This window comes from Pinus tabuliformis, chromosome 1_2, assembly GCF_031772625.1.
Source record: "Pinus tabuliformis cultivar Carrire ecotype Pingquan chromosome 1_2, CPIR1, whole genome shotgun sequence".
NCBI lineage: Eukaryota > Viridiplantae > Streptophyta > Pinopsida > Pinales > Pinaceae > Pinus > Pinus tabuliformis.
Window position 1 is genome coordinate 242,154,205 of NC_142298.1, and position 72,089 is coordinate 242,226,293.

A 72,089-nucleotide genomic window follows, 5' to 3' on the forward strand; every position below is an offset into this window, starting at 1 on the left:
AAGCTCAGGTAGGGATGTACTTGTAGGGAAACGAGTATTTTTCCTCTGGAATTAAAGAAAATGTTCAAAAAACTTCCTATAAAAAAAAAAAGAGAAAACCCTACCACCATAAATGACAATCCAGACCAATTTATCTCTCACACTCTTTGTGTGTGGCGTTGGGGTGTCACTCCCACTGGTAATAGCTTTTCAACACCTTCCCATCCCTGCCCCTAACATTTTTTTTTGCCTTGAGTGAAGTTGACAACAGAGTTGAACGACATGGGCCGATCGCATCAACATCGACCTCAGAACAATTTTACAAACAAGGAAGTAAGTTTTCTCTTCTAACAACTTGTGAGATTCTTTTGTGTACTGTGATTGTAGGTTTATTATTTACAGGAAATGGGATCTGTTCATGTAGCAGTTAGATAACCTGATCTGTGAATACCTAGTCTCAGTAGTAATCAAATGTCCTATTCTGGGAAAACTTGCCAAGAAAAGAATTGGACTAGGAAACCGTGTTGAAAATCCAACATTAAAAGAATGCTTCAAACAAGGAAGAACCATTACTATACAACAATTATTTATGGGATTCAGACATAGAGGGTATCATATTAAAGACTGCAAAACAATACCAGAAAGAGGAACAGACACTTTATTAAAGAGAGTACTATTAGGAGTTTAGGTATAAAAGTGTATATTTCTGCTTGTGCCCTGGCCCTGGCAGCAACAAATAGATTTTTCATGAACTTCCTAGGTTGATCTCCAGTAATTGCTGCATCAGCACTATTAAGCCCAGAAGGCCCTAACGTGGAATCTCTATGTAAAAATAAAAAACAAAAAATAAAAATCACATATTTCCTTTAGTAGGAATGGAACAAATCTTCCATATATAGTTGCAAACTCATGATGAAGATCCATTAATGCGGAACATTCAAAACTATTGAGATTTTTAATATCAACATGATACTCCTAAACACTGTCTGTTTTGACGCTTTGTTGAGAGCAGCCTGGGTTCATAAATAATGAACTGTAAACTGTGATATTGCAGACCTTGCCAATATCCCCAATTAAAACCTCAGTTTCTTCAGAAGTAGGAAGATCATCTAACAACATAGGAACTTTAGTTTTATCTGATGTCTGCTTGACCTTTTAGATGGAAGACATAAGGCAGGGAAACAACAACAAAGGCAATGCAAACAAATCTGTTGGTTCAGGTTGATTACAACATGAATCACTATTTTCCCATTCCCCAGAGCAATGTTGTATAAATTCCCTCCATAAGTTAAGCAACCAATGATCATCAACATTTACATAGAACGCTTCTGCCTTCTGTGTGTTGTGAAATTTTAAACTGGTTGCAAATTTCAACCAATCAATAGAAATAAATGACATAGGAGTTACCATCTCTTCACAGGCAACACCTTTTGTGTAAGATGTATCATTGCATATAGTTCAGTAATGGTGCAGTCTACTATAGATGACAGAGGGGCTCCACTCCTAGTCCCTTGATTTATAGGAATTTTATACAATGAGGATGCTAGGATTGAAGCTTTGAATTCAAGCACCAAAGATTCTAGCAAAGGCCAGGAAAACAACACTAGGAGATAATACGCAAGCCCAACACTTTATGCCAGCTCCCAATAACTCAGAAAACTCTCCCAGTTGTCATTAGTTTGAATGTCTTGCCTAGATATTGATCTCTACTCTAAAAGAATGCCTCACACCTAGCCAATGAAGAAGGGACTCAACTCTAAGTATGTCATTTCCATTTCTCTTTGAAATAATACTCAGCAGAAATAGATAAGTGCCCACGACTCCTTCTATAAAGGTACATGACTACCCTAGCAAACATAGGGTATTCGACCAGTCAGATAAACTTTGAGTTTTCAGAGAGCCATAAGCCAACATCAAGAAGTAACTGGTTTCTTGAGGCATCACGTGAATCCATATTTTTCACACTCTGAGCAACAAGTTCATGTCCAATGCCTTCAGCTACAACTATAACCATGTGTCGATTTTCCTTCAAGCATTTCTCAACAAATTCATAAAGGCCACCTTCACCTTCAAGGTAAAATGGTGATTTCAAGATTAGACAACAATCCACATCCTGACTTGCAAGTGTGGCATACATGGCAAGGTACTCACTGTAGCGACCCATGAGCTTGAAAATGCCTATGCCATTCTTAACACTCTCTGCTTCTAACATGTGCTAAAGTGTTGAATAGCCGCGGGTGGGGATTGAACATGGGTCTCGTGTGCCCAAGTGGGACCTTACCCCAATGGAACTTCGGCTTTACCACCAATGGCCCAATAGCCATTTATGAGCCCGTTGGGATTCCTTGCAATATCGTTGTCAATAGTTTTGGGGATTCCCACAATTGCAACTTTATAAACATGCTTCCGAATTTCCTCATAAATAGCAACTGCTCCTCTTTGGGTTCTATCTCCTCCAATTATATAAACCTGATTAATGCCACGGTCTAGAATGCTGTCAACTATTTTGATGTCTCGTGACCACCCCTTGAAGTGCCAAGAATAGTGCCTCCACGTTTGTGAATATCCTTCACAGTCTTCGATGTTAATGGAATGGTATTGCGAGCATAAAACCCTTTGTATCCTCCCTCAATCCCGATGATCTCTTGAACTCCATGCATATTATATAATCCACATACAATTTCTCGTATGATAGTATTCAACCCCAGACATAATCCACCACATGTTACCACACAAGCACACACTTCATCCATTCTCGAGGACTTGCCCAACAAAAGTGAACTCCTCTTGGGCTATTCAATCACACAACATTATCGTTTGCAACTAAATCATTAGGATTGAAAAATTATTGCATGACAGAGGAATAAGAAGGATTATCCTGCAAGGGGTTTGGATTTTAGTTTTTCTAGGCGTAATAGTTAAGAATCTGTAAAAATAAATATAAGAGTAAGTACACATCATTTCTTGACAAAGTATTCAATAAAATGCATCTCTTTAGAACCTTGTCATACACATTTAATCCAATAGGATTCCGCGTTCATGAAAAACGTCCATGGCTTCCTCCAAGCGTTAGATTCATTATAAACTATGCATTTTTTGAGTTTCAATTAGTTAGAGTTGGGGATAAAGAGTACAAAATGCAATGGCATTGACATGGTAATGGAGTTTAAATTTTTGGGATGTTAATGTTTTCCTCCTTGTATCTAGAGGAATTTGTTAAATGGTCTCATTCATACTCTAAAATATACTCATATAATATGGAGTCCATTGCATTTCACAAAACATATTTCTCTTTTCTCTTAGTAGATTTCAATACATTAAAGTTGTCAAATGTGAACAACAATAGATTGGTATGTTAGAATCACATACAATATATGAGACTATTATCTTAAAAGCATGTAGCACTAGCCATTCTATATACATCAATTGGATAGTATACATCTAACAATAGTGTCAATATGGAGTCGATTGAGACAACTAGGCATCCACTTTGAAAACTAATCTAACATTGTAGATGAAATTTCTAGAGGACACCTAGTATAATAATATGATTAAAATGGTAAGCTAATGTTTATGTGAATGTTCAAAATATTTAAGATGGATTTGGGATGGTTGTTTAGAGATATCTAAAGATATTTGAGGGCGATTAGAAGTGCATGGTAGGCACTTGCTTAGATAGCCATGGGAGAGGATTTAGTAGACCCACATTTATCATCTAAATATTAGAAATAGTAATTTACAAGTATAACAAAAGGAAAACTTGCATCTATCAGTATGCAAAACATGTGTGAGCTGAGTAAGAATTGACCAGACCCTAAGAAGTGATAATAAGTCTTATGTATCATACAGATACTTGAACAAATGGTGAGGATGCGAAGAAATCAAGGTTAAGGAGGGCCATCACAAGGACCTCCAATAAATAACCCATTGCCTTCACCAGAGTTGACTCTCATCTTGCAATCCATAGAGGCAATTAATGAGACTTTAAAACGGCACCAAACAAATGAAGTGGAAGTGGAGCACCCTCCCTCGGGGTTAGGAAATATTGAAGGATTAAGATACTTTGATAGAGGTCCTCCAATTGAGGACATTACTAGGGAGCTCTAGAAGATTAAGCTCCTGGAGTTTGCAGGAGGTCGTGCCAATGAACATGTAGAAGACTGGTTAGAAGGAATGAGAAGGTGCTTCGCACTAAGGGATTACAATTCCAATTAAAAAGCTAAAATAGCAATAGTCCAACTCAGAGATGCTGCTTTGAATTGGTGGGGTAACTTGGAGCATCAACTACACCTCACTGCAGACACAATTACTTGGGAATTATTTGAGGAGAGATTTAGGAAAAAGTACCTGCTAGCATATTATGAAGAACAACATGTAGGAGCCTTCCATGCCCTGGTACAGGGAAATCGTACGATGGAAGAATATGAAATTAGATTCATGGAATTGGTCAAGTATGTCTCCTACATGGAAACTAACCAGTGCCAAGTAGATCGTTTTATTTATGGATTGAACCCTAAGATTAGGGCAATGGTTTGGATGTGGAAACCATCCTCAGTTGCAGAAGCTATGGAACAGGCTCATTATGTAGAAGAACACTTAGACTTAGAGGGTGAAAAAAAAACCATTTTCCACGCCAATCAAGGTTTATGGGGAAGGCCCCTCGTACCTTCCAAAGGGGGGAAGTTTGAGGCCACCACCATATGGAAACAGGGTGTAACCCAGAGCACCAAAAGTGGGGATTTCAATGGTTGCTACTGTAGCTTCACCGGCAGCTTCAAGGGTGCGTTAAAACCAAGGCCATACATGAGGAGAAATAAGTAGGGGCAGGCATCCCAAGGGAAGGAACTCTTTCCAAAGAACTCCACAACATTCGGTTCAAGGTCTACCATGCATCACTTGTTGGGGATGCAGGGTACCTCACTACCAGCATGACTGCCCTGAGTTACAAGCTGGTAACAACCATAGAGAGGGAAAAGCACCAATGAGGGGGGCAAGTAGCCACCATCGAATCTATGCAGCAGTTGATAACCAGCAATTTGAACACCAGTTTGTCATGGTAGAAACCTCAGGTATGATAAACAATGTAAAAGTTAAAATTTTGTTTGATTCTAGTGCTACAGATAGTTTCATTTCACTAGTTGGATTAGAAAAATGTGGGTTGGAAGCCTATGAGCACGATGAATTTAAACAAGTTGAGATGGCTTCTGGGATAAAACAAGCTGTAGGACCTAGTATTGACCAATGTTAGGTAAACCTCGGGGTGTGTATGAATAAGTTGAAGGCATACATCATAGACTTGGGGACGTATGATGTAATTATTGGAATGGACTGACTAGAAGCTCATTGAGCTTTGGTATATTGTTTCAAGCAGAAGGTGATTTGTTTAGATGATGAAGGTAGGCCAATTGAGATTTTTGGAATCAAGAGGGGAGTGTCGCTACGATTCATATCCATGATGAAGGTAAAACGTTATCTCTAACAAGGTTGCAAGCTATATGTGTTCAAGGTTGTAAGTGACTAGAAAGGACACTCCCTAGATCAACATCCAATTTTGTCAGAATTCAAGGATGTTTTTCCTAAGGAATTTCCTGGATTACCTCTTGTAAGGGATATTGATTTCACAATCGACTTAAAACCTGGTGTAGAACATGTATCTAAGACACCCTATAGGATGACAACTCCAGAACTTTGTGAGTTGCAGATGCAGTTAAAAGAGCTCTTAGACTTGGGATTTATTAGAGCTAGTATTTCACCTTGGGGTGCACCAGTGAGTTTTTTCAAGAAGAAGGATGGTTCCTTGTGGCTATTCATAGATTATAGAGACTTAAATAGAGCCACAATAAAGAATAGGTACCCGATACCTCGAATAGATGACCTACTTGATCAAGGGAAGGGAGCAACAGTTTTCTCAAAGATTGATCTACGATCTGGATACCACCAATTGAGGATTAAGGAAGAGGACATCTCAAAAACTACATTTCAAACTTGGTTTGGGCACTATGAGTTTGTAGTTGTTCCATTTGGTTTAACCAATGCACCAACAATATTCATGAGCCTCATAAATGGTGTGTTCAAGAAGTATTTGGACCAATTTGTGCAAGTCTTCCTCGACAATGTTCTTGTGTATTTCGAGAATGAAAAGGAGCATGAAAAGCACCTAAGGGTTGTATTGACTTGCTTAAGGGAAAATCAATTGTATGGGAAATTGTAAAAATGTTCCTTCTTTCAGGAGAAAGTTCATTACCTTCGGCACATCATTTTAGGAGAAGGGATTTTAGTTGACCCGGAAAAGGTGAAGGCCATAATGGATTGGCCAGTACCAAAAGATTCCCATAAGGTACGTAGTTTTATGGGGCTAGCAGGGTATTATCATAGGTTTATAGAAGGGTTTCCAAGGATTGCAAGAGCCATCACCACATTACAACGAAAGGGGGTCAAGTATGAATGGGCATATGAATGTGACACTGCATTCACAGAACTAAAGAGGTTACTAACTAGTGCACCAATCCTTCGAGTACCAAACATGGAAAAAGACTTCACTGTTTGCATCGATGCTTCGGCACAAGGATTGGGTGCAGTATTGATGCAAGAAGGCGGAGTAATAGCTTATGCATCTAGAAAATTGAAGAAACATGAAGAGTTGTATGCTACCCATGACTTAGAATTAGCAGCAGTGATGTTAGCCTTGAAATTGTGGAGACACTACCTCATTGGGAGAAGATTTGAGTTAAGAAAAGATCATCAAAGCCTGAAGCATCTCTTCACTCAAAGGGATTTGAATGCCAGACAAAGGCGCTAGAGCAAATTCATGAGTGAGTATGATTTTGAGATCTCATACATCAAGGGAAAGGAGAATGTGGTGGCAGATGCACTAAGCAGGAGACCACGAACCTTCTCCCTAGTATCCTTAAAGGTAAATTTAAGGGAACATATGTTGGAGAAACTATTTGAAGATAGTTGGTATCTAAAGGTCATCTCAGCACTCCAGAGTGCGAAGCAGATAGAACCAAAGTTTGAGGGATATGTCCTTGAACCAGATGGGCTATTGAGATTTCAAGGGAGAATGTACGTACCTAAGGAAGGGGGTATAAGAAGAACCATCCTCGAAGAGTCACATAGAGCACTCTATTGTGCACATCCTGGAGTAAAGAAGATGTATGCAGACATGAAGAAACTCTTATTTTTGGCAGGCATGAAGCACGACATAGTACACTTTGTCACCAAATGTCTTGAATGTCAATGAGTGAAGGCTGATCATCGCCATCCAGCAGGACTCCTACAACCACATGACATCCCTATATCTAAATGGGAGGTAATTTCCATGGATTTTGTTGTGGGTTTTCCACTCACTTCATATAGGCACAATGCTATATTGGTTATAGTTGATAAATTGACCAAAAGTACCCATTTCATTCCAGTAAGAGACACTTACGATGTTACTGATGTGGCACGAGTGTTTATAAGTGAAGTTATTCGACTACACAGGTTACCCACAAAGATCATTTCTGCTAGAGACTCTCGATTTACTTCTAGGTTTTGGACAAGTTTACAATCAACACTAGGGACTCAGATGAACATGAGCACTACATATCATCCAAAAACAGATGAGCAGATTGAAAGAGTAAATCAGGTTATGGAAGACATGCTTAGGATGTACGTCATGTATAATCAGACTCAGTGGGAAAGGTACTTACCATTGGTAGAGTTTTCCCATAATAACAATTACCACAGTTCAATCGGGATGCCTCCTTATCAAGCTCTATATGGAAGGCCATGTAGGATTCCATTGAGTTGGGAAAAGTTGGAGGACCGAGTAATAGTTGGGCTAGAATTAGTTCAAGAAATGGAGGAACATGTAAAGCAGATTCAACAAAGGTTAAAGGAAGCACAAGATAGACATAAGAGTTATGCTGACTCACATAGGATTGATCACAGTTATGCATTAGGGGACCAATTTTTTATTCGTATCTGACCCAACAAAATCACCATTTGGTTTGGGAAGGGGACGAAGTTGTCACCTCAGTTCATAGGACCTTTAGGATCAAGGAGAAGATTGGATCAGTTCCCTATCATCTTGTACTGCCACCCCATTTGCATAAAACTCATGATGATTTTCATGTATCTATTTTACGACATTATGTTTCTGATGAATCTCACAAATTATATTGGAGGGAATTACAGGTCTCAGACATGGGAACCATAGTGGTCAAACCATTACGCATATTGGACTGTAGGGTTCGACAGCTCAGACGTCACATGGTGGACCAAGTTAAGGTCCAGTGGGACAAGTATAGCCCAAGATCTGCTACCTGGGAGGATGTAGAGACTATACGTCATGACTACCCCTCACTTTTCGAGCATCTGTGATGCCCATTTTGACATAGATAGCTACCTATGCTGAGGCTCTATTTTACAGTTCCATGTTATTTATTTATGAACTCTATGTAATATTGATGCATTTAGTTGGACATGTGAAACTACTTATATGAATCATTAGATGGATTTGGTATTGATGAAGGAAATGTTTGATGTATGGCCTAATGTATAACTTATTGGGTGATGAATTATCTAGTGCATGACTTATCAGAATTATTTTTGTTTCATGTATGGCTCAAATGGATATGATTTATTTAATAAATAACTTAGTGAAATTCTAATCTATTTCCAGTATGAACTGCAAGATTGACATGTGGGTACTAGACTAAATAACATGATGTCTAAGACCACTTATATATATATATATATATATATATATATATATATATACATGTTATTGTTGTTATATAAATGCATGAATTAGAGCTAACCTGCAGATTGGAAAGAACTATATGATATCCAAGAACTATTCTACCGTTGGGGGAAGGTCAAGACATCTCATGAGGAAAGGTATAATGTACATTGTTCTATTACAGTTTATATCTACTGGATATGCACTCTTATGACATGGGTAAAATATGAATGATAGGTGACAACACTACCTGACTGGATTATTCGATGACAAGTATCCAACTAGTGCTGTAGTATGGTCCATATTAGGGCATTGACCCTAGTTGTGAGGAGGGGTGGAGGTATTTCCCATCGTGTGACCTCAAAACCTGGAATCATGGGAGGGAAGTGGTGAACACACTCCCCTAGATGTGTGATGACAATTGCCAGTTGCCTGTTGGAGAAGTTAGGTCGATATAGTCGACGCTTCTGCCATGTTGGTTTTATCATTGGTTAGATTGGTATAGATGATGCCACCATATATAGCAGCAGAGGATGGATAGGGTGGGAATGGAAGTAGGTTGGAAAGGATATGAGGATATAGATCAATTGGAGACTCTTGATGGAACATAATGACATTGTTTGAATTATCAAATTTTACTACTATAACTCTCTCTCTCTCTCTATTTTGATATGCCTTATTTCCAAATTGCTTCGAACTCCTCGTATCTTTCACACTCTAAATTCGGGACAAAGTTTTCTGAAGGAGGAGTGTATGTAATGCCTACTTAATCTTATCATGAAAATTTTACTAGGGTTTAAATCACCTTAAAATATTGACTTATAATTATAAAGAAATATTAGTACATACCTACATTGGTGAAACTGTAAATTTAATACTGATATAAATTTTGTTATTATTCCCAATTTACCTCCCCAAATTTTTAAATTTTGAGAAGACATAGTCCTCTCCAATTAATATCCAAATTATATATATTCATACCTCATTCCCAAAATTTCCTCTCATATTTACTTAGGAGAAGACATGGTCCTCTCCAGTTAATTACCAAATTATATATATTCATACCTCATTCCCTGTTATATACCTAGGGGGGATAATATGGGGTACCAAGGGAGATACCCAAGGTAATAATGTAATAATGGGATGGGCCATAGTAATAAATAAGGTGGTTAACCCATGTCATGTAAGGGACCACAAGTAGTTAATAATAATGTAATGGGCCCATGGTATTAGTTGATGGTATGAGGGAACCATGGTAATGACCCATGATATTGTATGTATGAGGCCTATATAGAGGCTAGAGACCAGGGAAAATTTTAAGAACCCCCCCTAAATTTATATGTATAATAAATGGGTGAATCTCCATGGTATATAGGAAAAATGGAAGGCGATTTTATCAATAATATAATATGTATATATAATTTTTTGGCCAATCTCTCACCAAGCATGGCGAATATTTTACTCAATTATAAAATCTTGTAAGATCTTGGTATTACCATGGGTTATCATAAACCTGGAGCTTAAAAATTACTATTAGTAATCTATAAAAATTAATAAAATTAATAGTTGATTTTTATTTTATTTTTTATTTTAACCAAGCTAAAATGTTTAACATACATTAAATTACAACATCCATTTTTACTCTTGATCCACCCCGAGAGGGATCAAATATTTTTTCACTCTATGCTAGTTTGCATATCACGATATTTGATACCTCTAGGGGGTTAGTAGATCCAGAGTAAAGATGGATCTATGCTGGTATAATTCCCCCATTTAAATAGGCTACATTCCAGGTGAATACCATGGGTCAATACCATGTGCCATTTTTATTTTTATTAATACTAATATTAGGGATAATAATGTTTTTTTCATGGTATTAATCACAATCTAGTCCATGGTATTTGTCCCATAGTATTTTTCCCATAGGTTTCACCTAAATATAAGACATTTTTTGAGTGTTTGTAAATATAAGGTGACTTATGGAGTAAATATAAAAAAATGTTTTATTTGTTTACCATACCTCTTGTTTATTTATATTTTTATTAATTTACCATACCTCTTTTACAAATATGGTATTTGGCCCATAGGATTCACTTAAATAAAACCTGTTTCTTGAGCCTTCATAAATAGAATGAGGGTTATGGACTAAATATAAAAAGAGGTTTTATTTATTTACCATACATCTAGTTTATTTATATTTTTATTTATTTACCATACCTTTTGAGTAAGTATAAAAAGAGGCTTTATTTATTTACCATACCTCCAATTTACTTATATTTTTATTTGTTTACACCCTTGCATGTATATAAGGTGACTTATGGAGTAAATATAAAAAATGTTTTATTTATTTACCATACCTCTCATTTATTTATATTTTTATTAATTTACCATACCTCTTTTATAAATATGGTATTTGGCCCATAGGATTCACTTAAATAAAACCTATTCTTGAAAATGGGCTAATGGATTCACTTAAATAAAATCTAATCTTGAAAATGGGCGAATGGAAGATTGTAACTCCTAATTTCAAGGGCTAAATTTACCTTTTTTACTCTCTCCCTTAAAATAAGGTGGGCTATTTGAGGTGATTTGTAAAAATGTACTATGATACAAATATTCGCCCACTAAAAATTTAAAACCCCTTAATTTCGCCAAAGGGCGAACATTCGCCCCTAAAATTTTCTATGCTAGAGACTCCACTTGGGAGATAGTGAAGTATTATTGTATGAATGGACATATGGCTTGTGGAGTGTTCTCCTTCCTTAAGGAGTGAATGTATGGTGTTGCCCTACCTTAAGGGTTTGATATCAATAAAGTGAAGCATTTTTATATTTGGATCTTATTATTTCTGGGTTTATTTGCATTATCTTATATTTTCATATCAGATCTATAATATTTCTGGGTTAGATCTACAACAAGTGGTATCAGAGCTACAACATTCCCAAAATGTCCTCTCATATTTACTTGGGAGAAGACATGGTCCTCTCCAATTAATTACAAATTTATATATTCATCTCTCATCCCCAAAATTTCTTCTAACATTTACTTGGGATAAGACATGGTCCTCTCCAATTAATTACCAATTTATATATATTCATCTCTCATCCCCAAAATATTTATTTGAGAGAAGACATGGTCCTCTCCAATTAATTACCCAATTTTATATTCATACCACATCCCCAAATGTCCTCTCATGTTTACTTGGGAGAAGAGAAGTCAAATGTAAGGATGAGGGCGAAGTTATGACATTAATTAGAGGTGGTTGAGGTGGAAAAGGGAAGGGGGCATAAAAGGGGAAGGATGAAGGGAGGAGGGGAATTCCCGGGGTCTTGCTTTTGTTTTGGTTTGGTTGTGGTTTTGGAGGATTTGTTTTGGGAGGAAGGTGGAGAAGTGAGAAGGGAGAGAAGGAGAGTATTGTTATCTTGGACACACATTACATCTGGTTGGACTTGGGCTCAAAGGGCTAGGGAACCTGTGGAGGTTTCCTGGACTAGGAAATACTACCTAGTTGGCTGGGAGGTAAATCTAGTTGGTAGTCAAGAGGAGCATCTCAGCAGGATCGGGAGCTCAAGGGCATCTCAACCAAGCTATTGGGACAAGTACTCCTCTATTTATAGATTACTCATGTAAGTGATTGAAATGAAATGATCACTATTTAATTGTAGGAAATAAAATTTAATTGGTAATTTTTTTTTTTTGAAAAGTTGCAAAAATATTATGGCCCAATGATTGTATTTTAAATTGGAGAATTTAGTTCTAGTAGACAACCCTAGGATGGAGCCTCACATGTATAAAGAAGGAAATGAAGCCAATTTTGCATTTCACATTCTAGATACACTTGCAACCTTTGGTTTTGAGGTAAGAAAGAAAATTATTCCACCATCTTTCCTTCGAAATTTTTATTGTGTGTCAATTGATGACCTTGATGTTTTTCTTTTCAAATTTGAAATTTTGTAGCACACTTATGGATATATAGATGATACGCATAAACTTGATTTATTTCTATCCAATTTAAAATGGGTGGATTTAAAATGGTTTAAGGAGTTAGGTGAACATACTATAACATATTGATATGATATACAAAAAATATTTACTATGAAATACCAACCAAATTGTAGGCCTAAAGACTCAAAAGAAGATATCTTTATGATGTTCCAAGGAGGATGAAAGCTTAACATATTACTTAGAAGGGTTAATTTATAATTTACAAAAATCCAAACAAAGTGCTTTAAATCCAAATAGTATTCATACAATTTTTTTAAAAGATACCAGAGATCATGAATTCTTAGATGTACTTAATCTTATGGGAGTAGGTGATATTTCCTATCTACCTTTTAATCAAATTTATGAGTTGTGTAGGAAGTATTCTAAGGGAAGAGGTAAATATGGCAAGGGAGGAAAAGTCACTCTTTCCAAAATCACCAGGTCAACAATAGGAAGTGTGACAAGAGAAAAATTAAGATTTTGTTTTAAGAACTCCAGGAATTACCTCTTAAGTACACTTCGCTCTTATAAAGATACATTAGAATCCAAGAAGAGACAAGAAGAATAAAAACAAGTTTTCTCAAATTTGTTTCCCTAAATGTAGGAAAAAACATCCATTAAGAGACTTTCCATTAGATAATATTCAAATTTGTGGTATATGTCCATATAAGCATTTAACAGAATATTGTCTAACACCAACAAGAGTTGAAGATAATTTATAAAGGAGAAAATAAAGACACACAATCTCTTTATTATGTCACACCTAAAAGACCTTGGTAGCATAGAACACCAAGTATGCATCAAGATCCCATTCAAGTTTCTTGCATGTTATAACTCTAATACTGTATAAGATACATAGAACAGCCTAGTGTTGTTGAAGGCATGCCCTACTGAGAAATTATAAAAACAACATTATGAATAAGGTTGCCGAGGACCTCCTTATGGAAATTAACCTCACTACAATCTTGAACAACACCATCAACCAACCTTTTCTCAAAAATCATTCCAATAACAATATTTTTATCAACCATATAAATAGTAGAAGTACCCACACCAACAACAATTTCATTTTCCTAGTATTCTCAACCTATGCAACAAGTATAGCCTATACATCAACAACAACAAATAACTCAACCACCAAACCTGCAACTACCTTTTTTACCAATTGCCTCCCAAAACTACCCAATTGCCAAACGCAACAATGGAAAGCCCCAATAAAAAAATGGATAAACTTGTTTGTAATGCTGAAGTAGAAACTTTTCCCCACTTATATAATTATTTCTATACAATATATTCACTTAGGATACGTAAATGTGTTGCAAGAGGAATCCCTATTAATTATAGAAGAAGAAGAAGAGGAGGAAAGAAAGCCAATGATCCCTCCTAAGTATGATTTCTTAGATGAATTAGAAAATATTGGTGTCAATATATATATATATATATTTATATATGTATGTATGTATGTATGTATGTATGTATGTATGTATGTACGCAAAGGCAATTAGGTAATTATGTCTTAAGAAAACGAGACAAACAAAAAAAAAGAATCCACCAACTATACAACTCATTGGAAAGTTAGCAAGATCTAATTTCAACAAAAAATATAATAGAAAAACATGTTGATCCAGGCGTGCCAATGGTAACAATTTTTATCAATAATTTTCTAGTTGATATTCTTTAATTGACTTAGGTGTAGCGATCTATGTAATGGCTACGGAAATGATAGAATATGAAAAAAATATGAAAAAAATATTAATGGAACAAATAGAAATTTTTATTTTAAAAAAGATAGATTGGCTTTTAGTCCAAGACCTTTACATTTTTCAGACTTTCTTAGGACCTTCACTGATCATTCCCATCAAAAAGATTTTTTCCCTACACCTAGGATTTCTTTTGGCTACATACTTAAACTAATATCTACCATAAAATCTGCAAAAGACACTTAATAACATAATATATTTGTAATACATCAACCAAGTGTAGAGTGACTTGAGGCTGACAACACAACTTCTAGGTATGCTTTTCTCAGACCTTCAACTTCTTCTAGCACCTCTAGGTTTTTTTTCATATGCTCCACAAATTCTTTTCCTTGGTTGGATTACACTAGTCTCCATATTCGTCTATTTATTCTTTGATCCTTAACTGAGCGTTGCTTCTAATATACTCATCTTGATGTTTAAGATAGATGCCTCCACATCCATGAATGGCTAAAGTTTTTCAAATTTCTTCTGAAGAATTTCACATTTCTTGTCTAGAAGAAACAATTGCACAACCCTTTCCTAGTCTACCAAATTACTTCGTCGATTCATGAGCTCCAACAGGGACAATACCACTTCCATCAACTTATCAATTAATTGGTTTGTACATGCATGATCCAATTTAAGGAATTGTTGGTCTAATGTTTCAATTAAGCCCAACCTGCTAAAAAATTCTCCTAGAATAATAACTACAATATGTCAACTTGTATCACAATTGTAAGACAAAAGCGATAGCCACACAACTTTTGAAGAAGAATAAATAGATGGAGCTCCTCTTGTAAAATGACATTGCTAACTAGAGATTATTAATGCAAGGATTTCCTAATCTATGGAACCTAGGTATCATTCCACTCTAGAACTTCCATTAATGCACAGTTGTTGCAGAGGATTATCACATTTATTTTGAATCAACTAATTCATGAGTACCTCCTGAAGACATCGAGCATATTAATTTGAAATTTCCCTCCTTTCTTTTTGCATATCTCGAGAAACCACCATATGTATCTCCTCTTGGTTTCATGTAAGAGCCTCAGGAAAGTGTCATAAATACATGTGTAATCCATCACCCTTTTCCCATTAAACTTATGTTGTCAATACAATCTACGTTGAAACAAGTATGATATTTGATTTGGGTGATATAAATGAATTTCATTATGGGTATTCCAGCTAATTTTTTGATGACAAAAATCACCATTTTTTCAACCAAGGTGCCGTCTCTTTTCATTAATAATTTGTTTAGAAATCATGGCAACGAGGTGTAAGAGATTTGGCAGTAATATGTATCCATCATGCCTTGATCCAACCTAACTCCTTTGTTTGCTAGCAAATTTTCCTAGTGTTCAAATGGAAAAATATATGAAATAATTTTACCTCCTCAAATTGCCTTAGTTTCATAGAGATCCCTTATAGAATGTTGTGATTAGTATTACTTCGTGTTTCCTTGAGTTTTTAACCTATTTTATTACTAGCATTGAATCTCCAAATACCATCAATTGATGTATTCATTTTTTTATGGTGATTTCGAGCCTTTTCTAAAGAGATAAATATTCTACTTGATTATTCGTCATAATTCCTAGACCCCAAGAAAATTGTATCTCTTTTTGATCATCGGGGCAAAAGATTACCCCTACCACCCTTGCCAACCTGAAAAATATGCAGTCTTTAATCAAGACCTAGGATCTTAGAATTAGTATACATGTCAAAAGCAAATCTTGAATGTGTAATTCAAGACATTATTTTCCCTTTTGATTCATGGGAGTATCCTACAGATTTTACCATCCTTCAACATAAATCTAACTTAGGGAATTCCTTAATACTTGGAAGACCTTGGGGGGCGGGGAATAATGCATTGATTAACTATAGGTTAAGGAGCATGACTATCACAAATTAAAATTAAAAAAATAAAGCCACAATCTATCTCCCTACTAAATCTATAAATCAATTGGAAAATATGTCATGGTTTGAAGAAACAAACTCTAAAGAAGAAATTGTTCAACTTATTTGGTCACTTGCATAAAATGTGAATTTTAAAGAAGGGAATGATGAAGATCTCCTTAATTATTTTATTTCAAACTCATATTTTGTATAATAATTAGAAACTATCAAATTTCCATTAATTATATTTTAGAGAAAAGTTTTGAGAAAACTTCTCCAATGAATTTCCTTATAGTCTTTATTTCAAGCTATATTTCCTGTAAACTTGATGTTATATCCCATATTAAATTCATTATAATATATCCAGAGTAATGTTTAAACATTAGTTATAATTCAAAAAAAAATCTCAAGAAGAACAATTAATTCAATTGTTACAAAAGTAGTCTAAAGCATTCACTTGGAGTTATACATATATGAAAGATATACATCTAGATACATGCATAAATTGTATTTATATATAAGACAATGTCAAACCTATTAGGAAACCTAAATGAGAAATGAATCAAATGATAACATAAATAATAAGAGAACATCTTCAAAATTATTGAAATTAAACTTTATTTGGGTCTATCTCAAATAGTCAATAAGTTTCTCCCTAGGTGATAATACTTAAAAAGAATGGAAAATAGCGAATATGTGTGGACTATTGAGGATTAAACAAAGAAACTTTAATATATAACTTTCCTTTACCCTTCATTGATCAAGTCATGGAAACATTAGTAGGAAATAAATGATTTTTCTTTAATTCAATGAATCATATTAAAATAACTTGACAAGATCAAGATAAGACAAACTTTACAAGTCCTTAGGGGACATATGCCTATAAAGTACTACCTTTTGGACTATGTAATGCATACCTTTTGGACTATGTAATGCATATGCAACATTCCCAAGGGAAGTTTTAGCTTATTTAATTGTTGATTTAATACATGACTATACAGAATTTTAAATGCAAGATTTATGAGTGTATAGAATTTTTTAAAGAAGCTTTAGATAATATAGACAAATTTCTAATAAGATGTATAAACACAAATATAACACTTAATAATACAAATGTTTTATGTTACTAACTGAAGAAATTGTACTCAATCATGGAGTGTCACTTGTAGGCATCAAATTAAATCAAGTCAATAAACAAGTAATCATTATATTACCAATCCTATCATTGCAAGAAGATGTTAAACATTTCTTGGGTTATGTAGGCTATATCAATGATTTCTAGAAACTTTTAGAAAAATATTCTTGTAGTTGTTTAAATTATTTGTAAAAGACATTTAATTTTATTGGAATACTATTTTCAAAATTTCTTTTGAAATGCTTAAAGAAAATCTTCCAACAACATCACTCTTCAATTGGACTTTGCCATTTCACATCTTTATATATGCATATGATATAGCAATAGGAGGAATTTTGAGCCATAAGAAACATCTTGGAACATATGCTACTTATTTCATTAGTAAAAATTTAACTGCAACCGAGTTCAAAAATAATGTTATTGAAAAGGAAATATTGGCAACTATTCATATTATTAATAATTTTCTATATTATTTCACTAGCTATGAATTCTTTGTCCATAAAAAACACTATGCCATCAGGTACTTAATAAATAAACCTATAATTAATGGTAGGATAAAAATATGGCTATTATTGTTTCAAGAATTAAACATTATTTCTCTAGATCAGCCTGGAAAAGAAAATATGGTGGCAAGTTTTGTCTTTGGCATCAATAGTCCTAGTGAGATTTTTCTAGTAAAGGACACTTTCACAGATAAAAAAAATATTTATTATATCTATAACTTTATTTACTATATATATAGACTCTAAATGATTAATGGATATAAGTAATTATTTAACCAAAGGAAAATTACCATTAAAATTTTCACCACCAGAAAAGAAAATAATTATTGGAAATGTGACGAATATTCATGGGTTAAAGGAGATATTTTCTATATTGGACCAAATTTCATAATTAGATGTGCTAGAGAAGATGAAATATTTAATATTTTAAAATCTTGTTATGATGAAAAATGTGGAAGGACTTTTGTAGATAAAAGGACTACTTCATCTAGGATACTATTATCCATCTCCTTTTAAAGTTGCCAAAAGGAATGTCAAAAGTTGTGATAATTGTCAGTGGATAGGTTTACCAATAACAACAAGTGAGATGATTCTTTAGCTACAAGTCCTTGTGGAGCCTTTAAAAAAATGGAATTTATATTTTGTAGGGCTCATTGATCCTATATTAAAAGGAAAAGGATATATATTAGTTTGCTTTGATAATGTTACTGAACGAGTGGAAGCAAAAGCCTTGACATGGGAAACTGACAATCAATAGTCAAATTATTGTTTGAAGATAATTTTGTCAAATTTAGGTTCCTAAGGGAAATTATCACTTACCAAGGAGCATAATTTACTTCTAAGATTGTGCAATGAAGTGTTGAAAGATATAAAATAAAGCATTGGAAGTCTTCCCCTTACCATCCATAGGCCAATGGCTAGGTGGAATCTACAAAAAAGATTTTGGAAGCAATCATGACCAAGAAAATCTAGCTTCATCAAAAAGATTGGGGAAATAGACTTCTAGAAGCCATGTGGACCTAAAGACAACATGGAATAATACTATTAATTTCACTGCCTATGAACCATTAGAAAAATAATCAAGTCTTCCTTCCTATTGAATTTTGAATTCAACTTTTAGAATTGCAATTGATTTAGGAATGGACTTGACTAAAGTACATAAGCAAATAATTATGAAAGTAAATGAGCTAGATGAGATTTAACAAGAAGATTTACAACAATCTAATTTAATTTAGCAACAATAGACAAACTGGCATGATATATATATATATATATATATATATATATATATATATATATATATATATATATATATATCCAATGTTGGTGATCGGGCCTTAATCTTTGATTCAAAATTCAAATATTTTAAGGGAAAATTTACCATCCATTGGCTTGGACCTTATGAAGTTGAATAAGTTCTTTAAAATTGTTTCATAAAGAGAAATACAATAAATGAAGCAAGAGTTTCATCTCTAGCAAATGGCCACAGATTGGAACTCTACACGAAGCCAATTTCTCAAGGAGAATTTACTTTCCTTGTTAATTCAACATGCTAAGATGCAAGTAGTGGGTGAAGGGAGCAATACTTCTACCCCTCTTCAATTTTGAATTTACTTTTCCACAAAAATAATATATATATATATATATATATATATATATATATATATAGGAAAAAGAAAGAAATAATAATTAAAATTTCTAGTTGTGAAAACTAGGTTTCTAGCACAATTTAGACTCGAATTGTTGCTGGAAAACTAGGGAAATAGTTGACAAAAATTCTTAATAAAAATATTTGTTCAGTGATTACCAAATTTACTAAAATATTATAATCTGTTTCAAGAATATAGATGAGAACATCCTAATAATATCAAATCAAAAATCTGTAAAGGGCATTTTCAAGTTTGAATGGTCTCATCATTTACTGTTTATTCCAAACAGACAATTAAGGGTTATTGTTTTTAGATTTTGCAAGTGTTATATTTCCATTTAAAAAATAAAAATTCAATGTTCAAGGAAAATTTTTTTAAATTGATCCAAATCAAAAATAGAAGAGAACAACTTGATCACAAAAATTCTAGGAGGAAAGGAGCCACCTACAACAACCTGATGACACAAATTTCAAAAGGAAAAAAGTTAGGTACAACGAGCAATTGAAGATTACAATATAGAAAATATCAATCAAATTACTATGAAGAATGAAAAATAATTACATGAAGGTCCTAGAATCCATCCAAATTGTAGCAATGAGTATTATCAAAGTTTTGGTAGATTTTTTTTTTTTGTAATGAGAAATTAAATTTAAAAGAGTTTACCTCCATTTTTTGTATTATCAATATTATTTGATTAATATTAATCATGCCTCTAAATGTATTTCAAAAAGTATTTTTCAAATTTTATCTATACCATCATACTCTCAACCTCATTAATCCTTTTAATCATACTTTACATTAAAATCCTCTCCATACATGATTATCACTCTATTACATGATTACATGGTTACATGAGTCACTATACTATTTGTAGCTACTATACTATCCATGATTATCATGCTATTAGTGACTACTATCCTATCCATAGCCACAATATCATCATTACCATAATCCTTTATGTTGTCTCTTGATACTCTTAACATAATAGCACTTGTAATTTTTTTTTCTATGAGAAGTTATCATAATGATAGTTCTCTATATTGTGTTAAAAGAACTAAAAATTCATATTTTGTCACCCTTATTCTATTTCCACCATTTTACTCTTCCACCTTCATTCTACTAATTATCTTTCTTCAAAATCGAATGCATGTTGTTGGTAAGTAATAAGGATCTCTATACAAGGTATTTATACTCAAGGTTTCTCATATAGTGTGTTCCTCATACAAAGTATTTTTGCAAGAAATTTGTCATACATAGAGTTGTTTATACATAGGATTTCTCATACAAAGTGTTCCTCATACAAAGTATTTTTTCAAGCAATATTTTTCATACATAGGGTTGTTTATACACATGGTTTCTCATACAGAGTATTTTTGCAAGATGTTTTGTCACACATAAAGTTATTATACACATGGTCTCATTAAAGGTCTTTCCATACAAAGCTATATGGTGAAAAAAGTATTATGATTTAAAACTTTTGGGGTTGAAATGGTTGGTATAAATTCAAGTGCCATGAAATATTGTAGAGAGTAGAGTGGACTCACAGTTTTGCAAAATTTCGTGGTCATAACCTAGAGGTAATGAACTCAGACATTTGATAGTGAGTGTGCCTAGATGGCTGATTTAACATTTCATATCTTAGAGAATTTGTTGACACATATTGTTTGTTTGCCTTAGGAAGGATGAAATGGTTCAAGAAAAAAGAAATAAATGAGAAACCATGGACACCTTTCCTCATCAATCAAGGAAATGGAAAAATTAGGCTAGAGGATTCTAAGAGTATGGTTAAAAAATCCATGGAAAGTCTTGGTTTTTCTTATACAAACATATATAACATGTGAAGAATGTTTCAGATTTAGTTTTCTTTAACATATTAATCTTTTAATTCATCTAAAGAATGAGAAGCAAATCAACGTGTAATATTATTTGTTATGTATTTTTACTAAGATGGTAAAAGTAATAAAAAATAAATGTGATAGGAGTTTGTATCACCATGGACTGGTTAAGATGATCATTATGCATGAATTTTGAAAGCATAATGTATCATTTCCACGATATCTCTCTCAAATTGATTTTCCAAAGGATGTTAATAAAGAGGATGTACTAGAGGATCTAGAAGATGAGATACATGAAGCCTTTGTACAATCAAATGAGCCATGAAGAAAACCTAATTTAAATAAAGGGAAGCAAAAAACAGAGGCACTTGAAAGATATGTAGTCACATATTAGAGAAAAATAACTTTACACATGGCCAAAACCTCCACAAAGATGATAATAAAGGAAACTGAAAGGAAAAAATGATGTTTGTAGAGGTAGAAAATTGTTGGAAATACTGGGAGGGGGGGTGATTCAGTATTTCTTTTCAATTATTATTTTTATCAGTTAAAACATTTATAATTGGAACACAGAAATAGATAACATGAATAGATGCTTTTATTAATGTGAACTTTGCAATAAATCAAGTACAATATATATATGGTTTCAATCAGTTGCCAAGCACCAACTTGGACTCTTTGTGAGGCTCTAACTTCCAGAGCACCAACTCTCTCTTGTCAAGGCACCAACCTTGAATTTAGGAGCACCGAATCCCAGGACACCAATTCTTTCAGTTTTGAGGCACCAACCTCAAGGGCTTCAACCCTCTTCTGTAAACGTCTAGATCTATTTGGTTGTAATTCTCTGCTCCCAACCCTACTGAACCTATGACTTACTTCTGTCCTCCTATTCCTTCCACCTCTGCCAGAACTTCAGCTTCCTCTATTTCTTACAGTTTGCCAGCACCTCAAACTTTCCCTTGTTCTCTATTTTATATGCCCGATACTCCTAAACTTTGGCTTCTTCTCATTTCCTCTGCGCTCACTTGATCTTTCGGCTTCCTCTGCGCTCACTCTTCGACTTCCTCTGTCTCTTCGGATTCATCAAATTCTTATAGGACATGTTAATGCAGAAGAGACGACGTATTATAATAATATTTCACATTAAAGAAATAACTATATCAGAGAGGCCCCCTTTTTTTTCAACATTCATACAATGGACCCAACATTCTTTATGGCAATCGCGTCACTCCTTTAATCGCAATCGTAGCTTCTGCAGTCGCAACTCTTTGTCTTCATGATATAACATTGTTGATGCCCCTTAACATCCTTTGTCCTCCTGTAACAATATCATAGATTTATATAGTTAGAAATATATAATGGGTGCTCCCACATACCCCGTCACAATCTCAATCACAATCGCAGCTTTCAGGAGGTATTTTATAAGTCATGTCTACAACATTGCCGATGGCCGATTACCGATTGCCCCTACTAGATGCGATATGATTATAAACTATTGTTAATAACTCTGTTGGGTCCATAGCTCCATCGCAATAGGCAGATTTAACATCCCTTAGAGACTAGCGACACAATGGATGCAATATTACATTAGGGCGGTTTATAATGTTACAATGGGTCCGCATACGCATCATAATTAGCATTTTAATCTGGCAAGGCTTTTTAAATAGGTTTACGGTATTGCGACAAACACGATATTATATTACATCATATTGCAATGGTCTCGTGGGTCCATATATATATATATATATATATATATATATATATATATATCGCAATCGCATATTTTATCATGACACGACTTTACACTCTTATGGTATTCCTTAGTGATCCTCCACCATTAATCTTCTCTCTATATCTAACAGCCCTGACTTAACCCAATCAACCCAAAACTATTTGTTGATCCTTCATCGTCGATCATCCCACACTATATCCAAGGGCCTACATACATTTCAAGTCGATAACTTGCAAGAGGAATACCCACTTGATAAAGCGGTTTTCTCTCTCTAGTCTCCTGCCATGCATCGGTCGATGAATGGTATCGGGTGATCAACCCTAAATACCACTTACAGCCTTGAGTTCACCTGATGAACCCACTTACTGCTTATGGAAACTATGCTATTGGCAGTTAACATGGGTCGTCCATCCTCCAGTTTCAACGATATGATTTAATCTTCACCGTCCATTGCCCTTCATTGGTTTCTTGGCTTTTCCTTAGGAATTTTAGGAAACGTATGCATTCTCTGTTATAGTCAGCTATTCTCGGTCTTCCTCTATTCCACTATAAAAATCAATTGCACCTGCTTTTGGCTGATCCTTCCATCCATTCACATGGAAATCCCAATTTATACATGCCTAGATCCAATATAACGCTCTTGGTCTGACAACTTCCAATATTATCTGCCCTGATATGTTCCTCTTTGCTTCTTTTGATGAATTATTCCTCTTAGCTCTTCTTAGGCATACATTACATGCGATAATCCTGATATGGTTCCTCCGATGTGGCTCCTCCTCAATCTTCTGCTCTTACACTTGCTTCTCTTCTCTGTTTTTGTAGCTCTGCTCTGATAGCTCCTCGGCTTCATATTGCCATTAATGACAATCTATATCAACAATCTCCTCCTTTGTCATTGATGGCAATATTCTTCTTCTCTCCCCCTTTGAAATCAATGCAAAGGAGTGCACGAGGACTCCCCTTGTCGAGCTGCTCCCCCTGTCCTGCAACATATTTATGAATCAACTTAAGTGATGCTGATATGAAAATCACTCTTGAGTGATCTCAGTTAAATAATTTACGAATGAAGGTATTACAGACTCATGTGATGGTGTGAGTCTATGTTATTTTAGGCAACGGATCAATCAGATTGCAAAATACACAAACACTAGAAAATGGAAAATAGTAAGGAAAAAACAGTAAGAAAATGCAAGAACACAACAATTAATAAGGATTTCACCTTATTCTCCAGGGCTACATCTCTGGTCCAGCTCTTAATGGTGGCCTTCTTTTATTGTGTCTTTAAAGCAAAGATTTACAATGAGGAGCTTAATTTGAGTCTCCTGAAACAGAGGATGTTGGTAGGGTTGTTCTTGGATTCCCCAAGCCACTAGAGTGCACAGACTCTTTTCCTTACCAGATCTTGACCTCTCTAGTCTTTAATGGGAGGATCCCAACGTGGTGCTCAATTCCCGACAGATCCTCTCAGGGATTGCTTGAACCTCTCAAGCTTTCTATCTGCTCAATGCTGCCTTATGCTGTAGGTCAGCTTGACTCTCTGTCTTTTCAGTTCTTGCTTTGTTATCTTTTCTTTGCTCTCGCTTTCTCTATCTCCGTTCTCTTTTTTCCCGTGTTCTATTCTCTGTCTGTTCATGGCTAAAAGCTAATTTGTCTTATGATTTCTCACTTCCTCTTCCGCCCCTTTGGTTCGCCTAATGCTGTTTGCTTGGAGTTCCCTGTCTCTGCATCTTCGCCAACGTCTCACAGGGAGTGGCCACTTTTCCTCTCACGAACTATGCCAGATCTTCCTCAATGATTCAATTTTTTCAGTTACACTATGGAATGAGTCATCCGCCAACTCAATGGTAAAATCAGATTTCAAACTTCTCTATGCCGTGGCTTATTGCCCCTGTCAAATCCAGTTTCTCCATCGGGTGCAATCTCCACCATCAGATCTGGGGCCCCTAGATCCTACGACATTTGCTCATTTCATGCGGTTGACTTGCTTGACCGTTAGCACGCGATGAGCGGTGGTTTTCTCCCTCATTCGCCTGCCACGAGTCGGGCGCTGAATGGAATCGCTCGTTTTTCTCCAAATCCACTTACCTCCCAAAGGTGCCCCCAATATACTGCCAGTTTTGGAGCACGGGACCCGCTTTTCACCTTAGCACTTTCCCCATGGTTTTCCCAGCTTCCATGCGACCGAGTGCTTCGGGGATTTTCCTTCTCGAGGGTTTTTTCCCAGCGATGCGTGATTAGCATATCAAAAAATGCCCTCTATTTCCCAATCCGGGCTTCCCAAGTGCCTGTTTTTCCTCTTGTGTGGTCTCCATGGGCCTCAGTCAACGCGTTTTGACCGAGGTCCTCATCGTTCCTCGCTGGCTGCAAACTGCCATTGTTTAGAGGTCTTCCTGATTGCTCTGTGCTCATAATCCGAAGTATGTCTTATTTTGATACAGCCATGGCTCTTTAATAATCTTCGTGGATCCAATTCAGATCACGGACTTCCCACTGAAGAAGATTTTAGACCACCAAAAGTTGGTTTTCAAGCATCGGCTAAGTGAGGATACAATTGTCTTACTTGTCCAATCTCTATCCACTTTGCACTGCTTGGCTTTGAACCCTTGAGCCCAACTCTCAGGTACTCAACATCTCCCCTACACATTGTCCTCACCTTCCTATCCAGAATTATGTCTTCCTGCAATTCATTAAGATATTCAGGTAGCAGGTCATCAATAGAAGGAAATTGACTCTGCTCTTTGGGATCCTCAATCAGTGAGGGTTCAAACAATCTAAAGCAATCTGCATTCACAACTGAGTAGATGTGCATGTAAGCTAGCATATCAAGGCGAAAAGCATTCTCACTAATCTTCTCAAGTATTTTAAAAGGTCCATACTTGATAGGCTTTAGCTTTTTATATTCACCTTGCATCCTGTCCTTGTTGATGTACAGCCAGACTTGGTCACCAACTTGGAAACTATGCTCCATCCAATGCTTGTCATGCCTTTCCTTGTATTTGGCTTGGCTCTTTTCCAGCTGTTCCTGTATTGCCTGGTGGATCTCTTGGATCTATTCAATGAACCTAGTTGCGCTATCCACATCACTATGTCCCTCAACTACGATGTCTTTACCAAAGACAAAATACGAAGGAGACCTTGGTGTGAAACCAAAACAGGTCTCAAAAGAAGATCTCTGTGTAGAAGAATGTTTTGCTCTGTTGTAAGCATGCTGCACATAACACAAATGTTCATCCCAAAGCTTAGGATGTTTGCTGCAATATCCTCTGAGTAACTAGATCACTGTCATGTTAACTACTTCTATATGGCCATCAATTTGTGGATGAACAGTTGTGCTTTTCTTTTGTTTAGTGTCCATCAGTTCCCATGGACTTGACCAAAACTTCACCACAAATTGGGTGTCTTGATCAGATACAATGGAAGTGGGTAATCCAAAATGAACCCATACATGTTCAAAGAACCGTTTTGCAGTTTGTTCAGCTGTAATTTGTTTATTACAAGGTATCAAAATACTCATTTTGCTTAACCTATCCACAACAACATATAGGTAATCATGACCTTTCCTAGATTCAGGTAGTCCTCCAACAAAATCCATGGAAACACTTTCCAAAGGGTGAGAAGGAACTGGTAATGGAGTGGACAAGCCTAGTTTTCTATTGTTGGGCTTGCTTTTAGAACACATAGTACACCCTCTTACATATCTAGAAATTGTCTCATTCATTTTTTGCCAATAACAAAATCTTTGCAACTGTGCAGCTATTTTACTTACCCCAAAGTGACCTGATTTTAGAGAAGTGTGTGCTTCTTGAATGATCTTTACTCTTTCAGTTTCTGGAATGCATAACTTCCCACAATGGTACAAGAGTCAGTCCTTTACATGATAGTCCAATTCTTCTACTCTTTTGCCTTGACTTAAAGTTGCATATACATCTTTAAAGTCTATGTCTTGAGAATATTGTTCAATGTAACTTTCATGTAACACAGAATTATGCCTAAGTATAGTAGATGCATTTATAATGGGTTTTAATAACATGTTTGCAACTTTATTGTGTATACCCTTTTTATATTTGATGACTAAATGAAACTGTTGTAGAAAACCCATACATCTATAGTGTCTTGATTGCTGCAACTTAGTTTGGGAGTGTATATATTGAAGTGGTTGATGATTAATATGTATGACTGTCTCTTTGCCCATTAAGTAATGTTTCCACTTTTTCACACTCTGCACTGATGCATACAATTCTTTATCATATGTAGGATAGTTAAATACTGCAGAATTAAATGTCTCAGAATGATAACATATGGGTTTACCGTGTTGTGTCAACATTGCTCCCATGGCATAGTCATTGGCATCTATTTGGATCTCAAACGACCTTTGAAGATAAGGCAGTGTTAGTACAGGTGCTATACTAATCTTTTCTTTCAAGGTGTCGAAGGCTTTCTACTATTTGCCTCCCCATTGAAACACCTTGTTCAATCCTGTTAAAGCATGTAAGGGAGCTGCAATTAAGGAAAAGTTAGAAATGAACTTCCTCCAATATTGTGTTGCTCCTAGGAATCTTCTAACTTCTGTAGCAGATTTGGGTTTAGGCCAGTTCACAATGACTGCCACCTTAGAGGGATCTATCTTCAATTCACCACCCCCTACTATATGACCAAATAATTCAAAGATGTTTTGCCAAATCCACATTTTGAGAGTTTAACATAAAGTTTTTCTCTTTTCAAAATATCTAGTGTCTGCTTAACATGCTTTAGGTGTTCTTCACATGTTTTGCTAAATATCAGAATGTCATCAAAATACACAATAACAAAATCATCAAGAAAAGGTCTGGGTACATCATTCATTAATCTCATGAAAGTATCAGGAGCATTAGTTAAGCCAAAAGGCATAACCAACCACTCATACTATCCCTGCTTTGTTTTTGAAAGCAGTCTTCCATGCATCATGTTTTGCAACTATGACCTGATGGTATCCATTGTGCAAGTCTAGCTTGGAAAAGTAAACAACTTCCTTCAATTGATCTAAAAGATCATCTATGTGAGGAAGGGGATAACGATTTTTTATTGTTATCTTATTCAGTGCTCGGTAATCAATGCACATTCTCCACGAGCCATCTTTCTTTCTCTCCAAAACGATTGGTGACCCACATGGTGATGTGCTAGGTCTGATGAACCCTTTCTCGAGAAACTCCTACACCTGCTTCTTGATTTTAGCATTTTCTAAAGTAGACAACCTATACATTCCAATGTTAGGCAATGGACCATCTTGCTGCAAAATAATATCATGTACTATTTCCTTTTTGGGTGGCAGATCTTTAGGTTCTTGAAACAAGATATCATACTCTGAAACAAACTTTTCTAAATCAGTCTATTGTTCATCATTATAGCCTTCAAATATATTGGTTTATCAGGTTTCTTTTCCTTTACAACCATCAATAAGAATTGTTTACATGAATTTATCATTCATTTCATCCACCCTGAGTTTATGAGAGTATAATTATTCTTGAGCTTATGAGCTCTTACAAAGTATTCGATTCCATCTTTAACAAGTAGATACTTGTTCTCAGCTCTATAGAAAATAGCTTTTATGTCATACAAGTAAGGACTTCCTAAAACAATTCCACATATATCCAAAGAAATTATGTCTAACTCAACCTCATCTACAAATGCTGACCCAAAAGAAAACTTGAGTTTGCACTGTCTAGTCACTTGTAGTTGTGCTTTGTCATTCAACCATCCTAATGGGTATGGTTTCTTGTGAGGTGTACTTACTAATCCCAACTTCTTTACAATTGTTTTAGAAATTAAATTTACTTGTGAGCCACTATCAAACAAAGTATCAATCTTTTGATGTTTGGAAACAACTCAAATATGGAAAAGCTCATGTCTTTTTCTCTCATTTTCTTCATCAATAATAGATTGTGCAGAATTACTAGTAGATGCTTCAAACTTTTTACCTTTTATACCTGTGGCTGCAATAGTTGTTTCATCTCCTGAGTCTGACCCCAAATCCTTCTGAATAGCTGCAGCAGACTTCTTCTTCTTGCTCTCAAACTTCTTAGGTCTCAGCTCTGGATGCAGAATCCAACAATGCTCATCATCATGCCCATCCTTTTTACAGTGAGTGCATGAAGCCTTGCTTTTCTGTGCAGTATTAGCCTTCCTTGCTTTCCATTCCTACTTTCTTTTCTCCTTATTCTTGCTTGTAGTGGGTTGGGATGGTCCCCCAACTTCTAGACTTCCATTCTTTCCTCTAGCTTCTAGATGAGTAGCTTGTACAGATACCTCATCTATACTAGTGGGATTAAACATGAGGATAGTGTGCCTCATGTAGTTGTGTAGACCACCAATGTACTTCAACATAGCCTCTAGTGAGTCTAATGAGATTCCTAGAGCCAATGCTCTCTTTCTAAATTCTTGAGTGTGCCCTTGCACACTTTTCCCTTTCAACTGTCGAAGGGTTTGCCAACTCATCATGGCCTGCTGCATGTAGGCCAATGGATAGAACTGCTTTTTGATTGCAGAAACAAATTCACTCCAGACAGAGATAGTATTACCATGTCTCTTCATGTCAGCTTTTGTCCTGCCTTCCCACCAAACCAAGGTAGTGCCTCAAAAGTGTAGGCTTGCCAGTTGAATCTTGCTCTTGTATAAATCAATACTCTGAAATAAACATCAAATTTTCTAATCCAATTGTCCAACTTTTCTGCATTCAACTCTCCATCATATATAGGTAAATCAAATTTAACATCTAGTTTGATCAAAGATGATTTCCTTTTATGTTTAGGGCTATTAAGAAGTGTGAGAAAGCTTTCCTCTTTCCCTTTTCCTTTTGAGTGGTCATGGAAGTGAGACTCATCTTCTCCTTTGTCTTGCTTGAAGCCTGATGAATCTTCCTCCTTATGTTTTCTAAAGTCCCTATACATTTCCTCTACCATGGACTTTATGGCTAGGAAACTATCTATGAATTGAGGGTCTAGTCCTACAGAACCTTCTTCTAACATTGTCTTCTGAGGATAGACTCTCCCAATTTTAGGATTAGTTTCAACCAACTCTCCTTCTCCTAACTTGAGCTTTGATCTAGTTAGCATTCAACAACTAAACCAACACAAGTTTGTCTAACCTTAACAACCTAGAGCTCTGATACCACTTGATCTGAAAATCACTCTTGAATGATCTCAGTTAAATAATTTATGAATGAAGGTATTATAGGCTCATGTGCTAGTGTGTGTCTATGTTATTTTAGGCAACGGGTCGATCAAATTGAAAAATTGAAAAATACACAGACACTAGAAAATGGAAAATAGTAAGGAAATGCAAGAACACAACAATTAATAAGGAGTTCAGCCTATTCTCCAGGGCTACATCTCTGGTCCAGCTCCAGTGGTGGCCTTCTTTTATTATGTCTTTAAAGCAGAGATTTACAATTATAAGCCCAATTTGAGTCTCCTGAAACAAATGATGTTGGTAGGGTGGTTCTTGGATTCCCCAAGCCACTAGAGTGCATAGACTCTTTTCCTTACCAAATATTGACCTCTCTGGTCTTTAATGGTAGGAGCCTAATGTGGTGCTCAATTCTCGACAAATCCTCTCAGGGATTGCTTGAACCTCTCAAGATTTCTATCTGCTCTATGCTTCCTTATGTTGCAGGTCAGCTTGGCTCTCTGTCTTTTTGCTTCTTGCTCTACTATCTTTTCTTTGCTCTCGCTTTCTCTATCTTCGTTCTCCTTTTTCCCGTGTTCTGTTCTCTATCTGTTCATTGCTAAAATCCAATCTATCTCATGACTGCTCGCTTCCTCTTCTACCCCTTCGGTTCACCTGCTGTTGTTCGCTTGGAGTTCCCTGCCTTTGTGTCTTCACCAATGTCTCATAAGGAGTGGCCACTTGTCCTCTCATGAACTGTGCTAGCTCTTCCTCAACGGTTTGGTTTTTCAGTTATACTATGAAATGAGTCATCCACCAACTCAGCGGTCAAATCGGACATCAAACTTCTCTATGTTGCGGCTTAATTCCCCTGTCAAATCTGGTTTCTCCATCAGGCACAATCTCCACCATCAGATCTAGAGCCCCTAAATCCTACGACATTTGCTCATTTTGCGCGGTTGACTTGCTCGACCATTAGCACATGATGAGTAGTGGTTTTCTCCCTCATCCGCCTGCCACACATCTGGCACTGAATGGAATCGCTTGTTTTTCTCCAAATCTGCTTACCGCCCAAGGGTGCCCCCGATATACTGTCGGTTTTGGAGCACGGGACCCACCTTTCACCTTAGCGCTTTCCCCACAATTTTCCCAGCTTCCATGTGACCGAGTGCTTCGAGGCTTTTCCTTCTCGAGGGGTTTTTCCCAAGTGCTAATCACGCATCAAAAATGCCCTTTGTTTCCCAATCTGAGCTTGCCAAGTGCCAGTTTTGCCTCCTGTGCGGTCTCCATGGGCCTCGGTCAGCACGCTTTTACCGAGGTCCTCGTCATTCCTCACTGGCTGCAAACTGCCATTGTCCAGAGGTCTTCCTAATCGCTCTATGCTCATAATTCGAAGTATGTCCTATTTTGATATAGCCATGACTCTTTAATAATCTTCATGATTCCAATTTGGATCAGATGCTAAAGAGATAACCCCCATCTTTTGATGAAGATGTTCAAATGCTTCTCGAGGAAGAGGTTTTGTGAAAATATCAGCTATCTACTCCTTAGTATTGATATATTCCAAGATGATGTTTTTTTTAGCTCAGGAAATGATACTTGATTGGTATATGTTTGGTCTTTGAGTGCATCACTAAATTTTTGTTGAGGCTGATCATGCTTGTGTTATCAAAATAGATGGTAATTGGTTGATTTGTACCTATGTTGACATCTTTTCGAGCTTCCTTCATCCATAGTATTTGGGTACAACAATCTTCGGTAGCTATATACTCGGCTTCGGCTATAGATAATGATATGGATGTCTGTTTTTTGTTGAGCGAAGATACTAAACAGTGTCCCAGGAGGAATGCATTTCCACTAGTACTTTTCCGATCATTGACACTTCCGACCCAATCAGCATCGGTGTATGCAGTCAAAGTAAGGGTTGAGCTCTTAGGTTATTAGAGACCGAAATCAGGAGTTCCTTTTAGGTATCTGAGAATTATTTTTACAACCAACAAATGGGATTGTTTAGGAGCTGATTGAAATCTTCCCACCATTCCTACTGCTTGCATAATGTCGGGTCTCGTAGCAGTTAAGTACAGAAGGGCTCTAATTATTGACCTGTAATGAGTTTCATCTACTCGAGGGGAGTCATCGTTTTTTCTCAATTTGCAACTTGTGGTCATAGGTGTGCTCATGGGTGCACAGTCTTCCATTCCATATCTTTTAAGCATGTCTTTAAGATATTTGGCTTGAGATATAAACATGCCTATCATGGTTTGAGATACTTGTAGTCCAAGGAAGTGAGATAACTCTCCTATCATTGACATCTCGAACTCTTTTGACATATTTTGAGAAAACTCATGGCTCATCTCATCATTATTACTAGCAAAGATAAGATCATCAACATAAACAAGTGTGACTAGTAACTTATCCTCATCCGTCTTTACGTAGAGATTACTTCCTACCACCCCCTTCTTGAAGCCTTGTTATTGTAGATAGTGATCCAATCTTGCGTACCAAGATCTAGGAGCTTGTCTCAACCCATATAATGCCTTTTTCAACTTACAAACAAAGTCTTTTCCTTCTGTTAGATTAAACCCTTCTAGTTGCTCCATGTAGACTTCTTCCTTGAGTTCCCCATTCAAAAATGTTGATTTTATGTCCATTTTATAGATTTTGAATCCTTTTGAGCAAGAAAATGCCAAGAACATCCTGATAGCTTCCACACGAGCTACTGGTGCAAATTTTTCTCCAAAGTCAATTCCTTCAATTTGTGAATAGCCTTTACAAACAAGCCTTGCCTTATTTATGATGATTTGTCCATCTTCATTCATTTTGTTTTTAAACACCCACTTGGTTCCTATTATGTTTTTTTCCTTTGGACGAAGTACTAGTTCCCATGTCTTATTCTTCTCAATTTGAGACATTTCTTCTTCCATGGCTTTTACCCAATGAGAATCCTTACTTGAGTAAATGTTTCTGGTTCTATCATGGATATAAGAGCAACATCATTCTTCTTTGGTGTACTAGTCATCCTTCTTCGGGTTTGCATCCCTTCATCCATATTGCCAATAATCTACTCTTCTGGGTGATATTTTTGGAGAAATTTCATGTTTGAAGGGGTTTGAGATGGTTCTTTTTCCTTGGTTTTTCATTGGTATTTTTCTTCTTTTTCAGGTTCTTCATCTTCAATGAGAGGATTAAATTCATGTTCTTCAATTTCTTTTTCTAGAAGGTCTTCATCGATTTTTACATCAATGCTTTCCACTATTTTCCATAGTCGGTTATTGTAGCACTTGTAGGATTTGCTTCTTATAGAATATCCAAGAAAGATCCCTTCGTTAACCCGTGAATCAAATTTTCCTGGTGAGTCATCATTGATTTTTATGAAGCACTTGCTTCCAAAAATCTTGAAGTATTTTACTGACGCAGGTCTTCATTTTCATAATTCATAAGGAGTCTTTTCATTATTTGGTCTCAATTGAGTTTGATTCAATGTATAGAAATTTGTCCCGACTGCTTCTTTCCAGAATTTTGTCTACAAGTTAGCTGCTATTAACATTATTCTTGCTATTTTTTGAACTGTTTGGTTTCTTCTTTCCACTACCCCATTTTTATTTGATGTTATGGCAGTAGACAGTTCTCTTTTAATTCCATGTATTTTATATAATTCATCAAATTCTTTTGATGTGAATTCTCCCCCTCTACCTGTTCTGAGACACTTAATCTTAGAGTCCTTTGCATTTTCAACAAGAGCTTTAAGATTCTTAAAATACTCAAATGCTTTGGATTTATATTTTATAAAATATACCCACATCATTCTAGTATAGTCATCAACAAATAAAGCAAAGTACCTTTCTCCTTGGAGTGTCGGAGTTCTAGTTGGTCCACATAAATCAACATGAATGATCTCCAAAGGCTTTGATGTAGAGAACTCCTAGGTCTTGTGACTTGTTCTAGTTTGCTTTCCATGTTGACATGGGTGACATACTCGTTGATTTGGTTTGAATAACTTTGGAATGTCTCGTACTACTTTAATCTTGCTGATATTGATCAAGTTATCGAAGCTTGTATGTCCAAGTTGCTTGTGCCACAACCGACTTTCATCTGTTTGACTTAAGTAGCATTTATCTTCTTAAATCTTGTTCAGAATATAGATGTTTTTTGGTGTTCTAACCCCTTTTGCCACAAGTTCCCCTGAGGAAGAGTTCCTTATTTCACATTCTTTGGTGCTAAAGACAACATTATGTCCTTGATCACAGATTTGGCTAATACTCAAAAGGTTGTGTTTGAGCCCATTCACTAGCAAAGAATTTTGAGCTTTTCCTTTTCCATTAATAAGAGTAGCAGTTCCTTTTCTATCAATTTTGGTAGATCCACTTCCAAAGAATACATTTCCTTCCTTTTTGTTCAGTGAGACAAACTTCCCTTTGTCCCCTGTCATGTGTCTGGAGCACCCACTATCCAAAAACCAATGATTTTCATTATTTTGAGCACATAAAGCTAGGCCACATTTATCCGTGTTGGGATTCTCACTTCTTGCTTTTCCTCTTTTGAGTGGGAAATTTTGTTCATTGTGTCCATTATTACATAACGAGCAAATCAGATCAAATTTGTCCAAGGGATCAAAAGAATTGTAGATCTTGATTTGTCCTTTCCCTTTGGGGCCATATGGTTTGTTTATTTGATCCTTCAGTTTTGGTGTGTCATTCTTACGAGCCATGCAATGTCTAGCTTGATGGCCAAAATTTTTACAATGGAAACAATGACCCAAAAGGATAGTTTTGTACTTGTTGTAATAGCCATGATTTGAATCAACATTATTCCTTGAAGTTACTCCAGCTTCATTCTTTGGATTTGAGATGGGCCTTTAATGAAATACTGTTTTGTATCTATTGTAACATCCATGATTCGAATCAACATTCTTCCTTGGAGTTACTCTCTCTTCATTCTTTGGAAATGGGATGAGCCTTTGATGAAATAATATTTATTCTTTTGGGTTGTTGGAAAGTACGTCGGCATAACTTTTCGCATTATTCTTAGTACTTGATGATTCTCCTTTAAAACCTATTCCAGATTTTTCACGTTGAGGCTTTTGATTATTTAGGATAGTGAAAAGTATATGAGAGCTTTTCCAACGCTTTTTAACTTGCTACAATTCCTTCCTCGGAGATACTATTTCGGCTTGACGTTCTTCGCAAGCTTCATCTTTTTATTTTAGCTTATTTTTCAAGAGATCTTTCCTTCTTTTTGTTTCCTCGTTTTCTACCTTGAGAGAAATGATTTTATTCCGTAATTTCTCATCTTCTTCAATGGCACTTATTAATGTAGAAATTTGAATAATTTAACACATATCCAATGGAGATTATCCTGATCATGTACTATTGAAGAAAAAATACACAATACATAAGCTCCTCTACGTTGATCATCAATATAGCAGCATCAATAACAATAAAACATCAAGAGCATTCACACATTAACACAGTATGTATCCCGGGGAAAGCATCTCGCTAAAAACCCCAACTATCTGTATATTAATGATTGAGTCATGTAACATTACACAACATAATACTTCTCACAAGTATCTCCACCTCTGTTACACACAATACAACTCAGATCTGATCTCCAAATCTCTTCCACTGCTTGCCTGCCTCCACTGCTCAATACCTGCTCAAGAACTGATGAGAATGGCTCACCAAACTCGTTTTTCACCTGCAAAATAGTCACTCACTCTTTGTTGGACGTGAGCACAAGCTATAATGTGGGCCAATACGTGAGCAAACTCATTGGCATACTCAATCCCTTGATTGTGCAAGATCTGGTGCACAACTATAGTCACAACTGATAGCAATCTGATTCTCTACCACCTGTCCCTGTTGAACTGAACATGCACTGACATGCAACTGAGCTAACTGATGTATTCATTAGTTGTATTATGAGTTAATAACTTGTGAATTAATTAATAACTAATTCACCCAACTCATCTCTAGTCTATTTGCCAGTTAGACTAAATACAACCAGTTTAACAAAGCTAAACTGAACACAACTCCATCAACTCCACAATCAACTCCACCAAACTCAACTGATTGAGTTCTAACTGAAGTCATGCATGAAACAACTCAACTGACTCATAAGAAAAGCGTATTTCCTTCTGACAGCTGCATGTGCCACCTCTGTAGCTCAAACTGAAGTGCTCCAAGAGAATAAGATTAAGTTTATAGTCCAAATATTATTATGAGACAATAATATTTGACTTTTCTATTTTTGACAGCCAGTCTAAAAATAGACTTTGATCACTCACACTGTGATCACTCACACTTCCATAAAAAATAGAAGTCCATCTATTTTTTCCCAACTTGATCAATCATCCATAAACAGCAACCTGCAATCCATAGACATGATCCATATGTCTAAAAATAGACATAGTCTAAAAATAGACTTGCGCCAAAAATAGCCTGCAGGCCCACTTAGTGAAGGCGACTCTTTTCACTAAGCTCCATCATCTTGTTGCAATCTCAACACTCCCTCTCAACAAGATATGGATTATCAGCAACCCCTATCCTGCCTCGATGGTACTCGAATTTGCTCTTGGTGAGAGCCTTCGTCAGAATATCAGCATCCTGATCCTCCGTTGGAATGTACGAAAGTAACATGATCCTCTGCTGCACACAATCTCTGATATGATGGTACCTGATGTCAATATGTTTAGATCTATCATGAAATACAGGATTAGCCGAGAGTTTAATGCAAATCTGGTTATCACAGTAAATCACAATAGGATCCAAAAGAGAACCGAACAAACCAACTAGGATCTTCCTCATCCATATAGCCTCGCATGTAGCCAAACTTGCTGCCATATACTCAGCCTCCGCTGAACTAAGTGCCATGGATCTCTGTTTCCTGCTGTACTAAGAAACTGCTGTCGATCCAATACTGAAGACCCCTCCTGGTGTTCTCTTTCTGTCTGTTGGGCTCCCTGCCCAATCTGCATCCGTGAAGCCACATGGCTTCACCTCATCCTCCTGTCTGTACCACAAACCATATCCCGATGTGCCTCTCAAGTAGCGCAATACATGCTTTCCCGCCTTCCAGAAGAGCTTGGTAGGCTTAACCATAGCTTGTGAAAGCTTGTTAACTGCATAGCATATATTAGGTCGTGTATTGACCAAATACATTAGCGACCCCACCAACTGTCGATAAACAGTGGCATCCACTTCTTCTCCCGAAGTGGCATCCTCCTTCCTCCAACCTCCAGGAAGAGGAGTATCAACAAGCTTGCAGCCATGCATGTTGAACTTCTCCAATATCTCCCAAGCATACTTGCCTTGAGAAACAAATAGTCCACCACTGCGCTGCCATATTTCCAATCCCAGGAAATAGTGAAGGAGGCCCAAATCCTTCATCTCAAACTCTGGAGCAAGATCCTTCTTGCATGACAGTATCAACAGCTCATCACCCGTTAGAATCAAATCATCAACATACAGCACAATGATAAGCAACTTACCCTCCACCACAATCTGGTATAGGTTCGGATCCACCTCGCTCTTGGAGAATCCAAGTCCTATGAAATAGCTGTCTATCCGTGTGTACCAAGCACATGGTGCTTGCTTCAACCCATACAGCGCTCTCTTGAGCCTGCACACATGCGACTCGCTACTGAAGACTTCAAAGCCTTCGGGTTGCTCAATGTACACCTCCTCCTCAATGACTCCGTTGAGGAACGCAGTCTTCACATCCATCTGATGAATGTGCCATCCCATCTGCGCTGAGAGAGCAAGAATCGTCCGTATGGAAGAATACCTTGTGACAGGTGCAAAGGTCTCCTCATAATCGATCCCCTCAATCTGTGAAAAGCCTCGGGCAACAAATCTTGCCTTGTACTTCTCCACACTCCCATCAGCTGCCTGCTTAACTTTGTAGATCCATCTCGAACCCACCACTGATTTCCCTTTCGGTCTAGGAATAATCTCCCATGCACTGTTTCTGACAATAGAATCATACTCTTCCACCATGGCGTCTACCCATGCGGGATCCTCCACAGCTTCCTCGAAAGAGGATGGCTCAGTCACAACACACTTGCTCATAAGATCCATGTATCCAGTGTACCGATCAGGCGACTGTCTCTGCCTGCATTGGGCTATAGGTGGTCCTACAACTTTCTCTGCATCTTGAGCTAGTCGCTCAGCTTCTGTCAAGCGCTTTCGTCCTTTGATGGTTGGCGCTGCATGAGTGGTCTCTTCCACTCCATGAACCTCGTCCTGTGGCTAATCCACGTCCTGAAGCTCATCCTTAGGAACTAATAGCTCCTCATCTGCATGCAAGTGTAGCTCCCTCTCAAGCGAACACTTCATGGCTTTCTCCTCTTGAAATTTTATATCCCGTCGCACAACAGTTTTACCACTGTCTGGCAAATACACATGATAGTTGTGGGGCGTATCAGTGTACCCTACAAATATCCCAACCTCTGCGGTCGGCTCCAACTTCTTCCTGACATCCTTCGTCACATGCATGTAAACGTTAGCACCAAAAATCCTCAAATGAGAAAGATCAGGCTTCTTACCAGAATAAGTCTCCTCAGGTGTACTCATGCCAAGTATCCTATGAGGACAACGGTTCTGCACATAAACTGTTGTATTGCATGCTTCCGCCCACAAGTGAAGGGGTAGGCCCTGATCATGCAACATTGCCCGTGCAGCACCCACAATTGTTCTGTTCTTCCGCTCAGCTACCCCGTTCTACTGTGGGTTATGGGGAGCTATGAGTTCTCTACGAATCCCTTCTGTCTTGCAGAAATCCTTGAACTCGTCCGAGATGTATTCACCACCATTATCGCTCCTAAGAGCCTTCACCTTCTTCCCCGACTCCTTCTCGACCAGTGCTTTGAATTCACAGAACTTTGAATATGTCTCGCTCTTCTTCTGCATGAAGAAGGTCCAACACTTACGAGAGAAATCATCAACAAAAATCACATAATACATGTGTTTTGCTGTCGAAGCAACTGAGAAAGGTCCACACACGTCTGTGTGAATTCTCTCAAGGATCGTCATGGCACGACTATCCTTCTCGTGAAAGGTGGCTTTCGCAAACTTCCCCAAAGTACACCCCTTGCACTGATCTGACTGCGCAAGTGTGCCTTTAGGAAGCCCTGTAGTGATCTGCTGCAGTATCTTCAAGGCTCCATGGTGAAGGTGACCCAATCTCCTGTGCCACAACTCGCCATCATCCCGGCTCACCAATCCTTCTGCCTTGCCTGCCATTGCTGCGCATCCATCTACATGCAACTGATAAAGGTTCCTCACTTGAACCCCTATCTTTCGGGTCTCACCAGTTGTCTTGTTGCGCAGGAAGGCCTTTCCCTCGCTGAAAACAACATCATACCCCTTGTCTTCTAACATCGCCACTGAGATGAGATTCTTCTTCAATCCAGGAACATGCATGACTTCCTTCAATACAAAGGGTTTACCAGACTCCCTCTCAAAGGAAATGGTACCAATACCGGTCGCACTGTATCTACCATCATCGCCCATCTCAATGTGCACTCCAAGATCTTTTTCCTCCAGATCAGAGAACAAATCCCTATCTCCCGTCATGTGAAAAGACGCACCACTGTCCAAGAACCACATTGATCCCATCACACTTGAAACCAAGCATGCGATCAATGAAAAATCAAGCTCAAACTGAGAAGCTAAGGCCTCTCCCCCTGCAGATCCAGCAGCTTGCTTGTTCTTCTTCTTCTGCGGACAATTTGTGGCATAGTGTCCATGCTGGTGACAGTGAAAACACTTCACCTTGGACATATCCTGCTTCTTACCTTTCGCATCGGAATGAGAATCTTTCTTGTTCTTCCCCTTCTTTTCTTTGGCAGCCAAAGCACAATTCTCTTCATCAGATACCTTTGATGAAGATCCATTCTCACCTTTATTGTTTCTGAGTTTATCATTGAGTGCCAGGTCGCTCTTGCTTTGGAATAACATTTTCAATCCGTTGAAAGACATTTCAACAACACTGCTGCAAATTCGATTTTCCACCAGCTCCAAACTCAACCGCCTCCGATCTAAAATTCGTGAGAACACAATATTTCTCGTACAGAGATTGACTGTATGGGCATTCACCGGATATCTCACCTTCCAAAGGAAGGATGAATCCAGAGGCTACCTGGCCCGATTACAGACTCTGCTTGAAGAAATAGAATGTAAACAATTCCTGAATAGTAGATCTGATGATCAATCCTCGCTTGATATCTTGTAAAAATCTCTTCTACAAATCAAGCAGCTCTGATACCATGTAGAAATTTTGAATAATTTAACACATATTCAATGGAGATTATCCTAATCATGTACTATTGCGGAAAACATACAAAATACATAAGCTCCTCTACGTTGATCATCAATATAGCAGCATCAATAAGAATAAAACATCAAGAGCATTCACACATTAACACAGTATGTATCCCGGGGAAAGCATCTCGCTAAAAACCCCAAATATCTGTATATTAATGATTGGGTCATGTAACATTACACAGCATAATACTTCTCACAAGTATCTCCACCTCTGTTACACACAATACAGCTCAGATCTGATCTCCAAATCTCTTCCACTGCTTGCCTGCCTCCACTGCTCAATACCTACTCAAGAACTGATGAGAATGGTTCACCAAACTCGTTTTTCACCTGCAAAATAGTCACTCACTCTTTGTTGGACGTGAGCACAAGCTATAATGTGGGCCAATACGTGAGAAAACTCATTGACATACTCAATCCCTTGATTGTGCAAGATCTGGTGCACAACTATAGTCACAACTGATAGCAATCTGATTCTCTACCACCTGTCCCTGTTGAACTGAACATGCACTGACATGCAACTGAGTTAACTGATGTATCACTACAACAAAACCAGCGATTAGCATCCCTTTTTACTTCTTTTTTTGCATCTAGAGCCCATTTTTGGTGCTATTTGCATCCATTTATCAAATATGGTGCAAAACTTGACACAAAATTTGCATCAAGTTTTGCACCAAATCTTACACCAAGTTTAGCACCAGGTATTGCAATAGGTTTTGCACCACGTTTTGCACCAAATTTTATGCCAAGTTTTGTGTCATCCTTTACACCAGGTTTTGTTCCAGGTTTTGCATCAAGTTTGGCACCTAATTTTGTTTGACATACTTTTGCATCCTCATTTGCATCCACTTTTTGCACCTACACTTGCATCAACTTTTGCATCGACTTTCGCATCCTTTTTTGCATCCTTTTTTGCATCCTTTTTTAAATCATTTTTTGCATCCATTATTTCATCCATTTGTGCATCCCTTTTGCGCCAAGTTTTACATCGTGTTTTGTGTCTAGTTTTGCATAAAATTTTGCATCTACTTTTGTTGCATCCACTTTGCCCTCTTGTTTGGCATCCATATTTACATCCTCTTTTGCATCTATTATTGTACCCACTATTGCATCTAATATTTTTGTGCCACAATTAGCGCCTAGTTTGGCACCTCCTTTTGCACCCACTTTTGATTATAATTTTGCATCCACGTTTGCATCCTCATTTGCGTCTAGGTTTTCATCAACTACTACATCTATTTTTGCATCCCTTTTTGTATCCAATTTTGGACCGGGATTTGCATCGGGTTTTGTGTCTCGTTTTGCATCTACTTTTGCATCGACTTCTATTGCATCCACTTTTGCACACAATTTTGCATCCACTGTTGCACCCATTTTAAATTTCACTTTTTGCATCCCTTTTTACATCTTCATTTGCATCATACTTTGATTCTTTTTTTGCATCTATCATTACATCCACTTTTGTTATGCCACAATTTGCACCATGTTTTGCACTCACTGTTGTATCCACGTTTACTTCCAATTTTGCATCCATGTTCACATCCTCTTTTGCATCAAATATTGCATCTATTTTTGCATCCACTTTTATGTCAGGTTTATGCATTAGGTTTTGCATCTCGTTTTGTATCTACTTTTGCATCTACTTACATTATATCCATTTTTTGCATCCAATTTTGTTTTGCCTGTTGCATCAATGTTTTCTTCCACTTTTACATCCATTTTTGCATCTTATTTTGCATATTTTTTGTCTATTGTTACATCCACTTTTGTTGCACCATATCTTGCGCCTACCATTGCAACCACATTTGATTCCACGTTTGCATCCCCTATTGCATCCACTTTTGTTTCATCCATTTTTGCATATTTGTTTCCGTTGTTGCATCCACATTTGTTTCACCACAATTTGTGCCAAGTTTTACACCTACCATTGGACCCATGTTTGCTTCCACTTTTGCCTTCATGTTTGCATCCAAGTTTGCATTGAAAACTGCATCTACTTTTGCATCCACTTTTGTGTCAGGTTTTTCATGTTGTTGTGCATCTACTTATGTTGTATCCACTTTTCATCCAATTTTACTTCTATTGTTGCCCCCATTTCTATGTTCGCTTTTGCATCCCTTTTCCAACACTCATCATATTTTCTGCATTGATGATATTCCTTATGGCATTGACAATTATGAACAATTGATGACAATGTCAATAATATTGACAATGATGAAAATGAAGATGATGGCGATGACATGAATTGTGATTATGATGATAAAGACGATAGTGGTTACAATGACAATGATGATGATGGCAATGATTATGATGATGACGATGCTAATGACGTTGGCGAATCTTCCCAATTTTAGATGTTGCCATTGTCATAATCATAAGCATTATCTTTGGTGTCATGATCATCATTTTCATCTAGGTCATCATCAAAAACAATAATGGCATGAATGATGATGATGCATGATTACAATAATGTCGATAGAAATTACATTAATGATGATGATGGGGATGATAAAAATGACAATGACGATAATAATGGTGGTGATGATGATCATCATCAATCATCTGTAAAAAATAGAGTTGTTATTTCTCTTACATATATCAATGTGTCCTAAACAACCCTTTTCTAGCACTGATCACATTTTTTGGGTTGATGATATTTCTTACAACATCTACAATTATGAACAATTGCAAACAATGTCCATAATGATGATGATGATGGCATGAATGGTGATTATGATGATAATGTAATGATGGCAATAAAAATGACAAGGATGATGGTGATGATGATGACAATGATTATGATAATTAGAATGACCTTACAATCTTATGGATTCGTGAACAATTACTAGTTTTAATACCATCTTCTGGATACGTATTACTATCATACTTTTTAAATTTTCTGTCTCTCTTGAGGTATCTTACTATAATGGTGTTGTCAACACTAGAAAGATATCTTGTTGTAATGGTGGTTCTAATGTTAGCACTAGCAAAGTTTAGTAGGGAGGATGCTACTACAAGAGGAATTCCTTCTAAGTGACTATGGCATTCAAAATGAGGCTTTATGGGCTGCTTGTTAACACATGTTCTCATGCTCATATAAAATTAATGTGAAAAGTTGCTTTAATTGGTTCCCATGCATAATTGATATTGATAATGGGGTGGTATAAAATTGTAATGGGCATATCCGTTAGTTAGTTATGATGGGTCAACAACATTGAAACCATCCAAGTGACATTTCACCTTGGAACAATCGTCGCTCGTGCGAAAACACGAAGTTTATGTAAATGAAAGTTGTGATTGTAGTGGAATTAAAACCATCGAGAAATATCAAAGAAGACGCTGCCTACCAGTTTTGAAAGACAACCAAGGCATTGAACAACTATTTGCGTTAGGATGTAGTGATGGAATCGAAGGAAATTTGGCAGCCCTAAGTTGCCATTACTATTGCCAATCACACATTCAATAGTAACCATAAAAGGTAGCCACATATAAACAGAACCTCGAGGTGTTGACAGTCAGAATCTATTGTAATAGCTTTGACGTATATATAGGTTTGTGTTTAGATGAGAATGAAGTGGGCTTCATCTAGGGTTCGGCTCAATCCTCGTCCATTCAATGCAGTGGTGTTTAATTCGCCAAGCAAGAGAATATTACGTGAGTGTTCAGAGTTAAATCAACAGAAATCAAGGACGTGTGATTGTCAAATTATTGCTCCTCCCTTATGATTGAGCACTTGATGCGATGGTCATTATCCTTGGGTGATACTTTTATTCCCCATTTTCTATTGAAAAATTAGCGTTTTTCTGTTCGATTATGATAGGATTGGATGAACGCCGGTTTGGGTGGATGTAGACCCATGTTTTTTTGTGGTGATCTTCAAATGTCTTGAGGATAAGAAAAAAATCCTTGACCAAGGTCCATGGTTTTGGGGATGAGTTGGTCTTCTAGTGAAGCCATGGTTTCCCAACTTCAATCCTCTCACTATGTTGCCGATGACTACTCTAGTATGGGTAAGATTCCCAGTTTTCCCATTCACTTTACCCATCTAGATCTCTTAGAAAAAGTGGGCAATTTTATTGGAAGATTCGTCAAAGTAGACAGGGAAAGACTTTTGAAAGGAATTTTCACCTATGTTTGCATATGTGTTTAGGTAGATCCCAATGAAGTTTTGCGAGATAAAATTGAGCTCAAGTGGATGGGAATTGTGTATTCCCAACCCCTGGACTATGAAAATACAACTTTTCGATATAGGAATTACCAACAAGATAGACACCTTCAAACTGTCTGTCCCTTTCCAATAGGGGCTTCCTCCTTACAGTCATCTAAGAACTCTAGCTGCAGTTGGAGGGATCTTAAGGAAAGAGAGGGATCCAAAATGTAACACCCCTCCCTTGTGTGTCAAACTTTGCAAACCTAAGCTGAGAAAAGCTAGGTATGATGTGTAATATAAAAAGTAAATACATTATTAATAAATTAATCACTTGGAAAAGCGAGACACCAAGAGATGAGATTCTTGCCAAATCACATTGGTGAATGGGAAAGGATAATTCTTTCATGGTAAAGCTTCTCGATTTAATTCTAGATAAGTTGGATGGATTGGAGATAAATATCCATTGAGAAAAACATAAAAGTTGTGCGGGAGAGAAAGGCAATCTTCTATGAGGAAAATCCTCATGGGAGAGAAAGGTGAGCTTTCATGAGATAAGCCTACGCAAATGGATAAAAAGATCCATAAAAGCGAGACACCGCTAATGGAAACCATATCATGAAAGAAGGTATTAAATACCCATTGCATAGATCAATTGGAGGCGGTTGATCCATGGCAAGAACCTCGACTCGGTGGTGAACTGAAGAGTCATTTCTAGGTTGGGTAGCGGTGCTCTGTTTTCCAAGTGTCGTTCTCTCTTTTGATCTAGTTTGGCTCACTTGCGTGGATTGTTCTGTATGTTGGTTTCTTACCCTCTATGTTATAAATTCCTTAGCATATGAGAGAATTTGCTTGAGTTTTAAATGCACTGCATGTGGCGTTAATGAGATGATTTTATGGATGCACATAAATGGAATTCTAATTACAGTCACAGTATGTGGATCTTATGTAGAATTGGTGTTAACCTGTCTTTTGTTAAGATAGTGAATAGTCGTGCTTGAGCCGCTATGAAAATTTGTTAACTATAGAAATGAGGTGGATTCAATCCACTTATGTGTGGTCATAAATAGTATTTCAATTGCCTTACATGTTCAACAACTGCCTCCAAATGCTGTACGACTACCTCGAAGTACCAAATAAAACAATCATGAGATGTTGGAAATATTTATCATGGATATACTACCATAGGAGTACTATCACATGGAGTCTTATGCCCAAACATTCCCTAGTCTCAACATGTCCTTATATATGCATGTTTAGGAGCTCTTGTCCCAGCTCGTCGGCAGGGTCTGTATTCGCCAATAAAGAGTAGAACGAGGTAAGGGCGAACTAGCTATCCCCTGAACCATTCCCCCGACCAACCAATTGTTAGGCTCACAACCCGGCTAGGCAAGGTCAAGTTTAGGAACAACCTAGCTAGGCGAAGTGAGAGAGTACCGTAGTTAAGCGCTGCAGGGTCAAAGAGAGAAGGTGAAGGGTTGGATGCCTCACCGATCAATGGGCTAAAGTAGGGGTTGGGTGCTTTGTCAAGCCCCCCCCGCTTCTTATTCACCAGTGTCGTGTCGAGAGCAAGGAACATTCTGGCAAATTCAATATTAAGCATCAATCTACGATGAAACAGGGGATTCCTCTATAATCGGCTATGGGCTTATCTAGAAGGGCACCTCCTGGCCTTATGACTGGCATCTACACCTCCTTCCTTCCATATGCTAAGGTCAATGGTGAAGTGGGTCTAATCTCTTGCTATGGAACTTCATGCATGGACAAGGAATCAATATCTACCTACTATGCCAAGGGGACTATTAGAAGGGTACTAAATAGGACTAAAGACTATTGGCTATTGGAATGGCTAAGTTATACTAGATCTAGATCTTTATCTCGGTAGAGAAGAGAGTAAAGAAGTGAAATGTAGAGATGCGAGTATCATATGTCTAGACGAGTATAATATGTATAGAGCTCGAAGAGAATGAAATTCTCTGAGAGCTAGCCATGGCTCAAAGAGCCTCTTTTTAGTTGTTGAATTTAATGTCGACTGCTTTCTCCTTTCCCTTATTTCCTCTCTCTTATTCTTTTTTCTTTTCTCCTTTCTCTTATTCCCCTGTCCTTTCCCCCCTCTCCCTACCCGTACCCCACCCTCGCCCGGATGGCCCTCAAGCGTGCCTTCCCCTATCCTCGCCCTATGATCGCTTACCGCTTATCTTTTTTCTTGAACTCGTACCTTTGATGGCTCCTCCGGAGAGCGTTCCGTTCTCCTGCGGTGCCGCCCCTTACCTCTTTCAGAGTAAGATAGACTTCTTTCTTCAAACAAGTAACAATTGTTCGAAAAAAAGAACAACCAACAACACCCAACGTACTCATACCGACTTTCTCTCCTACCGAACCGAAGCAAAGCGTAGGTAACCGACTTTCTTTCTCTCGATACGGCAACCGAAGCGAAGTGTAGGTAACCGACTTTCTTTCTCTCCTACCAAAGGTAGGCATTCATCTACCGAAGGGAGGACGACAGGTAACTGACTTTCTTTCTCTCGATACGACAACACAACTACCAAAGGTAGGCATTCTTTCCGGCATCTTTCCAACTCTTACTCTTACCTCTCTTTCCAAAGGAAGGAAGGGGGGTGTGGGGGGAAGGAAGGATCAGCTTCCTTCCCACCGCCAATGAAGGAAGGGGGTTGTAAGGAAAATATTATTAGTGCCAAATGAAAATTTATGTTAGGGATGCTTTCACATAGTTAGTTTTGTAAATATTATAAACATCACATACATAACAACCACAAATAAAAAAAGTATGTAATATATAAGAACAAAACTAATGAAGTTGTTAGTACTAAAATGAGGCATATACTATCACATGTAATCTTATATATACTTAGTGTGAAACACCATGACATCAATGTCTGAGCAATTTGTAAATGTGCAACAAGGGCTCAATAGGGGGCTAATATTTATTTCATAGTCACGTTCTTGGCTTTGTTGCTTCATTTGAAGGAAGGAGGACATTATTGAATTATTTCAATTACATGGTTCACACCTTCCAAGTATTAGTTAACTTGCATTGAAAGGTTCCTAACACAAGTGATCAATGCAAATATCACCCATAGGCTACTTTTGTTCACAAAACTTAACTCTCCCACTTTATTTTTGTAAAGACCCACTAATTCAAGTGTAGCCATGGTAGTTGATGCACAACCTCATGTGCACCAAAAAACATCCCATAACCAACCTCCTCGAACCAAGCTTACCCTTCCACTCCTAACACCAAAATGTGCAACACTTATTATAGGGTCCAAGGGGTGTTGTCCTTGGTGGCCTCTCATCACTATTGATAACTAGGGTTGAAATGTCACACCCCATGCTTGTGAAACATCTACATCATTTGGCACATTGAATTCCATCCATGCGCACCAAGTTCTAATATGCATGCATGCTTATCCTATATCTGCTTATATTTAGGAATGCCAACCATGACATAACCATTACAATATCTTTCTTCTTATTCTTCTTCTTCTTATTACTATAGAAAAAAAGGACCCTTTTGTTATTCACGAGGAAGAAAAAAAGCACAAACATTGACAAAAAGATTGTAACTTCTGTCATTACAATGGGTTGCCAGAAGACAAGGCATCACGACCCAGAAGAAGAGAAAAAGAAGTTGTTGTAAAACCAGGGTTTTACAATTTTTTTTTCTTCTGCAAATTATAAGACTGACTAGAAATGACAATAGCATGCAACCAAAAATTGTAGAAAGTGTATTATACAACCACGAAGAGGGCCCTACTATGAGAAAAACGAAGACAGTGACTAGAAATGACATTAGCCTGTAACAAAAAATTCCCGAAAGTGTATTATACAACCATGAAGAGGTCCCTGTCAAGAGAAAAAGAAAGACATTGTATTTGAGGCTAATTGAAAGCTGAATGTAGACTCACTTGAAATTTATAGTAAGCTAGTTGATAACTAATTGAAAATTTGACTTAAAGCTGATCCATATTAGTATATGGGCATCGAATGAGAACTTTGAACTGGGTTGCCAACTAATTCATCATAATATATGTAACCTGTCTCCAGACAAATAATTCTTTTTTAGAGAGAATCTACAGTTGTATTTAGCTCCCTATGGATGTGATGGAAATTGATTTCCTAGAAGTGGTTCTTTAACTCCACAATTTTGCTTTTCCAGAAGGATAAACTTATAACTTCCAACTATGCTTTACTGTCATTTTTTTTGGCTCCATTAAAATATTTGTATGTCAACAACATGGCACACTACAACCAAGAAGATGAACAATTACATCATTAAGAGTTACAAAACCATCTTGCCATCGAATAACCAACATTAATTAAACAACCATTTAACAACACAATAGCAATTACACTATATATATATATATATATATATATATATATATATATATATATATATATATATATATATATATATATATATCACATTACACGTATAAATACCACATTTCAATAGAAGTTAGATGAATTGCGCTAGTCCCAAAGTTTTGCTTTGACTTGAAATTAAACTCTTCTTCACTTTGTGATTTTTGTGTTATCCACTAGCATAGACCCATCTTAAATATAGATATAATATGAGCGGAGAGGGATCCAATTTCTTCATTGGCAATTATTTTTTATGAGCAAACATTATTTAAATGTTTTGTATTTTTTTTTAAATTTTTTTTTTTTTAAATTTATTTTGGCCGACACTAGCAAAATTTCAACTTTGATGATGGACAAACATCACTGTAACCATACTAGGCTGTAGAGTGAGCTTGGCATATTCATATTATTTTCATCCTCAACATTGAGGATTGTGTAAAGCTCAGTGGAAGATGCCCGTTGGAATGATGGACAAACATGGCTGTAACCATACTAGGCTGTAGAGTGAGCTTGGCATATTCATATTATTTTCATCCTCAACATCGAAGATTGTGTAAAGCTCAGTGGAAGATGCCCCTTAGAATAGTTTTGATGCCCCTAAAATGACTACCATTCTCAACCCCTCCCCATGACATTTGAACTTAAGACCTCGTAACAACTAAACCCCATACAAACCAACTACCCTACAACTTATCATGGATCAACCACAACAATACTTATTATAATATTTTAAAACCAATATTTCTAATTACTTTTCCATATTTATCTCATTTACAAACCCCTTAACCCCATCCCATTATTATTACAATAAACACAATAATATATCACCGAGGAAAGAGTTCAAAATTGCGAAAACAAAAAACGCACAACAACCTCTGGTCCCAACATGACAACATGAATGAAGTAGGCCTCTCATGTTGGAGATGATTTAGGGGTTATTCCATGGCCTTCTCTCCCTTTGAAACCCCCCAACCATCCCTGTAATAATTTATTATATTATCTTTAACGATGCTACTTTTACTCTCAATCTTTAACAGCTACCGGCCTTCCCTCTTCAAAACCCTTATATAGAGTGTTTTCTCTCCATCGACCTCAAAAACCCTTATATAGAGTGTTTTCTCTCCGTCGACCTCATTGCCCTTTGCCTTCGAAGCATTTTTGCACAGTTAAATCCTTTGTCCAAAATCCTCGGGGTTTCGCATTCGTGTCTGATATTGGGCGAGTTTCTGGCATATTTTGGATCCATCAATTTCATTCGAGCCCTCCCTCTGTGCACTATCTGGTATTGGGATGGCTGGAACTCAGGAGGATCCTGTTCTTACACGGGCAGTAGATGACGATTCGAGAGAGAATGAGGATGATGCCGGAAAGGAAGAGGACACTGGAGCTCAGGTTGCACCCATTGTTAAGCTTGAGGAGGTTACTGTCACCACGGGCGAAGAAGAGGAGGATGTCCTTCTTGACATGTAAATTTCTTAATCCATGGCTATTTCATGATTTTGTTTTCTCAATTGAAAGTTGTTTTCATGGCCTCTTCTGGGCCCTTTTCCTATGCACATAAATGGGACCTTGACTATAAGGAAGATGCATTTGGGCAGTTATTTACTTCTAATTTTTCTCCTTTTTAGTAAGATCTGTTTTTATCGGGTTCTCGATGTTTTGTTCGCCTGTTGATGATGATCGGATTTGTCATTTCAATGGGGTGCTGAAGAAACTTTATGGTAGATGCATTTAGCGGGCTATGGTTTGTTTTATCGGGTAATTAGGGTTTTGCTTTTCTGTGTATTTTGTGAGTTTCTTGTTGTTTTGATGTCCCATTGATATTTTGATCAGCATTTTTTGATCTCATTATGGTCTGTAATAATTGTTTTCCTATGTTGATAGGCTGCCGATGAAGATTTTTTCGGGGATGCATTTGATGGTTTATTTGTTATCATTGGGGGTTTTGTATTTTGACGAGTCTTTTTATATTTTGTTGAACTATAGGCCATCCTTTTTTCAATGTCTTTGAAGAATCTATGATGGTTTCTCTGTTATTCTGGTTTAGTGGGGGGTGTGATGGTCATTTGTTATTGTTAAGCATACGAGGTTTCGTATTTTTTGGTTTTTGGATTAGCCATTGAATACTGAATTGGGCCTATTTGATAATTTGTCTTTTGGTTATTGGCATTAGGGTGATTTGTCTTTTTATGTTGTGAGGTGGTATGATTCAGGCATATGTCTGTTTTGGTCTTCTGTCAACTATTTTCGTTGACTTTCTATGATGTTTTGAACAGGCTGTTGATCATTTCTGTACTTTATGGGGATGTATGGGATGAGCATTCTTTTGTTATTAAATAGTTGATGATTTGTATTCTTACATGTTTGATGTTATTATTGAGATTTTTTGTGGGATCCTTTTCGGTAATGTTAAGGAATATCTCCTGTGTTTTTAATAGGTCGTTGGTAATTTATCTTTGAATGCATTTGATATGGTGGGATATTGCGGACGTTACTTCTAATGGATGCCATGGGCTCTTAAAATGATCCTAATGCAGTTTCATTGTTTATTAATATTCCCATTCTTTTTTATATGTTTGACCCTGCAGGAAGGCGAAGCTGTACAGGTTTGACAAGGATGGGAATCAATGGAAGGAGCGTGGTGTAGGAACAGTAAAGTTTCTTAAGCACAAGGATACTACAAAGGTTCGGATGGTCATGAGGCAATCCAAGACATTGAAAATATGTGCAAACCATTTAAGTATGTAAATTTGTTTGTTTGTTTTTTTTTTTTGTGTAATTTCCCCCCTGAGATTGTAATAGCTTACCTTACGTCCAAGTTTTAAGAGGCTTTCTGTGCCGAGAATTTGTGTTGATCCTTATTATCTGGATTATGTTTTTTTTTTTTTTTTTTGCCTTGCAGTTCATTCCCCAATGTCACTTCAGGAGCACGCAGGTAGTGATAAAACTTGAGTCTGGCATGCAACTGATTTCTCAGATGGGGAACTGAAGGAAGAACTCTTCTGCATTCGACTTGGCTCTGTAGACAGTGAACACTTTTCTTAGACTCTTCTAATCCTTGTTATGATCTTTTCTTTCTGTCTTGTATTTTTCTTTGATAAAATCAATGTTTGAGTACCTATATTCTTGGATCATTTCATTGAAGGGTTGATTTTGCATATGTTCTTAGGATGCTTTTGTGCAGATTATAGTGGGTTGGTAAGGGATCCCCCTCCCCAAACACCCTATCAGCATAGTTAAGACTTGAGTTTAGGGTGGCTTTAATTATCTCTGGTAATAGCAAATGATACGGAGGATTGTGCATAACCCACCCCCTTTTTGATTCCAATAAGCAGAGGTGGTCACTATGGTAATCCGATTTCAATTTGTAGTTAGAAAATGGGGTCACAACTTTCCATATTTTTTGTTTTGTTTTGTCTTTTTACATCAAACAATAGTATATTTATTGGAACCATAGTCAACTAAACAAACAGGAAACAATTTATTTGACAGGTGGAAGAAGTGATAGGCTTAGAGCAATTGAATTGTAGGCCATGCTTCTTGACAAATTGATGAACAGATGTCTCCTTACTTGAGATTTAGGTTGGCACCATGGCACCATCCTGTCCATCATTATACACTAATCTTGTCATTATCTTCTTCACTGTGAATGACTGGCCTGTTCCCTGCAAATAGATCTGGGCATAGAGGAGCCAATCCAAGAACAGTAATCTCTAGCACAAGACAATATTAATGATCTAAATACCTAATCCTGAAGCTTGAGTTTGATTTTTCTCTACTGGTTCTGAATCTCTGATTGAGAATCTCCCACTCGTCATTATCAAACCTTCTCCTTCATCATTGGCATCAGCTGCACTGCTGAGGTACTTTGGTTGGTTGTCATTGGACTTGAGAGCTTGAAGTTTCAAATGATTATAGTAACAGACAGCCAGAAAAGCCAGTCCACACCCACTCAAGTTTATGACTGTAACCTTTTCATTTATTACAGACAAAGATTATGTTATGAGCAGCCAGTCCTTGACAAGACCAGCAACATTCATAGTCAAGGCTGAAGTCTTTCCTATCAGAAGAAACACTGCAAGATTAAGAGCCAAGGCACAAGCAGAAATGTCATGTAATCCAAATCAAAGGAAGAGACCCTGATTATCAGAAATGGGTATTCTACTAAGGCCCAGGGGGTGTTGAGAAAAACAAGGCAACAAGGAGCAACAAAGATGTGATGGGATTCAACTTAATCCCTTTTGATGTTCGTGGAATTTGTATGAGAACCAATTGGGTAGTCTCACATGCAACTGCACTTAACTGGAGAATCACCTCCCATGCATTCATCTTGGCCTCCCCATAAGCTGAAATAGTAACTCCAATGGATATGGCCAACATATTGGCCTCGGGCTCACCTTTATAAGCTTCTTTCTTCAGGGAAACCACAATCAAATACACAGCAATGGGAATTAGAGCTTTCAGCATTTGAAATAATGATACTGAGAGGAAAACATAGGTAGAATTTGAAAACCAGAGACCCAAAGAATACACTTATCAATACTATGATTTCAACGAGCTTGAAGACTCTTACAATAGCAACAACCAGTGTTGAGTAGAAGGCCATGTGAATCATGGTGGGACTGATCACACTAAAGTTGTCAAGCAATGGCAACTCCAATGGATATGGCTAACATATTGGCCATGGCCTCGCCTTTATAAGATTCTTTCTTCAGGGGAACTGCAATTGAATGCATATCAAATGGGCACAAGAGCTTTCAACATTTGAAATATCGATACTTTGAGAGACATGCACCAAGGGCTGCATCATTTAGGATTTGTACTCAGTTTAGGTGTCATATTCAAGGGGAAGTTGTTATGCTTTCCACCACTTCATAGATTGTTAGAGTGATGAAACAAAAGAGGCTCACTCTTGAGGCTAGATTATGTCATTCATATCAGCTGTGTTGTTGATGTCCTAGCTTAGCCAGGTCTTGCCAAAACTCTGTTGAGGTTCAAAATTTATTATAAACTGAAATGTCTTCACAAGAATTGACCTCATAAAATGCCATAATCACAAGATATGCCATACATGGCTGTGATTATGGCTCGCAAGACCCTTAGACTTTGAGCAATGAGGCTCGCAACATCACTTATGATTATGCACTCTACAATTCTGTGACCAGCTGAATGTCAAGCAATTGAACCGCGATTTAAATCCTATTTTTTCAGCAATAAGTACTATACTTTGTCTTTATTTAGTGTAGAGAACCAAGCACTTATTCTGCTCATCTATAGAAGGGACAATGGTTGTTTGCCTATGAGGTATAAGGAAATCCTATCAGGAATATCCTAGGTGCCCTTCCTTCGGTACATCTGGTAGTTAGCTAAAAGTGGTTTTTCATGACTCCAGTTCTATTTTCAGTGGGCGGCTTGGCACCATTTTTAGAAAGGAGGTGCAAAGGAGCTGCCTAACTTAATTTGGGTGATTTTAAAATTCCTCTTTGTTAAATTTGGAAAACTTGAAGTTTGGGAAATGTTTATTTTGTATTTTTGACAAAGTTGACCCTGTTGATTAGTTTGCAACTTTACATGTGAGATGGAACTTTATTATTGAACAAGAAAGCTGATTTGGAATTCTTATTTGTTGAGACAAATTAGTTAGTAATGGAATTATAGCTGATTGCATGAGTTTTTGTTTACTTATGAAGAGATCAAGCCACTTATTGCAATGGTTTAGTGGAAGCCATATTTATGGTTGTTATCGGGCAATTTTGCAGCATTTTCCTCACTTCAGCCACTCAACAACAGTTAGATTTTGCATGAATAGGCCACCCACCTTTGGGAATTTGGGGAGCTATAAGAGAACACTGAATGGCATTATTTTCTAGAGTTTTCTCAGTGAGCAGTCAACGTTCTCTTCCATCCTTCCTTTCTCTCATTGCTGCCTACATCTCTGTGCAGTGCATACTATTGCAATCATTCTCATATTTTATCTCCATGATGCAAACAATCTTTTGACTAATACAGTGATGGAGTTTGACCATGCAGTTTCTTTACAGCTCTCCAAATTCGATGGTTGAACAGTGTTGTATGTTGCAGTAGTGTGAATGACCTAAGTGCCTATACTTTGAAGATTTTTTATCACTTAAAAGTGCACAACCATCTTTTCTTCTTTCATATTTGGTGGTCGTGGACTGGGATTTTGCATATTATTTGATCTTATAAGTTTCTTGTGTCCTTGGATGCTTACACATATATCAATGAAAACTACTTTCTGTGCTGATCACTCATATTAACCAAGCATATGCTTCCAAGTGCTAAAAGTGCATGAACACGAGGGACACCCTCCTGACTGGAGAAATGACAGTCCAAACAGAGGAGTAATTAGCTGTGACCTTAGGCTAATTAGTAATTTCTCATAGCTGTTTCTTAGTTTTGCACAAATCAGATCAGAGAGAGAACACTTCCCAATACATAGTATTAAAAATTATAAGATAAAGTTTGAATTTAACAAAGTCAAAGGATGAACCGAAGTCTTGGATAGCTAACGCAGATCTGACACCTTCATGAGACAGAAATCAGAATGCATGGACAGAGACTACTAGGAGCTTTCCAGAATATTTCCAATCTAGCTCATGCATGGACGAGCACAAATTCTCTTCAACAAGAGAATGTGAAAGTTAATTAATCTTCAGTAAGTTGACTACATGTGGATGAGATATAGTGAATTATCTACAAGTTGAAAGGTTCTTTAGCAAATGTATGCTAAAAACATGTGGATCTGGATTAGCTTAATCTCCAAGCTAGGTTACAACTGAATGTACATCATGGGGGGTAAATATGCAAGGGTCACTTGATTGTCAACAGCCATATACAAGGAATTCATATCACCCACCTGAGAATCGGGCAAACTGAAAATCATTGATATGTCGATGTTGCATAAGGAGAACACATATTGCCCTATTTCCAGCTAGAGGCCCCATTATAGTCAAGGTTTGCATTTTCAAGACTACAGGGATTGCAATTTTCATTCACAAGAAAATTTGTCCCATTTTCTTACCAGAATATGCATCGAGAAGAGAGGCTGAACCGGTGCCCCTTATTCCATGCCTAATCATCAAGCCCAAAATAACACATGCTTTTCTTGGTGGAAAACATCACTTGTGGATGACAATTTAGCAGAAGCATGAAAAACCATGTCAATGGGATTATCGTGCACCCAGATAACTAAAAAACAAATAAGTCTATCAAGGATTGTGCAGACGGAACTTGGAAGCAGTCGGAAAAATCCTTTTTAGGACTCGAAAGGCCCCAAACATCTAAAAAGGTTGTGAAGGCTTTAGGGAACAAAGCATGATGCTACAATTCCAACACCAGAAGTCAATAAAACGTTTTTTTCTCTTTTACAATGTCATGAAGATCGTAACCTCGAATACTAGAAGAGGTAAGCCAGAAAATAAGGGTAGAGCTCTATAAAAAGAAGCTAATATTTGACAAGCCTGACATTGTGTTTGTCTAATAAACAAAGTTGTCAAGTGAAGCAATTGAAATGGTATATTTGAAAAAACACAAAAGATAGAAGAAAACAATGGGCAGAGTATATGGCCTTCTGATATGGTGGGATCAATACAAATTTTGTACAAGTATATGTAGGGAGATTATGGGTAAGCTAAGACTTCTCCTCGAGCATTGGAACTTGTAATTTTATGTAACCAATGTCTATGGAACTAGTTCAGCTGTTTCAAAACCTATCTATTGGAAACTCTTGTAATAAGAAATGAAGAACTATTGCAATTACCCTGTAGAGGCTTTTATAACACCTGGTATTCTGGTTAGTGATTTTATTGGACCTCATGTGCATATCCTACATGCACAGGATGGACTATTCATATGTTACGAGGTATTATTCTTATTATTTAGGGTGCACATCTTCAGGTGCTCAAGAACGATTACTATAACAGTCAGTTAATTCTGCAATTTAAAGGATGAAAAAGGAGGTTATAGGAGTCTAGTTTTGGTTCTCATCCACAATGTCACACTAGTCTGCCTGGGCATGGTTCTCATGGTTTAATAGTGACTTGAGGAGTCATAATACCACAGATCACTAAACATGAACAGCTAAGGTAGCCCAAGGACAATAGCCATCTTTACACATTAATTAACAGGTCTTACATTAATTATCCTAGGGGGTTTTAATACTTCCAAATGCTTAAAAAATAGTTAGCAGAGCATTCACATTACACATTCCAGCAATCTTTTCTATAAACCAACCAAATGCAGTCAGGAGAGCCCTCCTTTTAAACTATACAACCTTATTGTTAGTATGATCAACCTTATTTTAATATATAGTGTGACAAACCGTATGTGACAGGCAGGTGGAAAACTTTTCTCGCAATTGACTAAGCGACGTCCTGCGAGCCAGACTTGAGATGGAAACCATCGTCAGAAGTATATGCTTGGCTCTTTTCCAAACAAATGAAGAGTCAATGAGGTTTTGTGTAATCACTTCTGGTATCGTATTGGGTTATTGTTAGAAGCGATAATTGGATTCGGATTCTCATCGAGTGAGTTGTTCTGCTTTCTCAATTTGAGAGGGTTTGTTTGGAGGGAAAAACGAAAGAGGACATACAAGAATAGTGAGGGGAAAGATGCAGAGGAAGAGGATTGAGAACATCGCCAGCAGGCAGGCTACATTTTCCAAACGTAGGTGGATTGCTGAAGAAAGCTTACGAGCTCTCAGTGCTCTGCACTGCAGAAGTTGAACTTGTGATTTTCTCCCCAGCAGGAAAGCTCTATGAACTGTTTTTTAGTGCAAATCCTACTATTTTGATTCTAATAATCATGGCTATGCAAACCTCATGAGATTCTTACTAATAACCCCGGTGGTGCAAGCCCTAGTAAGCTCGATGTTGAAAAACTTAGTGTAAAACCTCCAAATCGCTGGTTTTGTTGTAGTGCTTATTGGAGAGTATATAAAAAATTTCACACCTTTTTATGAGATATGGGAGGAAAACATGTTAAAGATTTTTAATAAATATAAAATTTCCAAAATGATGCTAGTTGCGTGTGATTCTTTTTTCATTGTTTGTGATTATGAAAAATGAAACTCAATGTTTTTTCATTAGTGCACACATATTTCATTATATAATTGCATATAGAAAAATCATTCCAGAGCCGATAACAATAAAAGTGAAGAATTTATGGTCCAATGTTATATTTAAGGGAGATGTTTAAGGATGACGTTTGAATTTTGTTTTTCATTTTAAGACATTTGGAGCAAATATTAGGAAGGACTTTGAGAAAGAATTGTCCTTGATTTTCGAAAATGGAGTTGTTCCTTTCCAGCCATATGCCCCAAGTGACCATCAAAGGGAGAGCTCATATGTTTTTTGGATGTTTTCTTTATAGCCATTTTTTTACACATATCCATAGAGTCCCATGCCATTGATGTGAATTACTTGTTCGGTTTTTTTTAACCAAACAAGAAAAATTAAAAAAATACCTCAAGATCAAAGACTGAAACAAAGACCTATTGACATACCTTTTAAAGTATGGAAAGAACTTGTAAAATCATATGAGAAGTTGGATGCACAAAGAAAAGCCGGCAATGAGAGCATTCGGGTATTGAATTTTTCATTAAACATTATTTAGAATGTATTAATACTTATAAGTATCTTAGACATGTATTTGTGTGAAAATAAATTGAATTGGTTTATGTTTAAGGACAAGGCATCCAAGGCGAGGTTAACCAAGACAAAAGTCACTCATCGTAGTGGCCAGAAAGGTTTAAAAGCACTGATAACAACCTTTGTAAGTATATTAAACATGTGATATTTTTTTAATAAATTTTGTACTAGAAGAAAGTCATTGTTATCTAATTTCTCCCTATTTACTAATTGATAGGAACTAAAATATGGAAGACCTCCAAATCATTTGGAAAAGGAGGTGCTGCAACAAAAGAGATGGGTTGAATTTGTTGTTTGGATGGACTCTATGGTATGTAATCTTAGTTGGATTTCCAATATACTTTTAAACCATATTTTCATTTTATTTTTTAGTACTATTAGATATTATATCTTACCTCATTTTATGGTTAACATTGTATAACAAAAACATGCGTTGTGTTATGTAAGTAATACTAACATGTAATATTGATTTTTTTTTGTTAGAATGCTATAGGTAATGATTGCCAAGACGATGATCCAAATTATGTTCAACATATATCAGGAGATGATGAGGATGAGGATGAGGATGATGGTGGTGAAGGAGGAGATGATGATGATAGTTGCGGTGTTGGTGATGATGTGGATCAGAGTAATGAGGATGGTCAAGATGATCATGAGGATGATCTTGGTGGTGGTAGCTAGGCATGCACATGCATTGTTTTTTATGAAGAAATTATTGTGTAGAATGACATTGTTATGTTTAGATGGGTGTTGTGAATTTACCTTATATCAATGAGACATTTTGATTTTGTAATCATACGATGAGTTTGATTTATGTATGTTGTTAATTTATCGTAGAATAACGATATTCATGAAATATTTTGATTTGTTAATCATATTTGAATTTTACTTGTTTTGATTAAAAATAATACTGATTTTATTAGTATTATGTTGCTATTTTATACATGTTTTGAAAATTGTTAATGACACATTGTTATTTTTTTGGATGGATGTTGTCAATTTCTCTTAAATTTCTTTACAAATGATTTTGAATTGTGATATCTGCTTTAATGATATTTAGAAACTATCATATATTTCACTATGAATCTATAAAGGGGGTCATATATGTAAAGAAAAATATACTCTATATAAGAAGTCAAATGCAGATGTAACCATGGATGCAAAATTGAAAGTAAAATTGGATGTTAAACTAGGAATTAATACAAAATGCAAACAATTGACATACAAAGTGTTTTAAATTAGAAGTGAAAAATTGTGCAATAGTTGACCCAAAGAAGGGAACAAAACATGGCATACAAAAGGATATCAAATTGGGCAAAAACAAGGACACATAAATGGGCACCAAATTAGATGCAAAAAAAGACAACAACTAGATGTAAAATAAGATGCAAAGTTGAGCGTTAAAAAGAAGCAAAAAACATTACAAATTAATATGCCAAATGATGATGCAAATAATGGTGTAAATTTGGGATGCAAACTTGGGTGCAAAAAAGGAAAAAAAAAGATGTAAGAAAAGACATAAAACAAGATGCAAAATGGGGCTGAAAAAAGGTGAAACCAAGGATGCCATATTGGATGTAAAAAATGATTCCTAATCACATGCAAATTTAGGCTCGAACTCAGACACAAAATTATATGCAAATGTGGACACAAAATGAGGCAAAAAAAGATGCAAATTTGGATGGTGAAAACGATGTAAAACTAGACACCAAAAAAATGCAAAATTGGATGAAAAAGTCGGTGTAAATAATGGTGCAACATTGGACACAAGTAGACACAAAAAATGGTGCAAAAAGGGGCATAAAATAGCTTAAAACTGGGTGCAAAACTTGGTGCAAAAACAAATACAAAAGTAGACGTAAAAAATGACTCTAAATTGAATGTACCATTAGACACAAAATAAGATGCAAAGGTGGACACAACACATGACTCAACATAAGATGCAAAAATAAATGCAAATTTGGATGCTCAAAATGATGTAACATTAGATGCAAGAGATGGTGTTAAAAATGATGCAAAATTGGATGAAACAAATGACGCAAAATATGGTGCAAAATGAGATCGGAAAAATGGAGACAAATCAAACGTAAATGTGGATGTAAAAAATGGTCCAAAAAAAGATGCAAAAATGGGCACAAAAATGGATGCAAAATTTGGTGCTAAATCAAATTCAACACATGGTGCAAAGATAGGCACCAAAGCTGGTGCAAAAATAGAAGCAAAAACTAGTGTAAGACTAGATACAAAACCTGGCGTAAGACTAGATGCAAAAACTGACACAAAATGGATGCATAAAAAGACGTTAAATTGGATTCAAAATACAGTGTAAACTTGATGCAAATGATGGTGCAAAAATGGAAGCAAAGAATGACACAAAATAGGAAGCAAAAGAGAATGAAAAATAGATGCAAAAAATGACACAAAACTAGAAGCAAAACCTGTCATAAAATAAGATGCAAATCTTGGTTCAAAATTTGACACAAAAAATGATGCATAGTTTGGTGTAAAAAATGATGCAAAATCTAGTGTGAAAAAGGATGCAAAATCAGGTGCAAAAAAGGACGCTTTAAAAATTGTACAATAGAGCCAGATTTAGCGCCAGGTTTCTCATCACAATTACAAAAAAAATGCACTAAAATCTGGCGCTAAATCTGGCGCAAATCACTGGTTTTGTTGTAGTGTATTCATTAGTTGTATTATGAGTTAATAACTTGTGAATTAATTAATAACTAATTCACCCAACTCATCTCTAGTCTATTTGCCAGTTAGACTAAATACAACCAGTTTAACAAAGCTAAACTGAACACAACTCCATCAACTCCACAATCAACTCCACCAAACTCAACTGATTGAGTTCTAACTGAAGTCATGCATGAAACAACTCAACTGACTCATAAGAAAAGCGTATTTCCTTCTGACAGCTGCATGTGCCACCTCTGTAGCTCAAACTGAAGTGCTCCAAGAGAATAAGATTAAGTTTATAGTCCAAATATTATTATGAGACAATAATATTTGACTTTTCTATTTTTGACAGCCAGTCTAAAAATAGACTTTGATCACTCACACTGTGATCACTCACACTTTCATCAAAAATATAAGTCCATCTATTTTTTCCCAACTTGATCAATCATCCATAAACAGCAACCTGCAATCCATAGACATGATCCATATATCTAAAAATAGACATAGTCTAAAAATAGACTTGCGCCAAAAATAGCCTGCGGGCCCACTTAATGAAGGCGAATCTTTTCAGTAAGCTCCATCATCTTGTTGCAATCTCAACAATTAACAATTCATCTACATTTCCATCTAGCCCTGAGTCATCATCATTTGTGAATGCCATGAATAATACTTCTTGGCTTCCAGCATGGTCATTTTCTTCATCTGATTCTTCATTACCTCCTTTGTGGTGAGGAAACTAGTTAGTTGATTTCTTTTTGATGACTACAAATTCATCTTCATCGGACTCATCTTGCTTAGAGAGGAAATTCTTCTTATTGAACCCTTTCTTTTTATATAGCATCCTTTTATAATTTTCTTCATCATCACTATCATGCTTATGAGGACATTTTGTAGCATAATGACCTATTTTTCCACACTTGAAACAAATAAGAGGGTATTTACCTTTTAGCTTTGATCCTTTCTTCAGCCTTCGTACAAATTGTGCCAATTCGGATTCAACATCGAGTCATCAGTATTGAAATTCCTTTCTTTCCCTTTTTTGATTTTGAGGCCTTGAATGCTGCATATTTGGAACTTGGGAAACCTTTTCTCATCTCATAGGAAATGAGGATTCCATGGAGTTCATCCATCTTGAGAGTATCTAGATCCTTCATTTCTTCTATGGCACTTACTTTGGAGTCAAATCTGTCTGGGAGAGATCTTAAGACCTTTTGAACAATGGTGCTTTCTTCAATGTTTTCTTCCAATCCTTTAAGATAGTTGACCACTTCAGCTACTCGGAGAAAGTATGACGCAATATCTTCTTCATCATCCATTTTCATACTTTTAAATTTCCTTCTATGAGTTTGAAGATTTTCATTCTTAACTTTGGAGTCCCTGTCGTATAAGCTAATTAGCTTTTACCATACTCCTTTGGCAGAGTTACAATTCATGACTTTTGTAAATTTAGAATAAGTGATTCCACTAGTGATGGAGTTTAAGGCTTTTGAATTTGCAACATAGACTTTCCTCTCGTCTTGATCTGTTGGAAGAGTGGAAGGAGCTATGTACTCATTTAATACCGAATGCCAAACTTCAAGTCCAAGGGACATTAAGTAGTAGGACATTCTATTTTTCCAGAAACCAAAATTTGTGCCATCGAACATAGGAGTTCTTCCTACCACTTCTTGATTTCTCATCATGACTAAGAATCCTTCTTCAAGCTGTTAGGCTGATATGAAGAATCCCGCTCTCATACCAATTGTTGGAAATATTGAGAGGGGGGATGAATCGATGTTTCTTTTCAACTGTTATTTTTATCAGCTAAAACATTTATAATTGGAACACAGAAATAGATGCTTTTATTGATGTGATCTTTGTAATAAATCAAGTACAATATCTCTCTCTCTCTCTCTCTCTCTCTCTATATATATATATATATATATATATATATATATATATGGTTTCAATCAGTTGCCAAGCACCAACTTGGACTCTTTGTGAGACTCTGACATCCAGAGCACCAACTCTGTTTTGTCAAGGCACCAACCTTGAATTTAGGAGCACCAACTCCCAGGACACCAATCCTTTCAGTTCTGAGGCACCAACCTCAAGGGCTCCAACCCTCTGTTGTAAACTGTCTGGATCTGTTTGGTTGTAATTCTCTGCTCCCAACCCTACTGGACCTATGACTTAGTTCTGTCCTCCTGTTCCTTCCACCTTTGCCAAAACTTCGACTTCCTCTGTTTCTTACAGTTTTCCAGCACCCCAAACTTTCCCTTGTTCTCTATTTTATATGCCTGATACTCCTGAACTTTGGCTTCCACTCGTTTCCTCTTCGCTCGCTTGATCTTTCGGCTTCCTCTGCACTCACTCTTCAGCTTCCTCAGTCTCTTCAGATTCATCAAATTCTTACAAGACATGTTAATGTGGAAGAGAGTCTGTATTATAATAATAATGCATATTAAAGAAATAACTATATGAGAGAGGCCCCCCCTTTTTTTCAATATTCATACAATGGACCCAACATTCTTTATGGCAATCACATCACTCCTTTAATCGCAATGGCAGCTTCCACGGTCGCAACTCTTTGTCATCATGATATAACATTTCTGATGCCCCTTAACATCCTTTGTCCTGCTGTAAAAATATCATATATTTAAATAGTTAGAAATATATAATGGGTGGTCCCACATGCACGTCACAATCTCAATCGCAATCGTAGCTTTCAAGAGGTCTTTTACAAGTCATGTCTATAACATCGCTGATGGCCGGTTACCAATTGCCCCTACTGGATGCAATATGATTATAAACTGTTGTTAATAACTCCATCGGGTCCATAGCTCCATCGCAATCAGCGGATTTAACATCCCTTAGAGATTAGTGACACAACGGATGTGATATTACATTAGGGCGGTTTATAATGTTGCAGCAGGTTCGCATATGTATCGCAATCGGCATTGTAATGTGGCAAGGCTTTTTAAAGAGGCTTGCAATATTGCGACGAACGCGATATTATATTGCATCATATTGTAATGGTCCTGTGGTTCCATATATATATATATATATATATATATATATATATATATATATATATATATATATATATAGAGAGAGAGAGAGAGAGAGAGAGAGAGAGAGAGAGAGAGAGAGAGAGAGAGAGAGCAATCACATATTTTATCATGACACGACTTTACACTCTTGCGGTATTCCTTAGCGATCCTCCATCGTTGATCTTCTCTCCAGATCTAACAGTCCCAACTTAACCTGATCAACCAAAACCGTTTGTTGATCCTTCACTGTTGATCAACCTCCGCTATATCCAACGACCTACATACATTTCGGGTGGATAACTTGCGAGAGCAATACCCGCCCATAAAGCGTTTTTCTCTCTCTAATCACCTGACATAGGTCGGTCGATGAATGGTATCGGGTGATCGGACCTAAATACTGTTAGCCCCCTAATTTTCTCTCTTTTTTCCAATTTTCCCTTCCTAAATCATATACCATTGTTTTACCTCTTTTATACACCCTCATCTTGCACCAGTCCAAGCACGGTGACATATTTCATATAAACTTTATTTTTCATACTTTTAATTTAACTTAGCATTAATTAATCATTTATTACATGATTTCTTACTTTTAATCACTCTTTGTAACTTATCGATATCTCCAATGTTTATTTGGTAGTTAGGGTATTTACCGTGACCGCTAATCCTCATGCAGGAACGGATCTTGCACCGTTTCCAACACAACAAATCCTTTCAGTAGATCCGAACCCTACAGCCAGTTTTGCTAACTGCCTAATTTTGAAGGCCAAAAAGCTAAATTCTACGTTTGGTTATATAATCGGTTGAATGATATATTTTGGCATTTGGCCAAAGATCTATAAAATGTGGAATGTAAATAGGATTAAAGGAGAAGTTTTTGAGAGTAGAAGAGGATATAGACACAACCAGAGAGGCGGTAACAGGTTGTTGTATTTTGTTATTGCCCGAGTCTAGGTTGAACAATATATTAATGTATGTACCTGCTCAGTGAATTAATAAAAGGGAGCTCCGCCTCATGTTTCACAAATTGCGTTTCTGTATTTGAGCTGATGAATTGATTAAGGTATTGAGAAGCGTTTTTATTTAAAGGGGAAACGCATTGGTTGGCTAGGGCCCAACCAACCTAGCACGTTTTTCCTATAATTTGTGTTTACATTGTCAAGTGTGATTTAATTTTAAGCACATGCATTCATGTTTGAGTGAAAGTGGATACATTGTGTGAAGTAGATAAATTCCATTTCCTGCACTTGATTTCAGATTGTTTTTCCTCCGCCTGGTCCAAGCAGGAGAAATAAACCTGCACCAGTGCATGTTGGTGTGATATCTCCTTTTCTGCAATTCTGTTTGATTGGTTTTCCCCGCTTGGTCAAAGTAGGAGAAATGAACCTACACCAGTGCACATTGGTGTGATGCACTAAGCCTTCTTACTCTACTTCCCGCAATCTTCTTTCTTTCATTAAATGCTCATGACAAGATGAATGTATATGAATTGTTTCTTTATTCCCGCACTCTGTTAAGATCAGAAACATTCACTTTTTATGTTTGCAATTTGATTTAACAGTATAATAGCACTTGCAATATTTAAGCACTCATTTTAAGAATTAAATGCTAAGTGAAAGAAGCTCTGATCTGGTGTAAGAACTAGTTTCTTGCCACGAGATCTGAGTGCTTTAAACCTAGAAAAGTTCAAGCCCTTACAGGAAGTAAAAAGCCTTTAGTAAAGACACCATTTATATCTTCTGCATAAATCTTTGTTCCTGCACTAGTGCAAGCAAATTGTGATAGTATAGGACAAATTAGTGCAAGAAGGAAATCTCTAAAGGAGCAGGTTTAAGGGCCCATCTGATGAGATTGCTAGGTTTCTCTGCTAAAGAAAAACACACACTCAGTAGTTAAACAATAATTAGCTAGAGTGATTTCCATTTATCTTTAATTCTCTCTTACAAATTCATTCTTCCTTGTTCCAGTCTTAGATTATTTTGATGGTTCAAGTTGCCTTTTTCTCCTTTTAATTTGATTTTGCAATCTTTCCTTTAAAGAAAGTAGGGATTTATATTAGAAAGATTCATACCATCTTTGGCATTGCTTGTGCTTCATCTCTAATTTTACGGATCCCCCGGGTTGACAAATTAAGTTTTGAGGAGTTTGCTTAAGTGTAATTCCTGCACCCAACATTTTGGCACCGTTGCCAGGGAGGTGATTTGATTTGGTAAGAATTTTTTGATTATACAATAATGGTAATTTTTCCTTTATTTTTGTAGTAATGTTAGGAAAACATTCTTTGAAGGAATTTTACTGGTGTTAATTGATTTCTGACAACATTTTTTATTAGAAGTTGTTTGTTATTTTTCTTTCTTTTTTTGAAATGAATGCCTAGAAAAGGCAAGGGTTTGAAGCCCATTAAGGGTCGAAAGAATTCTGAAAACAATTCTCATATTGGGTCTCCTTCTGTAAGAAGGAAGGCCAATCCAATTCAAACCCATCACGCAGGAACAATCCACCTAGATTCTGGTGAGAACAACTTAGGTGTGGTTCAGCGTGTTGAGAGCAGTTCAAGTAAAAGGGAAACAATGGCGGACCATGAAGATCATGTGGAAGGGACTGGTGAAAACCAAGTAAGTGGAGAACAATCCACTTTTGTGTTTCCAATTGTGGATCCTGATACTGTGGCGCAAATGAAAAATATTCCACCATCAGTTCTCCCTCATTTCCATGGTAAAGTTCATGAAGATCCCGACTCTTTTCTATTTGAGTTTTATATTCTGTGTAGAAGTTATGATTATTCAATTGACGCTTAGAAGTTAAGATTATTTCTTGTTACTCTCAAGGACTCAGCTCTACGCTAGTTTATGGGGTTAGGAGGAAACACTATAACCTCTTGGGATCTTATGAAGAGAGTGTTCTTGTCTAAATATCAAGAATATTGCAAAACTCGGGACAGGCAAGATGAGATTTTTACAATCATACAAGATGATGACGAAATTCTTGAAGATTACCTAGAAAGATTTTTGTATATTTGACAAAGGTCGAAACTTAAGCTTGATCCTAGTACTATTAGAACCTTGTTCTTAAGAGGAATTACTGATAATGCTAGAAATAATTTAAATCTATTAGTAGAAGGTGATATTTCTCAGCAAAATTTTGAACAAATTTGTGAATTATTAGGAAATTTTCAAGAAATCGGTATATAGATCTAGTAGAGGAACTCGAAATAGAAATAGAAAAACTGAATCTACTGATGCTGTGATTATTGGACTAGAAAATAAAATGGAAAACATGAAAATTGATATAATGAATACTGTTACCAAACAATTGGACTTTTTAAAATTTCAGCAAAAAGTCATGAAGGAACAAGATTCATTATGTATTTTCTATCCTAAATGTAGAGACAAGCATCCTCCTAAAGAGTGTCCTCTTAATTTGAAAGAAACTAATAAGTGTGCTATTTTTGCAGAGGACCATGTCACAGAAAAATTTCCCTCTATGCCAAGACTTAAAGGTGTATTTATAGGGGGACAGGCTGAAGCTAAATACTTGTATGCTATGGGATCAAGAACGAATTTGCCTCAGGTAGGTGCAGGTATGGCTCCTGAATTTTCTCCACACTATTTTGGTTATAATTCACATGCATATTCTTATCCTAACACTAATCAATAGTGGTAGTATGGGAATCAATATCAACATGGGAAACCTTCTCAACCATGGCAACAAGGTTGGAGAGGGCCAACTCATTCTCCATATTCCTACCAGCCACCTATGCAGTCATATCCATCTACACATACACCTTATTCAATGCCTCAACTTCTGAGTCAGTCTACTCCACCGTTGCCTTTACCTCCACCTTTTTGACCTCCTCAGTTTCCTGCTCAACCTATGCCCAATCATAACAATAATAAAGTAGTGCAAATGATCTATGTAACAAACCCACCTTTACCATTTGAGTACCAGTCTATTCCAGTTGGGGTTCATGATATTCAATTAAGATTGGGAAGGACTGTAACATCAGAAAATCAGAAGAAACCTATAGTGATTGTTGAAAAGAAAGGAGAAGAGGAAACTCTTAACCATTCTCCAAAAGTTGTCACTAAGTAGCCCTTACCCTCTGAATCCTTGCCATCTTCTTCCAACTAGCCTCCCTTCCCAGAGAGGCTAGTAATGGAAAGAAGTGAGCCTGTTTCTGAGACTAGCTTGACATCAGAGCTTTGGAATCTTTTCATTAAGATATGTTTGCTTCAAGCCATCAAAGAGATCCCCATTTGTACCAAGATTATTAAGGAACTCTGTCTCAAGAAACCCGGGAGGAAGAGATTGGAACCCCAAAAACCATTCAATTTGCTAGTAGGGCAGTAGAGTTGATGGCGGGATGTGTGTCTATGGAAAAATATATTGATCTCGGAAACCCTATTGTCTCAGCTCATATTGGCAATGTCCTTGTCTCTAATGTTCTTATAGACTTGGGGGCAGCCATTAATGTCATGACTAAGAAAACCATGGATCAACTTCGGTTATCTCATCTTCGCCCTACTCCCACTGTGCTTGAATTAGCAAATAGATCTAAAATTAAGCCAAAAGGAGTATTGGATGATGTGATCATCTCATTAGATTTTTGGGAATATCCTATTGATTTCATTGTGCTTTATCCAAAGAACCCAGTAGGAGGACATCCCTTGATCTTGTGTCGACCATGTCTTGCTACAATGGATGCATATATTGGATGTCATTCCGGTGATATGTATATTTCGTATGGAGATTCTAGGAAGAAAGTTACCTTATACCCCCCTGCCAAATCCATTCAAAATCTTCAAGATACTTTATGGTTGGATCAAAGTAGTGATGAGGCGAATCAACCCATTTCCCTTATCCATCATTATTTGGGTCATCACAAGAAGATGAGATTCAAGATTTCCTGAATAATCTAGACACTATGCCTAATTTTGAGCCATTGAGCCAGATTTTTAGCCTAGATTTTCAAGATAATCACGATTCTTATTCTTCTATACCACCGCATTTGACCACTCCCTTGAGTACTCTTGAGCTTGATACTACTCTTGTTGAGATTAGCCCTGGTAAATCCTTGCATATTAGTTCAAATTTGGACGCATCTCAGTAGGAGTAGCTTGTGAATTTATTGCAAAACCATCTTAGTGCCTTTGCTTGGGGATATGAAGATATGAAGGGTATTCCTCCTTAAACTTGTAAACATCATATCTATATTCAGGAAGGAACCTGACTTGTCCAACAACCCCAAAGGCAAATGAATCCAGCTCTAAGAGATATTGTGAAGGAAGAAGTACAGAAACTCTTGGATGCCGGTTTTATATATCCTATTTCCGACAGTCAGTGGGTCTCTCCATTAGTGCTAGTACCTAAGAAAGATGGAAGATGGCGTATTTGTATTGATAATCAAGAATTAAACAAAGCCACTTTCAAATATTATTTCCCTCTCCCTTTAATTGACCAGGTGCTTGATACCCTTGCAGGAAAGAAATATTTTTCCTTTTTAGATGGCTTTAATGGCTATAACCAGATACAGATTGCACTCGAAGATCAGGATACAAATACTTTTACATGTCCATGGGGTACATTTTCTTATAAAGTGCTTCCCTTTGGTTTATGTAATGCCCCAACTACCTTTCAAAGGGCAGTCCTGGCCATTTTTTCTGATCTAGAATTTGTAGAAATTTATATGGATGAATTTTCTGTGTTTGGTGATTCTTTTCAGGAATCTCTAAAAATTCTGGAGAAATTACTTCTTCATTGTCAGGAAGCCCATCTCGCCTTGAGTGACAAGAAATGTAGATTAATGTGCAAAGTGGGAGTGGTACTTGGCCATTTGATTTCTGGTAAAGGTATCCAGGTTGATCCAACAAAGATTGAAATCATTCTGCATCTTCCTACACCCAAAACTCAAAGGGAAGTAAGAGGTTTTTTAGGATATGCTAGTTACTATAGATGATTCATTGAAAATTTTTATAAGATAGCTGCCCCTCTTTTCTGACTTCTAGCTAAGGACAATGAATTTTCTTGGACCACAACTTGCCAACAGTCTTTTGAAACATTGAAGGAAAAGTTAGTACAGGCACCAGTTTTGAGAGGCCCAAACTGGTCCCTACCTTTTCATATTTCCTTTGATGCTTCAGATTTGGCTATTGGTGAAGCTTTAGGACAAGAGGAAAATAAGCAATCCTATGCTATTTATTATATTAGTAAGAATTTGTCTTCCATTGAATTAAATTATACAGTTACAGAGAAAGAGTTTTTAGCTGTAATTTTTGCAATTAATAAGTTTAGGCACTATATTACAGGATATGAAGTATTTGTACATACTGATCATTCCGCAATTAAATATTTGATGAAAAAACCATTGACTAGTGGTAGAGTGACTAGGTGGTTACTATTGTTATAAGAATTTAATATTACTATTTTTGATAGACCAGGAAAATCCAACGTTGTAGCAGATTTTGTTTCTAGATTAGATAATCTTGGTGAAGCAACTCTTATTAATGATGACTTTTTGGATGAACATATTTTCGCTATGTCAACAGATTCTCTGTGGTTTGTTGACATTGCTAATTACTTTGTTAATAGGAAAACACCACCCCACTTGTCCGCTCGTGAAAATCGGAATATTATTCAGAAAAGTGTTGCATACTCTTGGATTCAAGGAGATCTCTTTTACACTACTACAAACCTAATTATCCGTAGGTCTGTAAGAGAGGAGGAAGTGTTTGACATATTGAAATCTGCTCATGATGAACCTTGTGGAGGGCACTTTGTTGATAAGATGACTGCATAGAACGTATTGCGTGCTGGTTACTTTTGGCCTTCCTCGTTTAAGGATGCCAAACAGTATGTCAAGTGATGTGATAGCTGTCAATGAATGGGCCAGCCTAATCAAACCAATGAAATGCCTTTATGCCCCCAAGTTATCATTGAGCCGTTTGAAAAATGGGCTATTGATTTTATAGGGCCAATAAATCCAATGTCATTAAGTAAAAAGCATATTTTGGTTTGTACATATTTTGTTACAAAGTGGGCAGAAGCTAAAGTTGTTTCTTTTGATACAGAAAAAGTTGTTGTTGAATTTATTTTTACTGAAATCTTTACTAGATTTGATGTGCCTAGAGAAATTGTTTCTGACAATGGTCCGTAGTTTATTTATAATGTGGTATAGGGTGTGATGGAGAAATACAAGATCTGGCACAAGAAATCCACGTTGTATCACGTGCAAGCAAATGGCTAGGTGGAATCCACAAAAAAAGTGATTGAGTCCATTCTTATAAAGACAGTAAATACGCATCGGAAAGATTGGGCTGAAAGATTACCAGAAGCTTTGTGGGCATACAGAACCACTTGGAGAAATAGCATGGGACATACACCATATGAGTTGGTATATGGCAAAAAGGTTTTGATACCAATTGAATTCCAGATCAAAAATTTCAGAACTGCAGTTTAGTTAGCACTAGATCTATCTGAGGCACAACAACAACATCTTCTCCAATTAAATAAGTTAGATGAATTTCGTAGGGATG

The 72,089-nt window shown here is 36.8% G+C and overlaps 2 pseudogenes across 1 annotated transcript; one reads left to right on the forward strand and one right to left on the reverse strand.

The window, feature by feature from the left end:
- Positions 1-1,852: 1,852 nt before the first annotated feature.
- On the reverse strand, positions 1,853-47,270 carry LOC149205282 (ATP-dependent 6-phosphofructokinase 3-like; annotated as a pseudogene).
- A 2,957-nt stretch (positions 47,271-50,227) lies between these two features.
- Positions 50,228-59,718, forward strand: LOC149205283 (ran-binding protein 1 homolog c-like; annotated as a pseudogene). The gene is made up of 6 exons (XR_016251867.1): positions 50,228-50,644; positions 51,767-51,918; positions 52,081-52,206; positions 58,884-58,970; positions 59,064-59,156; positions 59,330-59,718. The product of XR_016251867.1 is annotated as a ran-binding protein 1 homolog c-like (transcript).
- The last annotated feature ends 12,371 nt before the right edge of the window (positions 59,719-72,089 follow it).